Genomic DNA, 60,948 nt, shown 5'->3' with positions numbered 1-60,948 from the left:
TAATCAGTTTCAAGTTCAATCAGGATTAGCTGCGAACGCGCTTGACTGCATGCACAGCAAACTTAAATTTATTCTACTAGCATAAAGATATAATTTTTATACTATAACTGTAATCTCTGTATCTGTATCGTACGAGGTGTTCATGTGACAGTGCATGTGAAGTAAGCTGCAATCTTTTCCCACGCGCGATCCCCCGGTCAGAGGTACACCATGAAAGGCAAGTATAACACAGTACAGAACAATGACTTCAATGTGATAATTATGTAGGATGAGACCGTCCAGTGGAAGATAAATTAAGGACGTCTGATGACCATATTGAGCTGTCCACTCGATCGAGTATCACGAACGGTCTTCCATGTGGTCCATCTGTCGCTGTGGAGTCATGTTGAGTGAGCTGAAGACTGTCAGCGTGAACCGTGCACAACAGAGGCGAATTTTTATGTACAATTTCTAAACCGATCAGCCGGAAGGAGATAGAGGGAAAAAAATTTGGCCTCTGTCCAGGTGAGACGGTAGAAGACACAGTCACTGAGGAGAAATGACTATACCTCCCTGATTCAATCTTCCTTTTATTGTATCGGCTTATAAGCGAAAAAAAAATATGGCACTCCAGTCTTCCCTCGAGCGATCCCTCGCCCACCGTGACTCGATGTAGTACGTGTGCCTCAACATCAAAGTCGTTGTGACATATGTAGATATAGGCTGTCCCAGGTCACCATGCCTCGCCCTATAGCCAGTTTTACTGGACAGACATACGTATAAGTGAAAACCTATGTACATACGTGCGACCACGTGTCAGTATAAGCCTTTCCTATCGATCCGCGATCCGGGGTTCCTCACCAGGAGTCAGGAACTGTATCGATTGTTCCTTCGCTACTCCGTGTATGTACGTAACATATGTGTATGAGCGTGGGTCGGTGGGTTCGGAAAGAAACCACACAGTCTACAGTTGAATGGCCGGGATCAGTTGGCTAATGAGTAGTGGGAGTGACTAAGGGAGATTGCACGTACACCTTCTACAGTCTAAAACATAAAAGAATGAAAATACAAAAGAATGTAGGAATCGAGGGAGGGAGGTAGGAAAATCAGCTACGACTTTCTCTTTCTTTTTGTACACAACAGTGTAATGTACTATACAGGACAGAGCGAAACTCTTCTGGATGTTACCGCTATTCTAACACTATAAGTACTACAGAAGGACGCACCACAGATGAACATGTTCGTTCATCCCTCGGTCACGACTCGTGTGAAATGGACCAGCGAGTGCTTGTCAACATCATTGCTTTTCCTGGCCAGATGTTACCAATTGTTAAACACGGCATCGACCCGCGTGTTCTCTCACTTGTAATTATACATAATAGCTGGACATAATGAAAATGTAAAGCAGAAACGAAATTACATCAAAAAACCATAAAATGTGGGCAAACGTGAAGTAGGTAATTTGGATAAAAGAGTTGTTTGTTTGTTAACTCGATCCTAGCCTAAACCTTATAAATGAATTTCTAATAAAAATATGTTTAATGTAAATTAAGTAAGTACTTAGCACTAAAGAAGACTTAAATGAGCTTTATAATGAAAATCGATCACTGCTAGATATTTTGCTATGCCAGTATTTTAAAATTAATTTCACCTATAGCTTCGAGGGGGGAGGTAAGCAGTATTTTACGCCGAGCCAGCAACTATGGCTATATCACAGCATAAATGCCATCCATGTGAACATGCAGAGAAAGAATAGCATGCCCGAGACGGGATCTGAACCCGGGTTAACCAATGCTCACTGGATACTTCACCATCTATTTTTAGATTTAGTCACCTGTCGATGGTGTCTCACATGATAACATCAAGGACACAGCAGCAACGATAGTAAAAATCGTTGAAACGTGCATAACAATAGGCTTTTGTTCCATAAGTAGGTTAAATCTGATACAATTATTTTTTAAAAATCATTTTGCCTGCGTTTGAATAAGTTCGGCACATACTTTTATTGCAGCCTGTCCCGACCCACACACCTGAAGCCGTTTTCTTTGTTCTTTTACTGCGTTGGTCGGAGCAGCGCAGTTTTACTGTGCTTGATCACTCTAAACCCCTTCACACGCCAGAGGATTAAAGTGGATACGAGCTACAGTTAGTTGAAAGAAAAACTTTAAGCCAGTGGAGCTATCAGGTGTTTATATGTCTAGGTGAACGCTGTTGTGTGAGCTCTGTGGCGCGTAGTGTTAGAACTTTCAAAGCTGCGACAACGACATACACAGAATCACAGCCTTGACCAACCTAAATATTTAACTCGTGTTCGCAGCAGGTATTTGTCCTTCTTAGAGACCATTCAGCAGTACTCCAGTAACCGTTGATATATCTTTGATTTCAAAAGGCTGGTAAATCTTACATAACAGCAATAATAAACAGCTTTTCCCCCACTGCTCTAAAACTATATTTGCGGCTGCACCATGCAGCCATATCAAATTTACTGAGACAATGGGGCGTGTCATCACGTTTCTTTTCTTAGCAGCATGCGCATCTTGATACAAATTATGCATCTACACTGGGAGACGTTTATTTTAATGTACTTTGTCATCAGCTTTTCACAAGGAAATTATCTGTTGTGATAGGAAAAAAAGATGGCCCGTCTTTCCTCATGTCTGTTCACTGGCGGTATAATAATAAAAGGCTGCGCCCTATAAGTGATGGGAAAAGCTATTAATGTCTCGTGATTAAAAACCCACTCCATGACACCTCACACACGCGAAACAGACGTTACATGAGAAAAGTCAGCTGGTCATGTTGCTTTTTAATTGTGCTGCATGGGATGATAACCAACGTACGCTAGTGGCGGCGTATTTTTAATACTCAAATTGAATAAACCACACTATTCAGTCCTGGTAGTGCCTTGATGCTCTCTTCGCCAAAATCGCTTTTGCGTGTGGGTCTTTGTGATAAACGTGCTAGGCTTTTCTTTTCAAGAAATTAATCGAAGACGCTAATTTTCAAAATCAGAGAAAACACCCCTTGTAAATAGAAAGAAGCCACAGCAGTAAGAAATATAGATGAGCAAGGAATGAGGTTAAATATTTCAAGTCATGGTTACTTTTACATTTTATGCCAACACCAAAGATGGGTGTGTGCTTCAGTTAGCCTATCCATGCTCTGTCATGACATTATAGAGCATCAATGTTTGAAGTCTTGTCTATTGGGAACTGAAATTCATTTATACTTAGATCTTGGGAATATCTGCCACCACACACACAAAGTAAAAGAAAATTCTTTATTTAAAAAATTTGTGAACTCATTGCCAGACAATTAAAAACATTGTTCTAATCAATAAAGAATGAAGTTTCTTTTGGAAATTCAACTTTTCTATTCTCACATTGTCATATACAGTCATCATTATGAAGTCATCTGACGAAACGACAAAAGTGGGCAGCTGCCAGTTACCTTTCTATTACTCTCAATGCTTCCACCACACAATTATCTGTACATCATGCACAAAAATACACACACACACTGTTAACAAAAATTGATGTGGGTATGCTCTGTCATCACAACATACTAGCACATCAGTAAATTGCATCCGTCTTTTCATGACTACACATTTTTCCCAATGCTTTGGGAAATAGTCACCCGTCACTTGGAGAATGCTGACAATTTTCAATGAATAAAAAGGAGGCTTTGTTTAATTGCATGAAGATTTGTGGTTCTATATGATCCTCAAAAACTGCTTTTGAATGACTATAGCAAATTTTAACATAAGCACATACAAGCCCCTGCTTGAACAAAAGTCAGACCTTTGCCTTTCTATAATGCTTTTGAGAACACAGATTAAAGTCCTATGTGACTATAATAGTCCACACACAGAAAATGCTGCCTTGTTGCAAAAGAGGATTTGTCATCTCTCTTAATAAAATTACAGTTACTGCAGTCCCACTTTAACACTATAGTAACAAATTTCAGAGATACTGACTCAACATTCACTGATGGCAGAGGATGCACTTGACCAGAAAAATACTAGCTGAAGCAACTTAACGAAAACTAGACAAATCATTCCATGGAATCATGTGAAGTGTGAAATAAGTTGCTCTTCTCCTGCAGCTAAATTTGAATCTTGCAACCACAAAAACAAAACGTTTCATGTGTAATAGCAAAAAGTATCTGATGAAATCAAAACCAAGATGCTCTTTACCGACAACTATGTCTGAATCAGCACAGCACTTTTATTTGCACCCACAGTACAAAATACTTTATGTCTGACCACACAAAGTGTCATATGAAGTATCACCTTTTCCCTCCTTTACCCTTCCCCTTGCCCTTGCCACTGGTTGCTGTGTCTGCTACTGATGAAGAAGATGATTTGCCCTTGGTCGGTTGTGCTTTATTGCTTCGCTTCTTGCTGACCTGAAAACCCCAAATCAAAAGAAGTTATTATGCCCAATAATTTCAGAGCAGAACTGCCAATTTCATACATGCATGTAAAGAATGAAAATTGTTTTGAAAGGGAATTTTGACAGGAAGTTTTCAGTTGGTAGTATTATTTAGTAGTATTGTGATATACACACATTTTGGCCAAAATAATTTCACCTGTCAAAACCTTTTTAACAAACTACTGTGAAACTGTACAATGAGTATATTTGATGAGTAGCAGCTGAATTTGTGCTTTACTTCCTGACATCACATGGAAAAAGATCTCATATTGTCAACAACATGAAATGTTTAGCATCACAAAATATGAGGTAAACTGTTGAAAATTTTAAATGCCTTTTAATTAGTGAATTAAAGAATGGATAAGTAATGTGTCACAGCAAGCATGCTTGTGCCTGCTCAATGATGTACACTCTCTTCTGCTCATCCATTTGTCATACCTTAATCATTGTGTCAACTTCAAGTCCTTCATCTTCCTCACTGTCAGAAACAGACCTCACACCACCCTCTTCTTCTTCAAGATCTTCTGTCACATCTGCAGCTCTCTTTTTTCTCTTCTTTGAGACCACACCAGTGGCATATGGTGTCAAATGTGATTCTTTGTTGTACTGCCGTGTAAAGGCTGCTTTAGTCTATTGAAAAAGTAATCAACAAGGAATTTTATGTCACAGACTATTTTGAAAGAATTTCTTTCCTATAGTTGATCATGCAAAATGTTTTTTTTTTTTTTTTGGGGGGGGGGAGTTGAAAGAGAATAAAGAAGACAAAAATCTGAGTGTTATTTATATGGAAGCATTCTTGCGATATCATACTCATGGCAATCAGTAAACTTGAGACAGAACCCTACACCATCTGACTTAGACCTAATAATCTGAATAACAACAACAAAAAAAACCTGGAAAGAAAGAAAATGGATACCAAAGGGTGGTGACAGGTACAACACAAGCAGACCATTCACCTTTGAATCTATGTTAGCCAATGGATCTTTGCTATTAGGCCATTTTGTCAGCTCCAAGATGTTATCATAATCATCCTTTATGATGTCATACTCATCCATCAGGCCAATCACTTGTGGGACTCCCTCACTGCCATGTTTCACCAGAGGATCCGTCAACCGAACGCGCAAGGCAGGAAGATAATCCATATTGAGTCCACGCTTGTCACAAGACACTCTAAATGAATAAAGTGAGACCCTCAGTCCAGATATTAAATCTTGTAATTGTGATTTCAACTTGACATCACCTATAAATTGATACAGGGAAGCATATCTAGACAGTGGTTATTGAACAGATGGACACTGACATGAGAAGTAAAAAATCATTGCATACAAAACTTAAAACCCAATCTATCAAAAACTATGTTAAAATTAGAATAAGAAGATAAATGCTTCCAAAAAATATTTCAAGACCTAATAAAAGTGCATCTAATAATATAAAGTGTATGCTAATGAAGACATAATTTAAGTGTATAACTATGCAAACATGTTAAAGTGTATTAAACAGAAGTATTAATGGTGTAATTGCACATACTTGAGGGACATGTGAGAACAAAGTTCTTGTAGGGTGCGATCAGTTTTATTGGTGGAGGAGTTTTTTCCAAGCCAAGCAGGAAAGTTGATCATATGTGACACAGATCCTCTCATATACTCGCCTGGTATCACACTTGCATATATAGCCTGAAAGTAGCAAATAGAAAACTTATCAATATCCCATTGCCTTTAATCTTAAAAATTGAACTTCTTTTTGGTGGGAAGGAATGGTCTGACTAGGAGAATGGTGAGAAGAACATGCAGTGCCAGCTACACTAGCAGGTATACTTTGCTAATTACTTCTATCTGGCCCAACAATCCCCTCCCCACGGTCAAACCATTCTTTCCTGCTGTAGGACAGAAGTCCATGAGGGGCAGAAAGAGACAGTGGGAGTGAGTGTGGGGGTGGAAGAGTATGAGAAGTAGTCAAGAAGATAAGTTTCCAGATATGTACCTGGATCGGCAAAAGGTTCCAGCTACCACGAGTGCGAACAAGTCTGTCAACAAGGTCACCTTGAGAAATACTGTCTGCAGTTCTTGCTAGCAAAGACAAGTGTTGAGCTTTGTCACCCCTGAAGCATGTAAAAAGAAAATGGCATATACAGTACTGTATGTTACAAATTCACTTTGACAGGAAAAAACTCAGCCACATGTCTACACACATAAAAAATCTTCACTTTGTGACAGTTACACACAGTTTTCAAGCACAATGTCTTGGATCATCCTGCTAATCATGCAGCATGATGGTGAGTGTACAATAAAGCACAGTACAAGGTAAGCCAATATATACATTCATTCTTCAACTTCAGTCCAACCCTGTCCACTAGTGAAAAGTGAGTTGCATGACAAAAGCAGTAAGACTCACTTTGCAGCATAAGGAACTACAGTCATGTAGTTTTCGTGCACAAAAAGTGGGACAAAACTGTAGTCTTGGAAGAAAAGGTCTGACTTGTCATTGATACTCATTCCTGCTGTCTCTTCTCCTCCAGCAAATATTTTGCGAGTCACATCAAATATACCCTGCAACAAAAAAGCAATCCCAACTCTCCCACAGGAAACAAATTTTTAAAGAACAAAACAACACAACTACATTTAGTGTACAACATAGAAAAACATTTTGTTTTTGTGCATATAATTTGTAAGGAAAGCTAGAAACATGCAATGTCATTACATTGTTTATTAATCTTTCTTATCTATTCTTTGCTACCAACCTATATAACCTGACGGTAAGTGTGGGGAACTGCTCACGCTATGAAACTGCAAGACGGAGCAGGTTTTTGCAGCTGGGAAATACCACTCAAGAAACTTCTGCATCTTGGTGCCTGGTTATTTTCAGCAAGCTGTGTTTATGCTTCAGTGCCCTAAATCGTGCTGCGCAGGACAGTGCACAATTTCACATTAATTTGTTTGTGTGGTCTGTGTGCATGTACACATCTGTACAAAAATTATTCTTGTATATTATCATAGTTCATTTTTTTAAATATCTTCGTAGGACTTCGGCCCACTGTGGAAATGCACTCTGTAGTGACATTTCATTACAAGCATAAGTTTCTTACAAAATAAACGCTTGCTGGGTTTGTAGTGAATATCTATTTCATCTTGCTTACTGTTTTGTGTAAGAGATACCTCAAGGATGCAATCAGTAATAAAATGAGAAAGATGTAAAGACTCTTATGGTGAAATCCTTACCAGCCTAATATCTTTCTGTGCACTTTTTGCATCCTGCTTGGCTTGATCGTATGTCAACTCCTTTTTGTTGGCCGTCCACATTGACATATTGTGAATAGCCTACATAAGTGATACAAATATTTAAAATGTAGCATTTATGATACAGTTTAAGAAGACAAAATGTTAGTAATAAACATATGAGCAAAAAACAATCAAATTTTATCAAAATATCTGTTCACTATGTACAAAAGAATTCTGATACACTTGCAAAAGACATGAATTATCTGAATGAAAATCTGATGCTCACATTGAATCCTAATGTTGTGTTTTGGAAAAGACTATCATTATGAACATCCAGGTCCAGAGAAGCTACACACATGGTCAATGATGTCAAATGGAAAAAAAAAACAAGAAGGAAAATTATGATTACCTGACGAATGTCTTGATGGGAAGCCAGTATAATCTCTTGTAGAACTGGGGGGGTGATTTTCAGACCTTCTTTGAAAGCAATTGACATCAGAGCTCCCTATTAAAACACAAATACATATATACAAAGTTCTCTACACAATAACTAATGACTGAATAATAACTAATAGCTAATCAACATTTACTCTAAAAATCTAAATGTAAAAGAGCAAAATCAAAAAGCACTCAAAACTCACTTCAGTTTTACTGGGACACAATCAGGACAATGATTAAGCATTATGGGGGGTGGGGGTGAGTGGTGCAAGGAATAACATTGTGCAGCATTCACTAAGACACGTTCCTATACACCTTTTTTCCCTTTACCAAATAAAAATTCCATGTGCAGCAAGAAATATACCAGTGCCTCTAAATTTTGAGGAAAAGTAGCAAGAATAAAGTTTTTGTCAAGCTTTTTCTGGGAAGGAATTCCTTTATACAAATACCTTGATCTGCTCCAATCTTGGTCTTTGAAAGCGCAGGTCAAAGCAGTAGCCAGCAAGAGTACGCATCTTGGGTGAATTGCGGTCATTGCAGATGCAGATTATAGGGATGCGAGAGGTTTTGATCAGTTGCACCAACTCTTGCAGCCCTCCACGGTCCTCGTTACCAGCCATGCCATCCACTTCATCCATAATTAGGCAGTGGTTGTGACCAGTGACTGGTCCTTTATGTGAATCTAGTTTTTATTTTGAACAAAAATAAATATAAATTTTATTGCCGATTCTTTCTTTAAGACTTACAAAAACTTTGTAACCTGTCTTCTGACATTGAGCTTTCAGTACATGCCAGGCATGCAGCAATAGTGCTCAAGAAGAAAACACTCTGGACTGAACTATTAATACAAACTTTTCCTCCTGGACCAAATTATGGGACTGGCAGAATTCAGATGATCAGACTTTGGGGAGACAGCATAAGATAAAGGTCACAGATTCTGGTACAGTGGCAAGAAACTAGACATGACCATGGTTTACGAATCGAGAAGCATTCACAGCTATCATCAACTGTACAGCCATTTCCAGCAGGCTGATTTTCATTTGCATCTCTGCCAGGCTCCTAACCAAGTCTATGCTCCAACTTCCACACAAAGATGGCAAAGCGAAGTTCTATGATCAGTTGGAAAAGGGTCATAAAGGCAACACCCAGAAAGGACATTCTAGTTGTAATCAATAACTGAAGTGGCAAAATAGATCCAGACCCATACCAATAATGGCCTGGGTGAAACAAAAAATAGGAGTTTAAGACTCCAAGATTTTGCGAAGACCCACTGAGGCACCTTAGCCAATACCCTCTAGTCAAGGAATCTAGGATGGCAACTTGGCACTCTTCAAATCTATATTCAAATTGACTTTATCCTGCTTCCTGGATGCTTCAAATCAAATATCAACATGAGTAAAAAAAGTCAATTCCAGGGATGACATTGCATCCATAACCTTTTTGAGCAAACTTGAAATTAAAGCCTCAAATTCACTGACGAATTCGATCCCCAGGATGAATGCAAATTCACAGCTCTGAACATGTAGACTATGATGTAGACACCCTCAGTGGATTTATCAGAGGTATTACAATCTATAGCTGAAGAGGCAGAACAAGAAGAAATAAGTCTGGATCAGGAATGGTATCCTAGATCTAAAATAGAGCCTGAAGAAAGGGAGCAATAGCAATCCCGAAGCGTTTTCCAAGTACAAAGCAGTGAGCTGCAACTTCAGTAAAGGGATAACTAGATCAAGGACCAATGGCAGACCACAAGAGAGGGAACATGAGGAGACAGCAAAAAGGCCTACCAACTAGTGAAGACTCACACCAGGACACCAACACAAGTTTCAGCCATCAAAGACAGTAGTGACTACCTTCTCACACAGAGTGCTGCTGTACTAAACCAATGGACTGAATATTGCAAGGACCTGTATAACTTCCAACAAAGGACAGATACCAAAGCAACCAGACTACAATTAGAGAGACTGCAGACTACAGAAAGAAGTTTAGAGAGCTGGTTTGAAGGATGGCCCGATTTTGACATCCCAGATGAGCTGCCAAGCCAGATGGAGAAACAAGCAACAAAGATTCTTACTGCTCTTTGCCAACAAATATAGGAATGCCTCAGGAGACTGCTCCAAATATCCTACATGGAATAAAAACCAAAGACTTTGTACAGAGAATGGCAGCAAGTATCCTAGGACAGCAAGAATGCCTTCTTGCAAAAATGAAGCAGTACAAGCTGGTCTGGTTTGGCCACATGACCAGGAATATTTCACATTAACCTGGAGGGTAAAGGTCCATGCCAAGGTGGATAGAGGAAGAACTGGCTTGCAAACATAATGGACTGGTCTTTCCATGCAGGACATGTTCACCACTGCTCAAGACCAGCCTGTGGCAAGCCTTGTTGGCCCCTGCCTCTATCCAGTTGTTTCCCCAGACAACCAGTACCAGTGGATCATTTGACCCTTTGTCAACTGATACCAGTTAAGAGATGAATTAAATGAAAGTAGCAAATTCAGTAGATCAAATATATCAAATGATTGCTAGGACCAAAAATGCAAAATTGTGTGATGACTTACCCAGATAGTCTACAACTGTCTGGTTCCCTAATGCCTCGGCCACTTCTTCTTTGAGACTACGTTTGGATCGTGTATCTGAGGCATTGAGCTCCACAGTTGAGAACCCACTTTCCTGGAAAAAAAGGGGGTTTAAATCACCATGTCATCTTTTGCCACATCAACAATCTAAAAAGAGATGTCAGTATTAAATGACTAGAATTTAATGAAAATGACTCCACAAACTCACCTTACAGACCAGCACAGCAGTTGTAGTTTTTCCAATGCCAGGGGGGCCAGACAACAGTGCTGCTCTGTAGCCTGCACCATCATCTCGGCCAAAAAATTTACCTGCAAAAATAACATCATCTGTTTCAGAGCTCTACAATATCCCTTCAACTTGAGTGTTCTCCAAAATCTCACATTCTAGAAAGGAAAGCAAACTGCAAAATGTAATAAAATTGAAAGACATAGAAAAGATCATGACTGCTACAGAATACCTCGGATACCTACAGCAAGAAAAGCGATCAACAAATCTGTGTACCCAACCCACATATTCATTCACAATATCTGTTTCTTTAAAAAAGTATTGAAAACATTTATACCTGTAGGCTTGGCTCCGTCTGCTTGATTTTTGTGCCAGGTTTGAAGCCAGTGTAACAGTTTCTTGGCATTGCTACGATCACCCTGCTGCCCAATAACTTGCTTCAGACAGGTAGGTTTGTACCTGTCTACCCACATCAAAGTTGTCTCCCCGGAATCTGCATTTGATTGGCTTGCCAAAGAATCTGCCTCTTTCAATAAGAATGAGCTTTCCTCTGACCAAGGGTCCAAGGACTTATGTTCAGATGATCTGGATGATTTCGAAGAGGAAGCAACAGCTAAGTCAGACTTTTTCAGTGCTGTATATGGAACACTAGGCAACTTCTTCATCTCCTGTAGTGTTTTTAAAAAAAAAATACCAACAGTTATGTGTATGTGTGCACAATCATACACAAAGGCATTTCTTGAAACACATTTCACTCCTCGTCTTTATCTACATCATTAAATCTTACCTCCTTCAAAGCTTGTTCTGCCTGGATTTGGTACTTAGACTTTTTCCCAGGTAGTGTTTTAATCAAATTTAATAATCCATCTTCATCGAGCTGCTTTGTTTTGAGCTGTTCAATCTAGTGATAAAAAAGAAAAGAAAAAAACCTTCAACTCAAATTGTGATTTTCCTTCTTGAGATGGGATAATGTTTATGAGCTGACATGCTTGAAGCTACCAAAATTACCAGATTTCAAGGATTAATTTCTACAGTAATAATTATAAGACACCTAGCCTAAAGATTAAGGTGTGCACATACATAGCCAGTATACAAGAATCAATTAAGAATTAAAAAGAGGCAACTGTTAATGAAAACACCAACAAAGGCTAATCTGACATAATAAACAGCATGAGGCTTGAACACACCCACAGCATTTATTTAAAAAAAAAAAAATAATGAAAATGCAGCTAAACAACAAAAGTTGAACCAAAGACAAAAACAATTTTTGTATTTTTCAACATCAACTAGGATTATTATTTTAAAAACTTCCAAAACCTTTAGATGGATTAAATCCACTTTAACTACAGTGCATGGGGCTTTGGAACAGCTTGAGTGAACATTACCTTTGCGAGTTTTGAGGCACCAGCATCTCGTCCAATGACAACATAACTTGTGCGGCTGCTGACAGTGCCCGTGACCTTTCCCCCATAGCGTTCAATCAGACTCTTTGCCTCCTCACGCTCCATTGACTCAAGCACTCCAGTGATGACAAAAGATAAGCCCTCCAAGCAGTTTTCTTCTCCCTGTTGCATATTCAGTTAAATGTGAAAGGAGTAAAAGTTAGTCATGATCAACATTCTGGGCAAACACTATCATTTAACAGTTTGTCATTAAGGATTAATTGTCTTGGCTTTGTTATGAAATAAAAGGACTCAATTGGTTTGTTCTATTCTGAGACAGACTTCTTTCCTATTACAGCATTAGGTTAATTTTATACATTAACACAAAGAAGTATAATGCTATAACTTCATCAGAACATTAGCTACAAACCTCTACCCAACTTTCACTCGATGTGCATCACAACTGAAAGGAAAAGGGTACAAGTTATAGCACACAGATTTTTATCCATAAAGCAGCATAGTCTTACTGTTGGAATCTCCTTTGAGCCAAGTGCTCTTGGTCCTTCTCTGTTCAAAAAATTTCGGTAGTTTTCCCTGTTTCTGATGGCTGAGCCTTTGCCTTCATTTTCCGGCTAAGCAGCAAATCCATTAAGTGAAAATTATATCATTTAGAAATTATTACAAACAGATTTTTTAACCAAGCCTTTTCCTATTGCAAACATCAAAGATAATAACATTTATATGTCAGATAAGAATAAAAGCTAAATTTAACCGCCATCTGATTTTTACACTCACCATGAAATTTTTTTCAGAATATTTAAAAATTGATATATTAAGACTTTCAGGTAATTAATCTGGAAAAAAGCACTAAGACTTAAAACTAGCTGGAAAACAAGCCTTTTCCACTGAAATATATAGCAAAGCAAATATACTTCCTTTGTACATTACAAGACTTGCCATGGGTCCTCTGAAAGCATTTTCAAATCAAAAGTACTCAATTATGCAGAGGACCCAAAACTTATAATTTAAGGGCAATGACAGACATTCAGCTTACACTGCAACTTTCTTGGGTGGCGTTTTCAAAGTGTTTGGGGAAGGTTTAGCAGGGGATGGCTGTGGTTCCTTGGATTTTGTCTTCTTGTCTTGTTTAGATTCCTCTTCTCTCTTGGAGTATTGAAGTTCAACGATTTATCCATCTTCTCCTGAAGCTGCCAAACAAATAAGAGATCTACATTGGTAAGGTGCTATTAGTACAAAATGACAGCTCTCCAATCCGGTAGATGCAAGACTTGCTATGTAAGGTAGTCCCCTGACTTTTTTCATCAGAGAGTGAGGTGTCAGAGACCTCACTTCTCCGCTCCCTCACTGCCTTACCATTCCCCAGCTCTCTAAGAAATCAGGTGCCCTTTCCTGCTAGCTGGATCAACCGATCAACTGGTTCGGATGCCAGTGCTCTTACCACTTGACTATCTGCTTCCCTGATCTTTCTAGAGAGAGAGAGAGAGTTAAAATGTAAAATATAAATGCCACAAATAACACTGACTATGTAGTTGGGGGGGAGGGGAAATTGGTGCTTTACACCTTGCCAGCAACTAAAGCCACACACTAAGCCAGCCAGCCCTGTAAACAGATGCCACATGCAAAGAAAGAATGGAATGCCCAAGATGAGAGCTGAACCTAGGACAGCCATCCTACACTGTATTGGTGATAGGTGTTAACTGTGTATGGACAGGTGTGTTGCTGTAAAAGTGAGCATGTTTATTACATGCAAATATGGGTGCATGGTATTAGTGAATCTCTTTAAGTGGAGGAGTCTGTCTACCACTTCCTGTAAAGCACTTTGAACAAATCACTGGACAAGCACAAATGTTCATTATTATTATTAGGCATATGCAAACCAGTTTTAGTTAAAAGTGTCCACAGGTGCAGCAAAGCATGCCAATAATGAATTAAGTAATGAAATAAATATGACAAACATGACTTCTAAAAAAAAATCTGACATATATATATCTCTTATATACAAGTAATACTAGAAATGGAAGAATCTCACATTTTCATTGTACATTTTCTCTGGAGTACTTTTTGAAGTCTTTTGATCTCAGCAGGCAGTGGTGGTTTGGTCTTTTTGTCATCTTGTCTTGCAATTTCTTCTTTCTTTGATTTCTTAGAGTCTGTAAGTTTTCCTCTTGTTTTATCCATTTGCTATTTAACAGAAACATTTAATGAAAACATATTTTGTTAATTCAGGGTATTTGGGCTTTTGATGCATCAGTCATGACCAACCATCTAATAATGCACAGCATACACAGCAAAAGGAAAAGAAACAAGGCATGTACTTCAAAATTAAACTTGAAAGTCAAATCCTGGTCACCTGTGACTGATCACGTTTTTCTGGGACTATGTTGCTATTGCTGTCACACCTGACAGGTAAATTTGGACGTGAGGTCTTTATTTCATTGACAGCTTGCTGGCCACACTGGATGCACCTATTTAAAAGAGCCATTGATAACAACAAAAAGACAGTCAAAGGACCAGACAAATAATAAATTAACAAAAAATCAATCAGGTCTACTTGCTGAAAGAATAACCAATCAAATTTTCTTTAATATGAAGTTACACTAGTGACATACACAGAGCAGAAAAATTAACAATGAATGCTGCTAAGACTGAGTAATGCCTGCAAATTCTAAATCATATATTGGTTCTGTATGTTGACATAGGTGGTGATAAATTTTTTTGGCATCTTCTGTGAATACTTGGATATGCATCTTCACTAAACACTCTCCTTGCAGTCTCATGTCAGCTTTGCTGTGCAACCTTTCTACAACTTTGGAGAATTGCTTATATTTTTTTTCTTCCACAGTGATATCTCAGCTAGGTAATTGCAACTCGATACTCAAAGGAAGAAATCACTTGCTTGAAGAGGGTCAATTGATGCAACACTAGTTTTGCAGAAATGAAAGTGCAAGGATGACACACACTTGGTCAAAGAACTGCACTGGTTTCCAGTACACCTTCATAGTCAGTTTATGATGCCCCACACCTCCCTCACTTACCATCATTCTGAAGACTCTTGTCTCCCCCACCCCAGTCCCCTGCACTGAAGACTCTTGACCCAACCCAGTTCCCTGCATATATCAGTTTGTTTATTTACTTGCCATCCCAACTGTCACCATTCTACTCTGGGAAAAAACTCCTTTAAAACCTCAAGACTTATCAACATTCTTTCATCTTTTTTGCTCTAAGCATCGGGAACTCGCTGCCCAGTGTGCTGAGAAATGCTTTTACGCCTGGCAGTTTTAAATTGCAGCTAAAAACCTATCACTTTTAGCTGACTTTTTCTTAACACTTTCATTTGTTCTTTGTGCAATGTTCTCATTATATGGAGGTGTGGGTGAGGAACTGCTTGTGCACCCAGAATTTTCTCTGCGTGTTTTTTTGGAAGTATCATGCTTGTTAAATGCATTGAGCACTGGTGGGGAAAGCGCTCTATAACAACACTAATTATTATTAGAATCATCATATTGCAAGAGGATGTTATTTCAATAAAAATGAATAAGAATACTATCATCAGGTAGGATATAAACATGCTCTCATCTTACAACATAACAAGTTTCAAGTCTACATTATGCTCTGACAATAAGAGGAATGCATACACTTTTGACATCATCACCCACCTTTTGTACTTCTAGTCTCACTGATCTCTGGTCTCGGCTTCATAACAAGGGAAAAAAAATGAGATGATATATGTTAACTGTGAATCAATAATACGAAATAGCAGCAGGCTATAATTATAGGAATGATGACTATTATATGAACACTTCAAAACTGCCATAAAATATATCAATATCTTCAAACCAAACATGGAAGGGACTAACTCGACATTATTATCCCCAAAATCTAGTCAGCTGATGCACAGATGGTGCTTAAGGTTGGTCCATGAAAAGGTATTTCCCAGTGTATGAGGGTATACGTGTAAATTTATAATATTTACATATTCCTTTAATCATCTCAGAGATTTGTAAGCCTAGGTGTATGATTTTGATCATAATGTGTCATTCCCCCAACTAGATAAGGGAACATTGTCCCAATGCCTTGTGGGCAATCTTGGGAAAGATAAAGACTAAGGGAGTAAGGAAGGCCCAATGCCTATTCATCACTGAAAACCTTTCTCCAGTAATGCCATGGTAGCATCATGATTTTCAGTTGGAGTTTGAACCCTCAGCCTTTTATCTTTCTCAAGATTGCCCAAAAGGTCGTGGGCCATTTTTCCTTGGCAAGGGTGGTGGTAAGTTGAGGAATGATGATGAAAATATTTAACTTATTAATACACAATGCACAAACACGAAAAGTTTGTGATCCAAAAAAGCATAAGCAAAAGGAACAAGAATACCTCATGGCTTCTAAAACATTTATAGTGTCTTACATACAAATATTCCTATTCAAATAATAAAATCAAAATGATCAATTTTATAATAAAAGTCTGAGATGAACATGAATTGAAAAATGTATAGGGGCCAAGAAAAAATCTCATTATGTTTGCTGAATAGGTAATCATAATCCCCTTTACAGAGTAAGTGATCCCATCCTGATCTAACCAACATGTTACCATCTTGTAATCCAATGAAGCCAACTCTATTCAAAGTCAGGAAAATTCAAAATAAAGCTCAGGTCTAGCCAAAGAAATATTTTAGAACTAATCATGTCAAAGTTATGTCACTGATGCATAAGCTACACTACTTAAATAAGTCTAAGATCTGGCACATTTGTGGTCAGTATTAACAGACAGTTTAGACAAGCTCATATACAACAGGCCAACCTCACCTTTTTTGACCGAAGCTCATCAAGCTGTGCCAGTGTTTTGGTGAAATCATCATCATCATGGAGCTCTGAATCTATTGATTCAGCCTGTAAGTACAAAACTAAATTGTACTGCATTGACAATGTGCTGCTCTTTTACTGGCCAACTATTCTGTACATGTCTGTACCATGATGGCCTACATGAGTGCAACGAATTTTAGTAACACTAAAAATACCATTTTTGGTAGTAAAATTCCTTTCTTTAAGTATGTAACAGATCTTAGGCTGTCAAAGTTGACTAATGAACAAGGAACACACAAAATCATCTTGTCTTCCTCTCCCTTCCATCCTGCTCCATCTAGCCTGCTAGTTCACTTCTCCATTTTTTCACAAGAGTTGTGAAGAGACCCACAGCAAGGAGTGGACAGATGGAATTGGGTAGCAAGTAATTCCACAATCATGTCGTCTGGTACAGTATGAATAAAAAAGAGCAATCTGCATTTGAAAATTTACAAACCAATTTTACCAGGAGAGGGATGGAGGAAAGAGGAAAAAGCCAAATAGATTTTGTCCATTTGTGCCATTAATCCTTAAGAGCATTTGCATAAGCAGAGTGTTTACTTCGTACTGAAATAACTAGAAAAGAACTGCAATCAATAATATAGTTACAATGTGCACAGTAATTAAGTTCAGTATTCCACAATATTTAAATTTTATGGTCTGTACTACTAGAACAAAAACAAAATACTGACTTTTCCCAGTATAAACTATATTCATCCAGTCCATGCACTGATAAAAGGGTAAAAGTCATCCCATAACCTGTTCAGGTTGTTGGGGAATGAGGTGTTAGAGACCTCCCTTTTTCTTGGGGCCAGCTTTGTGAGGGAGGTGTCCATTTTCTCTCCCTTACCTTCCCCAACCTCTATGAAGTCAGGTACCCATTGCCTACAGCTGGGTCAACTGGGGAATTTGCTGCACTACGCGGGTATCAAACCAGCGCACCTCTCAGTTTGGACGCCAGCGCTCTAACCTCTTGGCTATCCACTTACCCCACAAGCATATTTTTGAACTTTTAGAAGCAATCAATATATCCAAAAATACAAAATTATTAAAGTGCACTTCTTAACTTAATTTCCTTTAGCATGAGACAGCCCTTACCAGCGTCCTCTTTTTCGCAACCACATTTCTCTCACTTCTCTGAACCACACCAGTTCCAAAAAAGTCATCAGCACTGACTAAACCCTTTGTTTCTGTTTTTTTCTTCTTGGACTCTGGCTCCTTCTCTACTGTGATAGATCCTTTCATGACGTATGCATCTAGCATGGATGCTTTTGATGGCTTTAAATCCTCTGAAAAAAATAATAAATTCATTGTGTAATATATTTATAAAAGCACAAAGAAAGCTCTTCACCCACAGTTTTAATATTTCTATTTAGTACCGTACCTTTCTTGATTGATTGCTAGCTCTTTATATTGTATAGACAGAACTAGGTTCTTGTATCTTAGCTTGCTGAATATAGGACTCATTTTCTTCAGCATTATATAACATGTAACTTTCAGCTTGTTGTTTTAAGACGACATTAACTTACACAACATGATGTAAAAGATGAATTAAGACTAGAAAGAATGAACACATCATACATAGCCAAATCAGTCTCATGCTTAAATTTGAAGCCCTCCCTTCATTAAATACACACACAAAAAAATAATACTAGCAATGAACAACTGCCAACTCACAAGGCAGCTATTACAGCTAAGTAAACTATGGGCAACACAAAATAAACAATCCACATACAGCTACTGTTAAGATTTTACTTTTCATACTAAATCAGCCTCAAAGTTTTTTTATACCTGTCATTAGGCACCAAGCAATAATAATCTCACCCACTGTAGTGGCAATATTTGATTTCATACCTGAGTCATCCACAACAATGACTGCTTTTTTCCTCCCTGTTTTCATTGTCAGTGGCACTGGATCTTCTGTATCTGAATCTACACATCGAAAAAGAATATGTAATGCATCTGCCTCTAACTTGCAAATATGTTTCACAATCACACTTCATATTTTATAGATTTAAAATGTCAAAAAGTTATTTTTGAACATTTTTTTCTGTATAGTTGTACTTCAAGCAGCTTCTAAAGACCTTACAGAAATGCAATAATGCTCAAGAAATATTTCACTACTACTGTATTTCCCACAGCTTGGCTTAAGCAAATAATGCCTGGAGCTCACTACCACAATCATGACAGGGTAGAAGCAGCAAAAACACTCACCAGATTCAATGATGTTATGGCGGTTTCTGCTGGATTTCTTTTTCACTGGCATTTCATCATCTGTGTCAAGCTTTGCAGACAACAGAATATTCATGCTAATGAACATTTATCTTAAGCAATTAAAACAACTGTCATAATGTTCATGTCAAAGAGAAGTCCTGCAGCACTTCAAAAAAGATTAAATACACAATGTGTAAAGATAATAAATTTTGAAATAGTTATCTTTACTCCCTCATGCACATGCATGCTTTCCCGCACAAAGGAATAAACACTTTTTGACTCACATTCTGAGACATTTTTCGCCTTTTCTTCCCAACCTTGCTTTGGTTAAGATCTTCTGCATCTTGACTCCTTCCATTTTTATTACACTGCTTCTTCACTTTTTTATGTAAGCTTGAAGGAATCACTTCTTCATCATCCTCTGACTCGATCACTACTTTCTTTTTTATTCCTTTTTTAGTCTTAATGTTGTCTGTTTCCTTCTCTTTTTTTGGCTTATCCTCTTCAAAACTACTGTCTAATAATGTTTTTGCTGTCTTTCTCTCAGTTCTGCTTGCCTTCTTTTTTTCCTCTTTTTTGTAAACCACTTCTTCATCTGATTCTTCAATAATCACAATGCCTGTGTCTGTTTTATTTTTTTTATTTAACTCTTCTTTTGTCTCTTTTTTTGGTTGCTTGGTTGTTACACATTTCTGAGCTGCGCTAGTTTTTGATATGTTTTTTGACTGGTTTTCTTTACTGATGCCGATTCCTGTGGTAGTTTTGTGTTGCTGGAAGGCTTTTTATTGCTAGACACAGGGTTGAAGAACTTGCGGATGTCCTTTAGAAAGAAATCAGTAAAAGTAGTAAGTTTGGGTATGTCTATATGCCACCTAAAATCATAGTCATATCATAATCAAGAGATTGTCTTTGGATGCACACATAGGTTAACCTAAGTGCCACATTTTTTAACAATTGGTTGAAGGAAGATACCAACACCCCAAAACACTGTTATAGTCACCTGCTTTTTAAGAAAGATTTTAATAAAGTTTCAGCGCAATGCACGTGCAAACTGTTTCGTAATGTCGTATCGCAAATAAGCACTCACAATCATGGACTGCAAAGGCATTACAAATGTAATCAACTATCTACTGCGTTACTTCAATCCGAGTCCGTATATACTTCTTTTTTTGGTAACAAATAACAGTCAACCGAATAATCTTCTCATCAGTCAGAAACGCCAGACTAAACCCATTAAGTTATTGTAAAAAGATGTAACACTATGACATAAAAGCAAAGATATATTTTATCACCATTTTTTACGAAGTGCTTGTAATGTTTAGAAAGAAAAATTGTTGACATCACACGCTGACACGATAGTCCACTACATTTGCCTCCATACTGTTCGCGCCAAGTCGCTTCAACCCGCATGCGCACAATAACCCGGAAGTATTAGTTTAACCACCTTTTTCAGCAGACGACAGCATCATCCCGACATAAAAACTGACTTCAGTAAGAATAAGAGCCTAAGTCGACCTTCTCTGTACGTTGGTTTTCAACTTTATATTATAATGATGATGACAAGTAACTTACTACTTTACACTGGCCAGTCAGTAATGCCATTTCATTTCCTTTCATTTCTTTTTACTTTACGATTGGAGTTAGTACAGCAGTACGTATGTCACACTAGCTGTTTGTGAATAAGCAAGTAATGATTCTTCCGCAGTCCCCCTGCTTTTTATCTTGAAGTTATCTAAGATATACGAGATCTATTAAGATATCTATTTTAAGCCATATTTGTTCAAGAAACATTTGTAGAGTCTTAAGCAGCAAGTTTCGGTCTGTCTATTGTTACATATCAGCTACTGTTGTTCAACTCCTACTGTTTTTTATGCAGTATGTTAGCGCTCTGGGGATTACCCTCGTGTAGTAGTAGAACGCTATACATGTACAGCTGTACATTTATCATGACTCATAAAGCAGACGACAGTTTTCGTTGAAAACATTGATTTCGAAACAGAAGAGTTCAGAATGTTATCACCGGAAGTTGCACCACATGCCGAAAGAATATTGAACACATAGTTCGGTAGGCTCTGTTATATATAGCTTTTACGTTTATATTTAGCCAGTAAAATTTCACAGTTCCGTTGAAACTGTCATAGATTGATAAAATCTTCTAGTAAGGTACAAGGCATTACCAGAACTCCGTCCATAGTGGCATCACGTTTTCACCACTAGGACTTTCATTTAAAAGCACATATTTTAGAAGATTAGTAGGGATAAAAGGTATAAATCTATCATTTTGATCCAAATTTATATAATACTGCAGAAAACCTCATCATATCTCAAATCGGATTAAAAACCGAGTCTCATCAGGACTACAAACGAATGGCGACTTCGCAGACTTCATCACCAAGCCCATGGGGTAAAACGCAAACAGTTGTACCATGTTCTTTGGAGGATGTAATGAGCGAGCAGCTGGCGTCTCAGCTGCAAGAAGACAACAATCACATTACAGTTTTCGGGTATGTGTTTGTGTATTTTCCTTTTATTAAAAAAAAAAATCCTGGATAATCACCAACTAGGACGACAGGACAGATGGTAAAGGATATATATATATAGATTTCCCAAATTAGGATCTGAGGTTATGATTGTAGCAATTTTTAGCTTTCCAGTTTGAGTTTTGCTTCAAGTTCTCCTTCTCACTCCATCCCCTCCCCAACGCACACATACGAGTGTCTGGATATAAGGATATTGTCCTGATGATGATAATGATATGATTGGAGTTAGGTTAATGCCGTTATGGGCAAGTACACATGGTAGATAAATTACTTACATTGCAGTAATATTCTGTTAGTTTCATATGTGTTGTTATTTTGACTTCTTTCAATGTGAGAGTTTATGCAGCATCTAGTATATTCATGGCAGCAGGGGAAAAAAGCCTATCAATCATATGAATACCAGAAGGAAACATGTTTTTTCTACATTTTATTTGTGCTTCAGAACAAGATCTGTTCTTTTATTTACACTGCATTATTGGTAAAAGTAATTACTCAGTCAGTTGAGCTAAAAAAATATGTTTAATTAAAAACAGCTTTATCAATGTGATGATTAATACAAACTTTCAAGCTTTTTTTTAAAAACAAAGCTTATATATTACTATATTAAAAATAATGAATTTTTATTAAGAAGAGTAACCTTAGTCTCTGTGCCATTAAAATATCAACAAATCTGGAAAGAAAGAAATGAGTCTATAAGCTTATATCTTACAGGCATTCATCCATACATTGGGGCTGGTTAAAACAGACATATAAATAACCAATATTCTATTTTTACAGGGCATATTGCAACCAAAAACAACAATACCTTTGTAATTAAAAACATGTATAATTAGCTAACTTAGGGCTCTTTCATGATTAATGTCCACAGTTCTTCAGATGTAAAGCACACAGAGCTTGGCACCCCAGTGTCAGATGACGATATGGCAGCAATGCTGTTGGCAGCGGGAATCAGTCCTAGCGAATGTGATGCAGCCAGTGATGAACTGATTGCTCGCATGTTGCAGCTGGAGTTTGATCGGGAACATAATGTCATGCTGGATAAAGAGCAGAAGAAATTTAACGGTACCAGCAAAGGTTAGTGATCAGATTGTTTTTACAAGTTCAGTATCATCTGTAGCTTTCACTATGTTCATTTGTTGTACATTTTCTACTATTTTTATTTTTTATATAATTGATTAGTGTTCAAAACATAAACTTTATGTTGTGGTAGGGAATTATACAAGTATATGTTTTTATATTTATATACTATGTATAAAATAAGACCATACCTGCATCCAGCTGATATTTACAATCAAAACATTTGAAGATTCTGAATACAAGAAGTTTGGGAGTTATTTTTGCACCAGTCATGGTCATGTCTTCTATTGTAAACTGCCTTTAGGTTAGATATAAAGGAAATGATTGCAAGTTATGAATTAATATATATCATGCTGCTGCTGATACAGAAATATGTGTAAATTTGTCCACCCCCACCACCACAATCACCTTAGTCAAATATGTGAAAAAATATTTGGACATTTATGGTATGTCCATAAATCTAGTTTTATGAGAACATTAAGTACCATGACAGCTAATCCCCAGTCATCTGTGATCTAGTTAGTGTGGAAAATTGGATGGAAAATTACTGTATGGCCTTGTAAAGGAATTTAAGTTGCTTTTCATGTAATAAGTAGTTCTATAATTCCAGTGACAGTCTCATTTGAAAACTACAAGACATCTCACCCTGTTTATGAAAATGAGGAGGAAGAAGAGGATGATGAGGATTTCATACCTCAAAAGACAAAATGGGGTAAGATGCTTAGACACATAAAAGGAATACAAATATTTCATCAAAGATCTTGTAGAAAGACAAAATATTATTGGAATATTTTTGCATTCTTATAGTCACTTAATAGAGCATCAGGTTGAGACAGAAAAATGAGTTTGTTATGTTGTAGAGTATGTGCATTATAATCAAGAAAATGTTTTTTTCAGAGGAACCGGATCTCCCACGGTCGGATTACCTTTGTGGGATTCAGCAAGCCAACATCAGTGTTACCAGCTCAACATGACAAGTCTCTTGTTGCCGCAAAAATGCAGAACGCTTGATGGAGGTATCATGATGCTACTTTGCAGATATGATGTTATTGATAGTGTAAATACTATGATAGGTGTAGCGATCATTTGATGATTGATATGCTTATAACATGAAGTGTTAAGGTTTAGACAGCCTTAACCCAAATAATTAAAAGCCAGATGGAGGTATTAACAGAGATATGAAATGAAAGATTATAGACAATTTGAAATATCTTCTTGCACTGTCATTAGTACTTTCTGTCTATTAATGCATTGGATAATACATTTGTAGTGTTCCTAGGTTGTGAAGCTGACTGTTACAATTTTCTGTTGACCATCATCTTTCTTCATATGCAATTTTATACATTTTAAATGTTCATCATACTTGAGTAAACACTCTGATGTTAAGGTTGAAGATAAAAGCAGAAACATTGAGAAAGAAATCTGTGAAGTATTCAGAATGATTTGAAAGTCATAGTGGGGACTAAGTTACTGCAGATTTCTTCTTCCCTGCCCCACCAAAATTTAATGAGGTATTTATTGAATACTTTTATTTTCAGTTTCCGCCAGAGTTTGAGATAGGAGATGGAGAAGGAATGGACATGCAGCTTCCAAACAAAGTGTACAACAAGCTCAAGGTGCACTCCATGATGGAGAACAAAAGAAGCACTCGCCACACAGAGAAAAAGGAACACTCCACTGCAGTGAGTATTGCAAAATGTCTCAGTTTTACAAATGTCAATGCTTAGGGTGTCGTCTGCGCTGGTATCCTTGTTCAGAGTTGCAGTGGGCAGCTTGTATTTAAACCTGTGACACTGACATCTGTTTAAGTAATATAAATCAAAACATAATTACTAATGGTGCATTCCAGAGAAAGCCAAAGGAGCTAATACTGTTTTCAAAATAAAGTACCTTACTAGAATCCTGACTGTTAGGAGATGCAACTGCTTCCCATACAGTCCTACAGAGAAATACAAGTAGCAGCTTATAATTAGATGTGTTTAATGGGGTAAATAAGTCAGTTTATGATGGAAGATGTAAAATGAAATAAAAGAGCTAGCTTATTATGCCCTTAATATTCATTTGCTTATTTTTTGTGTAGGACCATGTAATGGACCCACGTTCTCGTCTATTATTGTACAAACTGATTAACAGTGGTGTGATTGAATCTATTGATGGTCCTGTTGCTGGAGGCAAGGAGTCTATGGTTTACCACGCTACTGGGGAAGGCAAGAAGAAAGCTATATCTGATATTAAAATACTTTCCTAGAACAGGCTATGCCATCAACTCCACAAACTTTCATAGTTAATTGAGCAGCTGTGTACTAATATTACACCTGTTTCAGATGTGTGAAAAGTTAATTTTTCTATTAGAGGTAAACTTGCAACCACCATGCTAGACTGAAATGTTTGGGATGATGCACTGCTACTGCAGTGTGATTTTCAGGGTTATGCCACCTTGCTAAATTCAAGAATTTGACCCATTCAAAGATTATTCATCATTTTATAAACAAAGATGCACACACACAAATTATTGTGGCTAGAAAACAGAAAACTATCATGGTGCCCTTTAATACTGCTGGCTTGCCAGTCATCTTTTAACATATATTTAACTTTCCTCTTATCTTAGTATGGAGGGGCATGAAGTTCCTAAGAAGATAGCCATCAAAGTCTTCAAGACCACTCTGTTGGACTTCCGTACAAGAGAGAAATATGTCCATGGTGATCATCGCTTCTCTAAAGATGACTACAAAAAACAAAACCCACGCAGAATCATCAAGATATGGGCCATGAAAGAAGTTGCTAATCTGAACAGGTGAGCACAGAAATTTTCTGAGAATTTACTTCTGAATGAAGCCACCAGTAGTGCTAAGACTGGACAGTAGACACTTTTGTTTTGAGCAGTTCGCTGATTAGTTGTTTTGGCTTTATATTGCACTGCATGGATTAATTGTTACCATTCTGACAGATAAATGTACTACATTGATCAATTCATTTCATTTTCTTTCTTTTTATGGGATGATGTAATAGCCCCATTTTAACAAATAATATTATTAGTGCAGTCCATAATAATGCTGTTTTATTTATTTGTTGTTTTTTTTCTTTAAATGACACTGACGGTTCTGAAACTGTTTTTGCAGAATGCGAAAGTTTGACATGCCTTGTCCATCTGTTGTTCTGCTGAAAAAGCATGTTTTGTTGATGTCTTTAATTGGCGGCAGTATGCCTGCACCCCAGCTGAAAGAGACAAGGCTTTCTGCAGCAGATTTGCAAGATGCTTATGAGCAAACAGTTCAGGTAATTTGAATATGTTACACTGAGTGTGGGTGATCTAATGTTATCATCACATTGCAGAATATTAATATTTTGCAGCCTTCCTAAATGATGTGTTTTGCAGATGCCTTTTGATGATTTTCTCTGTGCAGATCATGAATACAATGCATCACCAGTGTGCACTTGTTCATGCTGACCTCAGTGAGTACAACCTCCTTTGGCATGATGGTCGGGTCTGGGTAATAGATGTTTCACAAGCTGTTGACCTCACCCACCCACAAGCCTACAACTTTTTGTACAGAGACTGTGGCAACATTTCTTCTGTGAGTTTTGAAATTTCCTTGGAACAAGTTTGATTGTAGTTAGGAATTTTTCTTGATTCTGGACATATGCTGATATTGAAGTTTTTTTTTTTTTAAATTGTGCATTATTATTAATATTGGTTACAGTATTTCATGAAGCAAGGTGTCCATGATGTCCTCAGTCCAGAGGAACTCTTCAACTCAATCACAGGTCTAAATATCCAGGGGACAGGGGCAGACTTCAATGCTCAGGTATTTTCACCTATCTACTGGCATCTCTTAAGAGTTGTGGTCATCACTCTGTAAGTCTTAGTTAAAGGGACACTATTCAAAACTTTAATTTTAATTATGGGGAACAATAGCAGCATAGGCAACATTTAATCAGGATTTGAATGGTGAAGATGGCTTTGGAATATTCCCCAAACAATTTTTTTGTTGTTCCTATTCAGGTTCAACGGTATGACAAGGAGAGGAAGGAGTCAAACATGCTGCTGGGTACAGAGTATACCCACTATGCCTTTGATTATTTTTTCGACAAAGTTCACGAGCTAGGAGAGGAGAAGGGTTCCTTGGATGATTCCATAAGTGATGATGAGGTTGAAGACTGAAGGCTTCTGTAAATGAGAGAGTGAATGCATGCAATGCAGGTGAAAGAATTGTCGATAAAATGTGACAAACACTCTTCTTGCTTTAATTCATTTATTCTGTGGTCCAAGTCAAGAGTCAAGTGCCTGTGTTACACCTTTGGCTCTCCTGCAACAATCTGGCTCTCGATGCCACACTCATTTACCCCACGCAGTATCTTGAAGAAACCTGTTGCATTAAAAGATTGTTTTACTAGTCGTGATATCGGTGTAATCATTATTGGCACAATCTCATTATTATTAGAAATATTTATACCAGTGGGCTTATTCTTTCAGCTCTGAAAGATCAGCTTTCACAGAATATCTTTGATAAGGATGATCCCTTAAAACCTTATTGGGTTGATAACTTGCATGTCTGTGTGTGCGCATGTGCATTGGTGTGTTATGGTTTTTATGTACAAGATGTTTTCTATTAAGTGGGCTGTTGCTTTGTTCCCTTTTTTACAGATGGGATTTAGCTTTTTTTATTGATGCCTTATGTAGGTGTGTGATGTACTTGGTATTGGTTTTTGAATGCTGGCTGGCTGTATGTTTGATTTAATGTCTGTTTTAGCACTGTGAAGCTCATAAAGCATGAAATGATGCTGTATAAATTAACCTAAGGTCAAAGGTTGCTAAATAATTTTTTTCTGCTGGGGCATTATAAATTATTAAATGTGACAATATGCACAATATACATTCTTGAAAATATTTTTTAAATCTGCATCTCATCTGATCAGTTGACATATGCTCTAATGTCATTTCAAAATTTCATCATGAACATATATCAGAATGACTATTTACTGTTAAAAAATAAGCGAGATTTTTCAGACAATGTCACAAAATAAATCAAACTGCTATAAGCTTGGCAGTAAACAAGTTGACAAATAATATTTTTACTTTGGAAATTAAAGTAATTTTGTTGTCCTTCATGCTTACCGGCATCACCCCAGTCAGGGTTCCAAGAGTTTGCTACCAACCAGTATTTCTCTCCACTCTCCACACCATACCCTAGGATTTTTACAGCATGGCCACCCAAAACGCTACCACTGGTATGCTTATATACACCTGCATAGACACATACACATATGAATCGATACATATCATGCAAGCAACATCAGGCTTCTGAGATGGATAGAAAACTAAGTCTCAAAATATGAGAAAAATCGATGTATAACTAGGACTGAAAATTACAACCATCATTATTATTCTTACCTGACTTGTACTGCAGGAAGTCGCTATACACAGTAAAAGCAGCCTCTACTGGTCCGTTGGTATAAAGTTCCTCCATGATTCGTGTTTCTCCTCTCACACTGTATGATCTTGCACCTGCATTTGTTAAAAATAACAAACATAACTGATTTTTATTTTGGTAGAAGTAACTTCAGATGATGAATATTTGGCCTTCAAAAGCATTTTTAGGTTTCTACTAATTAGTAGTTCACACATGACTCTTCAGAATGTGTTTTGATTCTCAAATTATTTTTTAGGAATGCCCTGGGATCTAAATTGTAATAAACTTATACTCACCAAAGTGCTTGTCTTTTTCAAAAGTGCTGTTGTAATTTGCCTCACATTTCTTGCTACATGCGGGTGTCTGTGATTCACCCTGACATGGCTTCAGATGGCCAACCACATGATGATCACAAGCAGGGATCTCATATGGCTGACAGCCCTGCTCACAGACACACTCTTGTCAAAATTCACATGGACACCATTTTTGGGGAAAAATTGGGAGGTTAATGTTGTGACATTAGGACAATCCAGGTTACATCAGGAAAAGGTTGCACGAGCCTTTTTTCTTTTTTCCGTAAATCAAATCAAAGTATCTTAATGTTTCTCACCATCACCTTAGAATCATCAAACCTTGTCATCTTTTTAAAGTTATGAATTAAAGGCAAGGAAATTCGCCATCAACTGTAGATTGTGATATGAGCTGCTGTAAGTTTGGAATTCTTTGTCTTCCCATCACACAGTCTCAATTTTCCACTTAAAAAAATATTTTAAAAAAACAACAACAGACTGAGAAAAAGGAATGCACTTGTCCAATATTTAGTCTAGAGCACAGAAATAATGTACATGGTCAAATCACTTCCAGCAAGATCATAATGGATTACCTGGCTGCTGTTGTATGGGCCGCCTGTCACAATGCCGTCTCTGTCAAAGTAAACCCACGCTGCAGATGGAAATCCACCATCACATCTGAAAAATGTGGCAACAGGTTCATTTATAACTAGATATTTGCCTCAGCAACAGCTGAATAGCTTTTAACCCCCACTTTTTCCTCTTTGCTTTAAAACCGTGCATAAAAATGGGAAATCCGTTGATATTTCTATTAGCGTTTATAAGAATATTCCGAAGATCAAGTGTTTTATTTGAGTTTTTCTCACCTTCATGACATGCTAAGTTCTTATAAGAAGCATCCAGCTGAAAAATATTCGATTCATTTTTTAATCTTCTAGTTATTTCCATTATCAAAGAACAAAAATGAAGAACTACCCATCGCCACATTCTTTACAGCACGACAGCAGATCCTCAGCCGCTAGGTGGAAGTTTTGGGTGGCATTAGACTTGATACAGATGCGGTCAGACATGGCTTCCACTGCTCCAAAAGCCTGCCAGAGAGGATGTGATTTGCCAATATCATAAAACCTCTAAAACTGTTTCCTTTCATTGAACGAAAAAATTGAATTTTGTCAGTGCATTTCCGGATGTTAAACTGTTTACAAATTGCTTTATGCTTTTTACGAAATGTACATATTTTAAAACACCTTTTGTTCATGGTGTATAGTCCTAAAGTAACAGTATAACTTTTTTATTGGTTCAGCTATTAGGTGATAGTAACAGGAAACATTTGTACAGGAAAAGTATTTATCACTGGTATTCCTGTAAGGCGCAAATTATTTGAACACAGCCTTACCCAGCAAGAGCCGCAGTTGCCCTGGTCTCGAACCTCCTTGATTGTCGGACAGTTGGGCCATTGCACTCTGGCATCAAAGTTGTCGGGTAAAGCAGTCAGCTCGCCATATTCCTTCTCTTTCAGGTGTTTCTTCATGTAGGCTAGAGATTTCTTCATGTCCACTCCCATCAGGTTCTTAACGTAGGTTGCACCTTTGGGAAAGTTTCGGCCAGCCTTTGAAGGAAAAAAGATTTTTTTACATTCTCTGTCCTGTCCCGTTACCTTAGTTGTCTTTATTTTTATCAACATTTCCAGCTCTAATGGTTGCATGCTTCGCAAGATTAATGCGACGGGTGTTGCTTTGTTTCTGTTCGTTAAATTTTTGCTATAATTCGTCTTGTGCATTCTTCTGTTACATAATTATAAACCTCTCGCTAGCCATGCCCGTTTGCGGGATGTGAGGTGCTCCGCATGCTTTACTCTTTGTGCTAGTCCAGTTGTTAGACCTTTGGGTGTGACAAGATATCCTTGTGCTTTTGATCAAATAATGAAACATTGGAAAATTTCAATGTTAATTTGCATGTTTGATAGAACAGCTTGTCGTGTAATAGAAGATTTGATCTCCTGACATCATAGAGTAAAGTGATATCTAGGGTTGACTATGCATGTGTGTGTGAGTGAAAGGTATTCAGGAAATGCTAGAGGCGTCTTCTTGGTGATGGTAAAAGTCCAGAAAGACCACCTCCTTTGCTCTCTTTCTGGTGTTACCTTCCAGGAGGTCTGTACTTTGTTGATGTACTCTATCTCCTCGTCTGATAGGAGACCAAAGTCTATCACGGGTGAAGCCAAGGCAGTAGCCACCAACGCTGCCAACACCAGGAACCTCATTCTGAAAGGAACCCTGAGATCATCATCATCGTCGTCGTCAATATTATTATGAAAATGGCAAAAAAATAAAAATTAATAATAATAAAAAAATGCGAAACTCTTGCAACTTGAAAGAAAAATCCGTACATTGTTATAGCAATGTACGCAGAACAAGTGTCTATGCATGATAAGAAACCATTCTAAATCTGCACTTTTATAAAAAGTGTAACAAAACACTTTTTTAAAATCTGTGATGGAATTCCTTTTGTTCTGTAGAGGCAAAACTCCTTATATCGTGGTAACAAAAACGAATAAAAGTCGGTTGCACAAACTAAAGGAGACAAACATCTCGTCCCACCGGTCACGTGAATAAAAATTATCTTGATGGATTGTTTCAAATGCGGGTACAATGGCATTAGGCACGTATGCAGCTGTTTGATAACAACTGAGCAGGATACATTTTTATCGAAACCATTGTTCTCAGTGCGCCTCAGTCAGTGTCGATTATTAAAGGCTAACAATAATAGTTGCGGTACAACTAGAGGACTGAAGACGCCATGACACTAAAAACCAGAAAAAAGGGGAAGAATTAGAGAAAGGTTAGGGGCTGATTATGGATTGTTAGGGTCAGGGTTATCGTTTTTCGGTTTAAGTCTCTGTTACGACGTCATAACCTATGTCAATAGGTATTAAATCTTCTTAAAGACCAACCTGAATGGTTTGCATTTTTGGCATAAATATTGATAGACATAGGCGACATGAACATAACCCTTCAATTTCAGCTTCCAAAACCCATCCGTTAATTAATTATTCGCTAGCAAAGTACGCGATTTGTACCTGCGATCAAGGAGCGCCACTAACAGTGTACTACGTCACGTTGGTACACCACTCACAACATTGCCAGCCGTCAACACCAATCACAGCGACAGTTCAGGTTATTCGGACGTTGAAAGTCTGCATTTATCGTTCTACAGTAGCAGTTTTTTCAGAACCGGTAGAAATGCAGACTGTTAGCGTCAAAATAATCCGAACTATTGCTCATTCTCTCTCTCTGATTGGTGTTGACTGCTAGCAATGTTGTGAATGGTGCACCAACGTGACGTAGTACACTGTTATCAGCGCTCGTTTATCGCAGGTGTGAAAATAGCGGATAATTAATTAACAGATGGGTTGTGGAGGCTGAAACTTTTCAGTTTAGTTTTATATCTTATATCTACTGATATCTGAAAAAAAAAACCGCAAACTGTTCAGGTTGGTCTTTAAAGTACACATTTCCAAGATGCTGTCAGCTAACAGCATGTGATTTTTAAAATGCACAGGTGGACTGACTTAAATTCAAACAAATGACATCACTAAGGCCGTGGCCAGTTGGAAACCCTCGCGCATTTGCTAATGAGGACTTGCCTAATCAGAGAGGCTCTTTCTGACGGGAAGGTTATCGTGACCTCGCAAATGGAACATTTTTCTACATAGTGTTGTATGTTATAAGTCAGCAAAACCCATTTATTTGAACACAACTTTGCTTTTGTGTTAACCTTTAAAGAAGAGTGAACATCGCAAACAATAAGGCCAAAGTGCGGCACGTGAAATCTTATCGGGAAGGCCATCGTCTGATCCACATTCTTATCATTATCCCCTGGTAGCTGTTTTCTCCCGTTCTTAGCTCGCATCCTTTTTGAACTTTGTTGGCTGATATCAAAAGACGAGTCCAAACATTGGTAACCAAGTGTCTAAGAGAACTTGCATGCCTTGAATCTACTTCTCGGAGCACAAGACCAACGATTTTGTACGGATCGCGGTCGCCTCCCTCGTGGGACACCAAGCGTGCAAACCCTTCTCGCAACACTGGTCTGGTCTTGTTCGGCCATGTCACTCGCACACCATTCTTGTCTAAGATCACTCTTCAGGGCTCCGTGGAAGGAGGTCGACACCAAGAAGTGGATGGCGACTGTGAAGGAGTGGACTGATCGTTCCATACAGGACATGTTCAACAACCGCGCAAGACCGACCCAAGTGTTGAGCCTTGCCAGTTGCTGGCCGGATTCACTCCACCCCACCCCGACGACCGACATCGTCGGGCGATGAGCTAGCATCACTCAAAGGATGGTGGATAATGTGGATGATAAAAGATCTTTAACAAATTTCAATTTAATAAATATGTGGTGATGATGATGATGATGATGATGATGATGATGATGATATAATCGGATTTGTAAAGCTCATTTTCCTATATGTGGACACGAGCTCAATGAACTGCACATGCAACACTAGATCAGGTGACATAACTCTTCTCAAAATCCAAGGGTGGCGAAATGTATCCATTGCCCACCAGGTGAATAATACCATCCAAATGATATAATAAGTCGCAATTCAATTCGCAAATAGGTGCTTACTAGTTTAGAGGTGACTATAATCCACTGCAGGAGTTTTCATGAAATTTAATGCAAATAAATGAGTTAAAATATCTCCTTACAAAAAAAAAAAAGAAAATCTGGAACATTTTAATCCTGCAGTCTCTGTAATGATCGGGGTAAAATAAATTTATATACCTTTGATTATTTACTTTAGGTGCAAAGACCATTTAATCTATGAATAAAGGAAACAATATTTCATACAAATACCGAGAAAACAGACATGCATGAAGTACAAGATAAAGTGGAGTGCACATAAGACAAGATAATAAGAATAGAATCATTACACAATTAGTCAAGAACGCTCAGCTTACCTCAGTTAGTATTGACTGTAACGGACTGAAGTCTTCGCACGTTTATAAAGGTTCTGAGCTCGCCACGAGCCAATCGACAACAGTTCTGGACACACTCGTGATCGTCACAAGACGCCTACGGTTTCATTTTGACCTTATTTGAAAGATGAAACTAAAAAACACACACTCTAGTGCAGAGATAGGTACATTCTCTTTCATCCTTCCCCAACCCTGCCCATATCAGCAGACTGGAGTATCGGTAAGTCTGATACCATATGACAACACGAGGGGTCACAAGTTGTCAGATAGGGGGCCCTATTCATGAAGTGAGGACAAGTCATTACCTGTGGGTGAAATGGATAAATCAGATGAGAAAAAAAAAAACGCCTTTTGTCCAGACCCGTCAAGTATTGTCTAATATTATTGGGTTGTCTGAAAAGTCACGAGGAACTTTTCTGTTTTTCAAAGGGCGTTTATTCATATACAGGACAAAGATCAATCAATTATATATTACCAGTGTTGTTCAATAACCTTTTGCCATTTTTCAGTAAACTTCATACATTCTGGCTCATAAAAGAATCCGTCTTTATCGGCGAAAATCTGAACAATCTGAATTGAACATTATATGACGGAACACGACTCCTTTACGATTAACGAGCGCTGGACGTTTCAGGGAGATGGATTCGTTCTAACTGTCCAGTTGCCGACAGTACACACTCGAACTGATTCTTTGGTTCCTTGGTAATGGTAGGAGTTTGAAAAACACGGCACCTTGAAAATCCCACCACACTGAGGACATAACCTAGCATCTTCTGAGGAATGTCTGTTTTCGATGTCGTTTGAATTGAATCAGGTCGGGACCAAGACTGTTTGCGCAACACACTGCTGTAAACAATCCACTCATCACTAGTTATCAGTCACTTGAAAAAAAAAAAGAATCACGCTTAATGAGCATATCAAAGATGTTTGTCTTTGTCTTTGAGCTCACGAGGAACCCAAATATCGAGCTTGCTTACGTATCCCATCTTGTTCAAGTGGTCGTATGAATGATGAATGTTCAATGTTTGTGCAGTCCCACGTGGGTTTTACTCAAGATCAGTCCCTTTATTACGGCGTAATCAACCTCGGTGAGCCTCCATGACCGAGAGGCGTTCTTGAGATCCAAATCAACAGCAAGGAACTTCGTGAACTAGAGAACTGTGACCGTTAACAAGACGATCGCCTTCACGAACCTTGCCCCTGAACCTCTTCCCACTCTCCAAATATTCTGATTTCTGTTCACATGGGAGCATTCGCTCACTTCCTCTTTTAAAAAAAAAGAGAATTGAGTTTCACTTTCACTGAAGCTCAATATCTCGGCCTTTAAAAGAACCATAAAACGATACTGGGAAAACGAAAACGCTATATGGGTTTTCAACTGTCCTTTCAACTGTAAGAGAAAATGAGACACTTTCAGAAAAGGAAGAAACATATGTGAATCTCATCTGTGTGTGTGTATATATATATAGTAGCCGGACTAAACACGTCCCTCGCTAATGCCAACACCACGGCCCCTAGAGTCAAACCAGCCCCTTTCTTTATGGTGTTGCAGGGAAGAGCGGACGGAAGTTCCCAGGGAGAATTTTCCGCTAAAATTCTAGCTCTCTTTCGTCGGGTGGGTTTCTAATCTATACCTCGCGTTGTGTTCTTTTTTCTTCCCCACACACCCGCACTCAGCCGGCCATGGAATCCACAGAAGACCATGTGTTTTTTCCCAGACAAAAGTCCTTTCTTCGGTTCAGCTGCACGGATCTTCATGTGTGTTGCCTGCTGCTGTGTCACAACTATACGGGCAACACAAATCTCTCTCTAGTGATATACTTTCATCCATTTCACATGACGAGGACATACAGGCAGGATGGTGCTTCTCACTTGCTCAGAACCAAAGTTTTACTGCTTTTCCAAGCAGGACCAGCCTCCTTTCGGTAAACAGGTTCAAGCACCGACTTTTGCCTGCTATTTATACTGGACTATTTGGGGGCTATATGTCACCCGCTGTTGTCGTCTGTCTCGCGCGACCAAGCATGGGGTGGAAGGGGATGCGGGTGGAGGGTACAAACACTGTCAACGGTACACGTTGCCCGAAACAAGCGCACCCGCTACAATATAGCAAGAGAAGGGGAAAAAGAAAATAAAATTCCCTAATTCATGTGCTTGATAAAGAACCAAAATCTTATCTGCCCCGGTTCTTCTGTCCTCAAATCAGCAGCATGTGATCAGGTATCTGTATGCACGCAAGATGAGCGATTCCTTTAGCATTAACACTTCCTGTTGACTGCAATACGTGTTGACTGCAATTCATAATGCTATGATCGTCGATGTGGCAGCCATCAAGTAACAGAAGATTGAATTGTCACTGAGTGTTTACATAAAGAATGTCTCCACCAATTTGCAACTTTGAAATCATTGTCACGAGGATTGCTTGTTCCTAGAGCAGTTCTTAATGCAATACACTGGGGTATTCCTTGGAATGGCTTGGTGAGCATATCTTCACTTAAGTGCAACACCCAAAACTATAAAAAGAATGAATGTGTACAAACTGAACATATTGACCAAAAGTTAAAGGCACCACAGTATTTCTGAAAACACAAAAAAATACAATTCAAATTTTTTTATTTTGACAAAAAATGCTTTTAATAAAAAATGTGTAAAACGTGTAGAAAACTTATGGAGCTGACAGTCAGTACTAGAACATGTAAATACTCAAAATTTTAACTTGAATAACTGTTCCTTATGCATTCATTAGACTGTGGAATTTGGCCATTGATAAAAGTAGTGTTTGTAGCAAGCTCAACTGCATTCTAAACAGGCATCAATGATAACACATGTAAAGAATCACTGCACTGCCTCTGAACACTATAACCAGAATTGTTGCTCTACAAAACTGTACAAAACTGCTGTGTTTCATCGCCATAAACAATCTAATGGCTAAAATCGGCTTCTGAGGTTATGACAATTAAAAACCTCCATAAACAGCCTCAACAACAGCCAAAGACCTGACTTCTGGAAATAACGTTGGAATGTTTCAGGTGTTGAGAAGACCTTTTGTGTAATGTCTCATGAGTTGTGGAGAACTACCTCTGTGAATTCCTCAAAAAAACAAACTACAGATCCAAGTGTCGTACATTTTACAAAAAAGAAAAATAATGCTTCTGATCACTCTGAAATATTGCAGAAAACACTCTCACAAACAAACATGATCAAAATGGATTTGTGCTGTTATGGGAGAGTTTCCTATTTGCTCAATTTGCAGATTGTGAACATTTTATCAGCATTTTCCTTTCTAAGTGAGCAAAAAACGAGATTTAAATGAAGATAGGTCCAATGTTGGAAGTTGCTGGGTGCAGCAGGGTATCAAACTTTTGGTGTTCCAGCAACAATTTGATCTTCGATGCCGCATTCATCGTTGCCACGCAAAATCTTGAAAAAACCTGACAACATTCACAAAGAAAGTCTAAGCAGATGTTTCAAAGTTTCTTAAACTCTATGTATTGATGGAACAAAGTGAATGTGAATATTTTACTACCTTTTAAGCATAAAGGTCTACAGATATCCTCTCAACATGTTCAAAAGTAATGATGAATCAGTATTTTATGCTCTGCTGCTGAAGTATTCACTAACCTTGTGCACCCCAATCAGCATTCCAAGAATTGGCAACCAGCCAGTATTTGTCGCCATCTTCCACTCCATATCCAAGAATTTTCACAGCATGACCTCCAAGCTCAGAGCCACTGGTGTGTCTGTACACACCTGGAAAAGAAGTCCAAAGTTAATCTTTATTTCAAGCAACTTTGTGTCAAGACCAAGAAGAAATAAATGTGAAAAGTTAGGCATTCAGTGTGTTCCAGTCTGTCAGATATTAACACTGCTGAAACTATGATCAAAGAAGAAATACTCATGACTAATACTACTGTTATAAACAAATGGAGCAAGGCTGCTGTTGTGTAAGGCTGAATGCAAAATGAAGCTTCCAGCACAAAAATTAGTTTCAGAAATAAGACTACTTGAAAAAAAAAAGCTACTGAGCATTATACTTCTTTGGCAGGCTGTACCTGATTTGTACTGTAGGAAGTCACTGTATACTGTAAATGCTGCTTCTACAGGTCCATTGGTATACAATTCTTGCATAATTTCCTTCTCTCCAGACACTGAGTATGTGTGTGTGCCTGAAAATGCAAATGGGGTATATAAGTACCTTAAAACCCTGTAAATAATCAAGTTAGATATGAAAAATTTATCAAGTTTCAAGCACCAAAGTTTGTGTTTTATCTTTTTATACTTCAGATTTTAATTAACACACAGTCACAACTCGATATCTTGCCAAACCAACATCTCATCACACTTTATGGCAGAATGGATTAAATTATGGATCATATATTCTGTATGGTGCCCAAATTGCATAGTAGTCAGTAAACGAATAATTGGAAGATAATGGAAATGGATACGTGTGTATGACTGAAAATTCTTAAACAGGGAAAAATAACACAGGTCTGCAGACATTGTTAGAAAGAAGGCTGCATAAAGGTATCATACAAACTCACCATAATGCTTGTCACTTTCATAACTAATTTTGTAGTTTGGCTCACACTTTTTCTCACACTGGGGTGTTACAGAATCACCTTCACATGGCTTCAGTTTGCCAACCACATGGTGATCACAGGCTGGGATTTGGTATGGCTGGCAGCCCTGTTTATTAACAACAAATTAACAATATAATAGAATTATAATAGTATATATTCATTAAAAGACTAAAAAAAAAAGGAACCATGCAAAGTGTCAAAAGAGCGTAAAGATAACTTATTTACTCTGGCCATCAACACTACAGATGACAAGAAACACAGAATGGAGAAGAAAAAAGAGAAAATAAACGCACACATTACAGAAAAAGCAATCAAATGAAAATACCTGGCTACTGTTATACTGTCCACCAGTCACAATACCAGTGTCTTTAAAGTAATCCCAGGCAGCAGATGGGAACCCGCCATCACATCTGAAAGACACACGGCCACAATTTTATTGATACATATAAAATTATGGTCCATACCAGCATTTGAGAAACAAATCCCAAATTTGTTTCCCAGCTCATGGTCATCCATAATCTCAGTGAAATAAGGAGTCTTTAGCCTTTCTTCAGGAATTGTTGTTGGTTTTCAATACAAAACCATTGCAATATTTAAATCGACAGAGTAAGCTATTCCCTATGTATGTGTTGATTTGGCAACAAGATGTTCTTTTTCAATCATTATTCCTACTCTTTTAGTACTAGAAAGTTTCTTGGGTGCTATGACTACTGTATGGCAGTGGTTCTCAAAGTTTTTCGGACCGCGGACCACTTTACTTAAGTAAAAACTATGGCGGACCACCAAGGCCTAAGAAAAAATATGGCGGACCACCAAGGCTTAAAAATCACTCTGTACTATGAATTTCAAATTTAAATTGCCGCATTTGTTTTATTTTAATTTAAAACTTAATGTCCTTTTGTAAAAGTAGTATAGTAATAAGTTGATATAAAACTACCTACCTTGTTATTTGTAATTAAAACTTTAATGCGAGGAATGCATCACTTTAAACATCACTTTGCTGACATATGACGATTGTCAGCCGCGGACCACCTGACTTATGCCCACGGACCACTAGTGGTCCGCGGACCACACTTTGAGAACCACTGCTGTATGGTATCCATATGTGTATACACGTAAAACAAAATTAAATATTGAAACCCATGCGACTGTGAAACACCAGGATTGGTCTTGATTGTTTAAAATCAAACAAAGTTTAACTCTCTGCTTTGTTTCACCCAAAAGCATCATGGACAAGTGCCAAGCAAGTGGTTGAGCACCAAAGCAGAATTCTTCAAAATATTGATCAAGGACAAAAATGGTTGAATATGAAGGAATTCGAATGCCAAGGTACCACTGTTTTATGTAAAATATTTCCATATTTTTCTGAAAAAGATTTTCCTATGCTGTACCAGACACATTAAAGGCCTTTATTACCAGATGGAAGTCTAAGCAAACTAGGTAGCATAATGGGTTTTCATTAAAAGGCTGGAAGCATCAGATAAAGCATCAACTCGTGTAACTGTAGTAACTACCAAAGTTGACTGATAAAGCAAGTGCTCACCCACTACCACAACTATCACAGCAGGAAACTAAATCTTCTGCAGATAAATGGAAGTTCTTAGCACCATTTGATGCAATGCAGATGCGATCAGACATGGCTTCCACAGCACCAAAAGCCTGTTTTTAAAAAAAGATTGCTTGTCAAAAAAAAGACTGGCCATCACACCACTAAAAACACAATATTCAGGGCTTGTAATGGTCTAGTGTAAGAAATGTTATCCAATCAGTGGGGATCAGGCATCCAAAGATTTAAATTACTTGGTTACAAACTAAACACAGAATACTGTAAAACTTCCCCATTAAGGCTTGCCAAAACCCATCAAAATCTGGTCATAACTCAGAGTCTTAGTAATCTGCTTTCATTCTATGAACTATGATTTCAAACACCTATAAATTCAAGTTTGTTTATTTAAATGTTGATAAAAGGTACTTAAAATCATGTAATAGTGCTTTTCTTTATCATTCTTTCTTTTGTTCGGTCACGCTTACTTATGCCATTGTAGCACTTGATTAAATGTGTATGGCCAAGCAGATACTTCTTAATAAGGTGGTGCCTGACCTTGTTGAAACAATGCAGGGCTCTGTATTTGATGCTTAACATATATATCTATACTTGTGTCACTGGGGATCAATTTGTCTTTTGAAGCTTGGGTCAACTTGAGCTTTGTTGTTGGAACAATAGTTTCCTACATAACAGTAAGTTAATGGTGGAGTCAATATATATATATCACAGGTAGTAGGACAGAATGGCTGGAGCAATACAGTTTGGGGTTCAAATGACCAAAGACCCAATGAACAAGGTCTCCTTCGTAATGTTATTTTATTATTTGATGTTATTTCTGTCGAAATCTGTAGAAAAAGACAAATAGTTGGTCAAGTCATGTATTTTAAAATGGACTTCAATACATTCTGTATTGCTTTGTCAAGTGCATTACATTTTGTGTTTAAGTCACCATGAGACTTGGTGGCTGTCTTAAATGTACTCATAACCTTTTCTTTTCCTGGAGAGAGAAGGTCAAATTCTCCCCACTAGTAAACTGCATCTTCCACCATTTACAAGCCCTGCTCAAGACTTACCCTTCAATTTTTTTTAATTGAGGAGGGTGGGGGGCCAACAGCATTTCTTTTCCAAAGGCAGAAATCTACAAAAAGCTCTCCTCAGTTTATTTACTTTTAAAAAGAAAATAACAAAAATTAAAGAAAGAAATTAAAATACTCATTGAAAAAAATCTGAAGTTAAAAAAAAATCCCTTTAGTGAATGTCTTATCTAAGTCCTAGAAGTCTCCGGTTTAAAGACATAAGCATACCCAACAAGATCCACAGTTGCCCTGGTCTCGAACTTCCTGGATAGTTGGGCAGTTTGGCCATTTTTCTCTGGCATCAAAGTTTTCGGGTAGGTCAGCATCAAATGCCATGACTTTTCTAGGCAAATGATCAAGACGAGCTTTAGACTCTACAATGTTCACCCCCATCAGATTCTTTACATATGAAGCATCCTTTGGGAAGTTGCGGCCAGCCTATAGAAAAAATAAAATGAATTTGAAGTTGAAAAATATGCTATTAAGCAATGGATTTTTTCACGCAAAATTAGTGACATACTTCAAAGTATGGGAGTAAATACAATACATATATTGATGAAGGCTTATGTTTGTTACCTTCCAGGATGTCTGCACTTTATTGATGTATTCGATTTCTTCATCCGTAAGAAGACCAAAGTCAATCCTAGGTGCTGCCAGAGCCACAGCAACAGCTGATGCCAGTAACAGGAACTTCATTCTGACATGAACATCATCATAACCCAAAGTTACAATTTTTACCTATTATTCTCAAATGACATATAATGGTTACAGCTGCCGGGTGATAGCATACTGAAATAAGCTTCATGTATGTGATATGGTAAACCTGGATGATAACATTATAAGCACAGGCTATCCAATATCTTTGCAAAATTCTTTCATGTCTGTGGGTTCTACGCCCCCAATGGCGTTTGCACAAAATACAAATGCTGCTTTAGTTTGGGTTAGGTTAATGATTTAAGGTTAGTCTTTCTGTCCTCTACGATTCTGGGCGTGTCATGTCGCTGACAACTTATGTCGCTATCATAAACCCTTCCAAACGAAAGATATTCCGAATTTTCACTTTTTTTCTAATTTATAAAGACCACATATATATATATGTGTCGCAGATTAACGTTAATGTGTATAGTTCAACTATTATAGTTGCTCAAGTCGGTTATAAAGGAACTGGGTCTTTTATTACTAGACCTACTTTACCACTTTACAAAGAATCTTACGTAAACAGTTTTTAGCAGGGGAGAACCAGGATGTTTAAAAACCATATTTTCCACTTTTCGCTTTTAACTTAAAGTGACTATATATAAATAATAAAGTATTAACCCTATACTTCGCTTTTTAACTTCACCCAAAACAGGAACGAAACGTAAATGGAAAAACGTTTCAAGCGACTTTAATGACCTGTGGCTTGGGTATGTTTTCGCTTGTCTCAATCGAGCAATTAATTTTCTGTATTACGTTCTCACAAAAAAACTGAACCGACAGCTAAACATTACTCGATCCGATAAAGTTAAAAAAAAAAAAAGAAAAGAAAAGAGTTCTAGATTTAAGTGAAAAATTCGTTTAGGAATGAGAGAAAAATGATTCTGAGCAAAACAACTTACTTTGCCGTGCACAGGTGATACTTGCCAACCAAAGCCACGACGATGTTTATATGCTGCTTAACTTATTGTCAAAGATATCACAAGACAGTCACCTGCTTGGTGCGAGCGTTGAGTAGCGCGTGACTCGTCACATGACAGATCACATGACTTATATCATGTTGTATGGGTGTGTATAAGTGGTAAATAACATTGATGAGTGAGTGAATGTCAGCGAGGAAAGGGAGATCACTCTAGCGACAGATATGAGAAGCAGACGGCATTGGCGGACATGAGAGAGGACGTGTTTTTGTGTGTGTGTGTGTTTTAAGATAGAAAGGAAGATGCCAGTATTTATACATTGCCTAGCCAAGGTTTATTGTTCTGTGTACGGGCAATTGTGTTAGAGCCCTTCTGATAGAAGATTAGATCTGGACAAATCCTCGATCACCAGCAGTGTGTGGACGGGTGTACCATTGACTTCGCGTCGCCAAGAAACTCTAAGTGAAGTACTCAACGTCTGCTGGGGCGATTATAATTGAGATAATATAATTGGAACTTTGTGTTGATGAACAGAACTGTGAGAGCCGTGTGTTTCCCATACACAGGTGGCGAGAGTTGAGATTAAGATTAAGAGCTAATTAGTGTGATTGATCGGAGATCGAAGTGCCCCAAAGATAAACATTATATGTATCATTAGCTGCATGTATGTCGCCAATAGAGTATTGTGTAGAGGCGAGCTATTATTTATGCATATGTTTTGTAATCTGTAAGTCCTGTGCCATTCGAGAAACTTAATAACATTACGTGGATAGCTTCAGGCAATCGTTGTTTTGTGTTTTGAAAGAACACGTACGGACGTCGTGTATGTGTGTTGCTTATGAGAGCACCGGCATCTGTGACAGTGACGACGAGCAGTTCTTAATGCAATACACTGGGGTATTCCTTGGAATGGCTTGGAAGAGCATATCTTTAGTGTACAACACCCAAAACTATAAAAGAATGAATGTGTACAAACCGAACGCATTGACTAAAAGGTACAGGCACCACAGTATTTCAGACAACAACAAAAAAATTCAGTTCAATTTTTTTATTTTGACAAAAATGTTTTTAATAAAAAGTGTGTAGAAAACTTATGGATTTGACAGTCAGTACTAGAACATGTTAATACTGAAAATTGTAACTTGAATACTGTTCCTTATGCATTCATTAGACTGTGGAATTTGGCCATTGATAAAAGTAGTGGTTGCTCAAGTGTATTTTAAACAGGCATCAATGATAACACATGTAAAGAATCACTGCACTGCCTCTGAACACTATAACCAGCAATTGTTGCTCTAAAAAACTGTACAAAACTGCCGTGTTTCATCGCCATAAACAATCTAATGGCTAAAATCGGATTCTGGGTTCATGACAGTTAAAAACTTCCATAAACAGCCTCATCCATTGCCAAAGACCTGACTACTGGAAATTACAAAGGAATATTTCAGGTGTAGAGAGGACCTTTTGTGTAATATCTCATACTTTGTGGAGAACTATCTCTGTGATTTCCTCCAAAAAAAAAAAACAACCTATAGATCCAAGTGTCGTACATTTTAAAAAAATTAGAAATAATGCTTCTGATTACTCTGCAATATTACAGAAAACATTCTCACAGATATGAACTTGATCAAAGTAGACTTGTGATCTCAGGGTAGAGTTTCCTATTTCCTCAATTTGCAGATTGTGAACATTTTATCAGCATTTTTATTTCTAAGTGAGCAAAACACAGAATTTAACTGAAAATAGATCCAATGTTGGAAGTTGCTGGGTGCTGCAGGGCATCACACTTTTGGTTTTCCAGCAACAATATGGCTTTCTATCTCGCATTCATCATTGCCTCGCAAAATCTTGAAAAAACCTGACAACATTCACAAAGAAAGTCCAAGCAAATGTTTCAGTTTTTTAAACTCTGTGTGGTGATGGAAGAAAGTAAATGTGAATATTTTACTACCTTTTAAGCATACACGCCAACTTTAAGTCTAAACGTAAGACGCATCTTTTAAGAACGACTTCAGTGTGACCCTGTCCAAACCATGAGTGCATAGCATGTCTGTAATTTACTGTGTATGAGTGTGTGTGTGTTGAAGAAGTGAGCATGTCTGTTATATGTGAATATGGGAATATAGTTGTTGATGATCCAGTCTGTATATTATTTATGCAAAGCACTCTGAGCCAATCTTTGGAAAAGTGCTATTTATTATTATTATATTTTGATGAGGGAATGTGTGTGCCTATTTGCACATAATTAGGCAGCACCTGCTACAATACCTTACTTTATTACAAAAGTATAGTGGACAATAGCAATTTCCTGCATAATTCTGACTGCTGTATTCAAGAGGAGTGACCAAAGGATGCCCAATAACAATAGCCACAAGCAGGATCCATTACATTAACTAGGCATGTCTAAATGCTCTTTACGACAACCCATAATGATCATTTCTTCTGAAATAAATATTCAGGTAGTACATTAAGTCTGAAGTTACCATACCTTTGAAAAAATCAGAAAATTAAATCTGGTGACTAACAAAAGTCTGTATACAACTCATCTACTTAAACACAATGTGTCTAGATCATGACTGTAGTTTGTGCAACTTTTAGTCACTCCACATTAAAAATACCAGAATTACCCAGTAAATAGCCTGGCTCCAGTGGATTAATCAGTTGCTCTGCAGATATCCTATATTATTCAAAAGTAATGATCAATAAGTATTTAATGCTCCACTGTTGAAGTATTCACTAACCTTGTGCACCCCAATCAGCATTCCAAGAATTGGCTACCAGCCAGTATTTGTCTCCATTTTCCACTCCATATCCAAGAATTTTCACAGAATGAGCTCCAAGCTCAGAGCCACTGGTGTGTCTGTACACACCTGGAAACGCAGTCTAAAATTAATCATTTCAAGCAACTTTGTGCCAAGACCATGGGGAAACAGATGTGAAACGTTATTCATTCAGTATATCCCAGTCTGTCAGATATTAACTACTGAGACTACGATCAGAAATATTTATTATGTATACTACTGTTATGAATAAATAGAGCAAGGCTGCTGTTGTGCAAGGCTGAATGCAAAATGAAACTTCCAGCACAAAAATTAATTTCAGAAATAAGCCTACTTGAAAAAAAAAGCTACTGAGCATTATACTTCATTGACAGGCTGTACCTGATTTGTACTGTAGGAAGTCACTGTATACTGTAATTCCTGCTTCTACAGTTCCATTGGTATACAATTCTTGCATAATTTCCTTCTCTCCAGACACTGAGTATGTGTTTGCGCCTGAAAATGGAAATGGGGTATAAGTACCTTAAAACCCTGGAAATCATCAAGTTAGATAGGAAAATTTTATCAAGTTTCAAGCACCAAGTTTGTGTTTTATCTTTTTATACTTCAGATTTTACTTAACACGCAGTCACAAGTTGATATTTTGCCAAACCAACATCTCATCACACTTTATGGCAGAATGGATTAAATTATGGATTAGATTTTCTCTATGCTGCCCCCCTTGCCTATTAATCAGTAATTGTGTTCAATGAATGATGGAAGATAATGGAAGGATACATGTGTATGACAGAAAGCTCTTAAATAGAGAAAAATAACAGGTCTCATCGTAAAGTAAGAAACTCACCATAATGCTTGTCACTTTCATAACTAATTTTGTAGTTTGGCTGACACTTTTTCTCACACTTGGGTGTTACCATACCATCTCCACATGGCTTCAGTTTGCCAACCACATGGTGATCACAGGCTGGGATTTGGTATGGCTGGCAGCCCTGTTTATTAACAACAAATTGACAACATGATAGAATTATAATAGTATATATTCATAAAAAGACAAAAAACTAACCAAAAAACCATGCAAATGTGCCAAAAGAGTGTAAAGATGAACTCATTTACTCTGGCCATCAACACTGTATATACAGATGACAAGACCCACCGTTTCACAGACTGGAAAAGAAAAAAGAGAAAATAAAGCCTAACACACACGTTAAAGAAGAAGTAATCCAATGAAAATACCTGGCTACTATTATACTGTCCACCAGTCACAATACCATTGTTTACAAAGTACAACCAAGCTGCAGCAGGGGCTCCGCCATTACATCTGAAAGACACACGCCCACCATTTTAATGATCCACATAAAAATATGGTCCATACCACTGTTTGAGAATAATTAAAAGTATTTGAAATAAATTCCAGATTTGTTTCCCAAAGCAGAATTCTTCAAAATATTGATCAAGGACCAAAATGGTTGAATATGGAGGAATTCGAGTGCCAAGGTACCACTGTTCTATGTAAACAATTTCCATATTTTTCTGAAAAAGATTTTCTTACGCTGTACCAAACACATTATTACCAAATGGAAGTTTAAGCAAATTAGGTAGCATAATGGGTTTTCTTTAAAAGGCTGGAAGCATCAGATGTTCAACTCGCGTAGCTGCAGTAACTAACATGATTGAGTGATAGAGCAAGTCCTCACCCATCAGCACCATTATCACAGCAGGAAACTAAATCTTCTGCAGATAAATGGACGATCTTAGCACCATTTGATGCAATGCAGATGCGATCAGACATGGCTTCCACAGCACCAAAAGCCTGTTGTTAAAAAAACAACAACAGCTTTTCAAAAAAAAGACTTGCAATCACTCCACTCAAAACACAATATGCAGGGACTTGTAAGTGTCTAGTGTACAAAATGTTATCCAATCATTGTGGAGCATACCCAACAAGATCCACAGCTGCCCTGGTCTCGAATTTCCTGGATAGTTGGGCAGTTTGGCCATTTTTCTCTGGCATCAAAGTTTTCGGGAAGGTCAGCATCAAATGCCATGACTTTTCTAGGCAAACGCTCAAAGTAAGCTTTAGACTCTACCATGTTCATCCCCATCAGATTCTTTACATATGAAGCATCTTTTGGGAAGTTGCGGCCAGCCTATTGAAAAATAAAATGAATTTGAAGTTGAAAAATATGTTATTAAGCAATGGATTTTTATCACGCAAAATTAGTGACATACTTCAAAGTATAGGAGTAAAACGCAATACATATATATTGATGAAGGCTTATGCTTGTCACCTTCCAGGATGTCTGCACTTTGTTGATGTATTCGATTTCTTCATCTGTAAGAAGACCAAAGTCAATCCTAGGGGCTGCCAGAGCCACAGCAACAGCTGATGCCAGTAACAGGAACTTCATTCTGACATGAACATCATCATAACCCAAAGTTACAATTTTTACCTATTATTCTCAAATGACATATAATGGTTACAGCTAGGTGATCGCAAATTGAAATAAACTTCATGAAAGTGATTAAAGTAAAAATCAGTATTGATTAGAAATGTAAAAAAAAAAATTTTGTTTACTGCCATTAATTGTTCAGAAAATTGTAAACATTAAAAATGCTTTTAAGTTTATGCTGTTATGTTAGAACTGAATGATAACATTATAAGCACAGGTTATCCAATATCTTTGCATAATTCTTTCATGTCGGTGGGTTTTATATGGACCCCAATGGCGTTTGCACAAAATCCAAATGCTGCTTTAATTTGGGTGTGACATGGCGCTGACAACTTATGTCACTGTCATAAACCCTTCCAAACGAAAGATGTTCCAAATCTTCAAATATTTTATAATTTATAAAGACCACATATATGTGTCAACTGCGTAGATTAACGTTAATGTGTTAGTTCAACTATTAGTTAATTGCTCAAGTTGGTTATAAAGGAATTGCATGGGTCTTTCATTACTATAAGACCTACTTTACCACTTGACAAGGAATCTTATAAACAGTTTTTAGCAGGGGAGAACGAGGATGTTTAAAAACCGTATTTTCCAACTTTTCGTTTATTAACTGAAAGCGAATATATATATGAATAATAAAGTATTAGCCCTATACTTCAGTTTTTAACTTCACCCAAAACAGGAACGAAACTCGTAAATGGAAAAACGTTTCAAGCGACTTTCATGACCTGTGGCTTGGGTATGTTTTCGCTTGTCTCAATCGAGCAATTAATTTTCGTTTATTACGTTACTCACGAAAAACCTGAACCGACAGCTAAACATTACTCGATAGGTTAAAGAACAAAAAGAAAAGAGTTCGAGGGAAAATTTCGTGTAGAGATGAGAGAAAAAATATACTGAAGAAAATAACTTACTTTCGCTGTCCACAGCCAAAGCATCGACGATGTTTATATGTTGCTTATAGCTTCTCGTCAAAGACATCACACGAGACAGTCACCTGCTTGGAGCGGGCGGTGAGGCGGAACGTCTGGTGGGCGTTTTTTTTTTAATGGGTTCGTCCGTGCGAGGGAAGGTAGGAGTACACGTGGGCTGACTTTTACAAGCGGTCAGTCTTGCCCTAATTGCTATCTTGACCCGTAGGCAGGGTGGAGATCACAGACAATAACCCGAGCAATGAAACGTCTTTCTTAGCCGAGTACTTGCTGTTGGCGTTTAGAAAGCTGAAGCGAAACGGTTTTGCAACTGAACACACTGTTAGGGTTAGGACCGACAAATGAATGTCCTCTCCATAAATCGAGAGAAAAATAAGGGAGAAAAAGATGAACAGCGGAAACGACACAAACACAAAGACAACTGAATTTTAAAACTTGTTTTGTTTTTGTTGCTTTCGTCTATTTGTCTTTATCTCTCTATATCTTTCTGTACTCATAGGGGATGATAATATTTAACATTTTCTGGGGTTATTGTATGTGATCCTCCATTCTACTATATATGCAACGCTCCATCCTGCTATACGCGTGATGTGAAAGGGATATTATAACATCAGAGGCTGTGAGAGGGGAATTTTTGTTGTTGATTTTGGAAGGTAAGCAATTAGACACTCACAGAAGGCACAAAGAGGAATCAAGGAACGAATAGTAAGGATATATATAGACATAATAGTCAGCATGTGTACTGTCTATAGGCAGATAGTTGGCGTTAGGGGTGGAAGTAGCAGAAGGGTGAAAAGAAAAGGCAGGCAGCGACAATGGTGACACGCGGTGTTGGCAAGGACCTATGATTATGTCTAGAGGGGAATAAATTTAGCATAAAATCCAGACTATGATAGTTCCTGCTGGTCAGTTCTATTGTTTACAAAAATTAAAAGCCATACAACAAACAATAATAAGTAGATACGTGGAATATATTGTTTCGCAAACTTCATCGAAGATAGCATTGGTTTCTCATCTGATTCACGGGGTCGGGGGTAATCACTTGCCCACCCACACATTAACTCATGCACCCCACACACAGATGGAAAGACAGCAGGTAGGACGCAACACATGGCAGAAACACATAACACACATGACAATAAATCAGCGAGGGGTTAAACACATCTACTTGTTACTGACCTTTTCTCCACCGTTACCCCCCGCCCTCCACACACACACAATTGAACAAATATTGTTTTCATGTATTAAAGATTTTATTGTGTTCAAGTCTGTAACAGGTGTATTCTTCAGAAGCTTAGAATATGAATTCTTATATAATAAAGTGATGACAAACTTCAATGAATTACAAACACGGCCGCCTCATCGCAGAAATTCGTTTGCTTTGGTGGCCCGCTGTGTAGAAAAAGAATAATTAAAAGAATTACGACATCTAATGACTCGCATGTCAGATCTCGAAAAAAAAAAAAAAAACCAACCGTGGGAAGGAGACAAGGGCTTCAAATATATACAAAAAAAACAAAAGGAGAAAGAAGAAATAAAGGAGTTTTTTCAGCACTCCACAAGTTCAGTCTATGAACAATAAACTCAATAACAACAACAGAAAAAATACACTTTTACATAAAAGATAAACAGTCATTTAAATAAAAACAACCAACTACAACCAAACCGAGGAAGGAAACTGTAAAAGACCATAAACACATTGACTCTATGTACATGGAAAATTGTCATAACACGATCAGTAACGGTGAAGAATGTATCGAGTACATTTTCAAAGTCATTCATTCACAGACAAATAGTGGCGTGCTGTTTACAAGAAATAGTCCACACTAATCAAAGTTTTTAGTGATTAATGCGCTTCAAAAGCGCTACTGCTCCCGTGGCAAACAAGCGCAGTGTACATATCTGTGTTCTAAAACACAAGCACGCCGAAACATATTTATAGAAAATATGTTTATACACGGCTAAAACAATGCCGGTGCCATAAACTCTCTTCATTGATGCTCTTGATGATGATAACGACGGCTTTGTCTTTTATCTTGTAGTGGCTCAGACTGGCTTGACAGGCCGGCTTAGAAGCATCCTAAAATTAAACTTCTGGCCTATCAATATGACATAACGCAGATCACCCATCTAAGGTTTTCCTTCCATCACCAGGCACATATATTCATCAGCTTGGCTAACAAGTTGCAAAGGAAGCAGATCTTTGTAGTAAACAACAGCAGCAGCAATTCATCAATGCATACATTGTATCGCACATCACAATATGTGCGGATACATTTATTTTTCTCGAGAGTTAACAACTGGTAGGTCTGAGATCCCAGTTACCCAGGAAGAAGCGTATCACCCAGTGGCTTCATCGGGGTTAAAACGTTGATATATATATATGTAAAACAGAAGCGAGTGAGGCTGTAAACAGGAAGCAGTGATACCAAAGTGATTCTCTCCCCCGCCTATCACGACAAAAGTGCGCGCGAACATGAAAGGTGGTCTCACGTGCGTGCGTTGTATTCCACTTATCTGGACACACACACACTCTGTCGATCCATACTTCTTTTTTTCAGGGATGGTATATTGTGCACTGGACCCTGCGGAAGTATGTAATTAGCTTCAGGTTTGTTTTGTCAACATCTTGCGCGATCTCAGCGGACTGTAACGCTGTGAGAGATGCGTGAGGACAAAGGGCTACAACTCTACAACCCCTGTCATGCCATGTGCTGTAAAAGAGTTGCCTCTCTTTACTAAGAACCCATTTCTTCCTAGTCGGGGCTTCATTGACAATAGTGACATGAAATGCTAAGCTGTCACTCTTTGCAAGAGGAAAGTCTGGAGTTTCAATTAAAAACTCAAACGATATGTTTCGAAATATACCATATCGCACTGTGTGCCATTTTCTGCGAACAAAACATTTGTGCTGACAGTGACCCAATGACTGATGGGTCAATGTGTGTCACAGCTGGGGGTCACAGTTATACGACGGAAACAGAAAAGATCAAAATTAGTAAACTAGTCTGTACTTGTACTGAAGAGTGAGAAGAGAGTCTCCCACCTTACTTTTACCTTTTTCTTTCTCTCTCTCTCCACCCACCCCCATTTTATTTTCTGTTTAATTCACCCGTACATTTTTCTGTGTTTTGGTGTTCGTTCACGCATTGGTCTGGGTGCCATGCTAACATTCTTCTTGCACATCGATGGACAAGGTAGCAGTGACCCCCACCTCTTTTACCCCCTTTCTTGCCAGGCCTCCCCTCTGCCACACGTTTAGCTGATTATACTGATGACACAATATCGTCATTGGACGATTATAACAGTAACGATATCAGCCAAACAGCCATCTGGCGTTTTTATTTTTTTTTATTTGATTTGAATCCTTTCTAAGGAAGGTCGAAGGTCACAGAACAACTACCTAATCGAATGGAAATGAACACAGATTCCACCTTACATCCTCGGCAGCGGGTCGATCTTGAAAGGCAGATGTACGATGTTCATGCCTCACTTAATGAAAAATGTCCCAGGTCCGATTTTGTCCGATGTTTGTCATCAACAGAGATTTTATCAAATGGAAGAGAAGAAACGGGAAGGGAGAGACGGAGGAAGGCAGACATGGAACAAGCGAGGAAGCAGACAAGATAAATGTGTTTATACTGGCCGTCTGTTCTTGACAATCAATGAGAGGACTAGGAGCAGAATTAAGCCCTGATACCTTCCATATTCTAGCAAACCTTCAAATGCACATGCTTTCCGTAAACATATTAATGTCCTGCACAAACAAACTGGCGGTATTGAACGCACATCTTCTAGAATTTCGGACACATCAGCAACAGCAATGCAACCAACTCTCTGCTTCCTTATTCTGAATAATCGGACATGTCATACATGGGCACACGCACACACACAATTAGAAAATTTTCAAAATAAACAGAATGAAACATGAGAGAAAGAGTCATTGACGCACGCATATACAGACGCACACACTCCGAAACACACACACACACTTGAAGAAATAGTTTGAATATATTCCCTTAGAGTTGCCAAGTCGGTTTTTTTGGTCAAATCCTTTCAGTATCTGGTTTATGAAGGTAAGAGCGCGCTGTACTACAGACTTCAACAACCCTGAAGGGGTCCACCCTACAGCACACGACTGTCTAATGATTGATCTGACGATTGACGAATACAAATCTTTTATCAACTGCTTTTTTACAGAACAGTCATTGTCCTTCCCAAAAGCCGTCGGGAGAGTCGTGCTCATTACTGTCAAGGCAAAGTTTGCCATTTCTGGCCGACTGTAATAATAAGTCTAACAAAAGTTTATGAAGACAAAACGAGTTTCGCTCCCACCCGTCCACCCCCAATAGCGAGGAACTGGCTTTGCCTTGGCGTCGCAATTGTCAGCTGAAGATCGCGGTGTTCCAGACCCGTACAAACACCTTATTGTTTCTAGCTACAGTGTAGAAAAACATTATGGCACAGCAACAAAAAGTCAGAAGATTACATAAATGCAGAAAGACGCCATTGCCTTTGGTTCGAGTTCTTTATGCAGCGAAAAGACGGCAATAATTAAGATTCCAGTTGACCAATCGATTACTAAATTACACTTTTAAGTTTGAAAGATACTAAAGTAATTTATCTTGTTCTGATAAAAAGAGAGAGTAAAGGAGATATAGAGAAAGCTTAATTTATTCGCAAATCGCTGATGGCATGAAGAAAGGTCTGTTCGGTTTAAATGCCTAGATGCTGCTATAGCCAAGATAAGGGAGCTGGTCAGAATGTTGGACTGGTTGATGGAAAACTTGCACAAAGACAGACTAACAGTCGTGTGCTAACAACGGTGAAGGCCGCTGGGTTAGAATACTAAACGGAAAAATACCCGCACTCTCTGCACCCCCAGGTTTTCTGTGCCCCGAGAATCCCTCCTGACAGACCTTGGACCCCCTGTGACCACCTCACAGACGAACTAAGCCTCGTCTGCACCAAGCTGACGAGACATAATGGAACAGGGGACACAAACACAAGCACTTATTCTGATAAAAGTCGAGAAAATGATGTTGCAATTAACTAGGGAGCTTCTGTCACGATCCTTGCAAGTTCGAGTTTTTGGTCTCCTGCAGCCTTGCTGAGGTATGTGTTGGAGGGAAGACACTGGAAAAAAAAGATAAGCATGTACGAGAAGGGGGTGGAGTGGTGGAGGAGGAAAGGAGGAGCTAGAAAATACAAAGAATAAAAAAAGAATAAAAGGCAAGAAGAAGATAATGAAGGAGAAAAGAGAAAGACAAAATTGGCAACAAGCTGCAAGCGAAACAAGATTCTTTCTGAAAGGTGAGGACAAGGGAAAATTGGAGAATTAAAAAAAGTGGATGAAAAATTAAAAAAAACCGAGAAAGTAAACACGAACGACTGTTAGGAGAGCGACAGAGGAGGAGAAAGAGAGAAAAATAAAAAAAAAATTCTATCCTCCATATTTCTATTGCGATTTATGTCAAAGTACATCCCGGGCTTTGTCAGAAATTATAGTTAGTTATTTATTTCGCTGAAATCCAAAAAGCAAGATGGAAAATTCTTGCATGTCCAACAAGAGACGAGCAGGCAGAACAACCTGTCATACAGATGTACTTTTTTTTTAGCAGGTCTCCGACGACCTGCTGCTAGCTGGTGTTTCCAGTCGCCGGTCACACACTCTGTTCCTCCCCCTTGCATAATGTGTTGGAACTGACTCCCAGCATCTTGATACATTCTTCCCCAGCCTAAGGCGCCTCCCTTATCTTGTTCTGCTTCCTTACCATCTATTTTTTTTCTTTCTAAAGCCAAACACTGCTAAATGCTTCCTGTGTACCGTTGTGAGAATTATTACTATTTATTTTTTTTTAAAATTAGAAACACTGTCTAGAACTTACAAAAACGTTTTGGACGTCTGTCACCACAGCAGGCAAAAGGTTAGACATTAAGTGATTTTTGTCCTTGTTTCGGAGGAATACAAGCTGGTTCCTGCCAATTTTCCTCGGTTATTCCTTCTGAAGTAAACATTTCCAGTAGACGTTTTGCCTCTTATTCTTGTGTTTCTTCTTTTTTCTTGTGGTTCACCAAAGAAAATTAGAACCTCCAGCACCGATGGGTGAATGTCTGTTCCCTCCGCGCTCTCACACGTCTGCAAGTAGGCCAACCGTTGGACGCAAGACCACCGGCACATCCTCTTGGTGTTGTGCGCATGCCTAGTAACAAAGTTGCCAAGCGTAAGCTGAATTTTGTAGAATTCAGTACAGTTTTGTTTTTAACTGATAGAAAGCAATTTAAGTTCAAAGATAATGCTCGTGTTCGCAGCTAGAGACCGAGCAGCATGGGGATGAGCGTGTGGATGTGACAACTGATCCTCGCCCCAGCACCGGGACTGGATCACGTGACCAGACTCAGACGTCCAACAAGAATGTAATTTCCTGACTATAACAGATTTTCTGAACGATCCTAACTTTTGAGTTGCACCAAATTTCTCAAACGATTTCAGAAAGTTTTTTTTTTAATGAATCCTAAAAGAATGTGAAGTAACAAACGCTCTTCAGGGAGAAAAAAAAGGGAAGCTGATATCCAGTCAATACTACAGTGATTCCTAGCAGCAGTGGAATGATTTTAATAGAAGTAAAACAGCAGTGCAAAGAACCTTTCATTCTAATCAGCAACTATTTTTTGTTTTTGTTTTCTAGTGTTTTATCCTTTGTTTGTGAGGCACTCGAGCCACAAGAGCACAACAGCCACTTGCTGCTGCTGAACTCGGCGACTTGCTCCGACTGCAGCTTGGTTGCCTCTGACCTTTCTTCTCGTAGTTTCCTCTCGCTTTCATCGACTGTGAATACGCTAACAACAAAACGACGTGAAAAATAATGGAGTCGACAAAGAGTGATGTGTCACCTTTGTCAGCATTCGTAAATAAACATAAGGAATTAGGAAACTGTCTTTGGACATGATGGATTCCTCTGTGCTGGTCGTTCAGAAGTGGACCTCGATGTCGTTCAGTAGGTGCGTTTACGCCGAGGAAACATGCGCTTACACGTGCAAATGCCGAAAAACGAAATTATTTCCACTCGTCACGAACCACAGACTTTCGACGAATGACTAACGCACATTTTAGGACATGCATTTCGATGTGGAAATGGATTTAGACAAATATACAATTTGTTGTCTAACGTGGACATAATCCTGTACGGGTTTTATGATCCTTCCACTGAAGCGTTAAAACCTTTCTCAGAAATAGTTCTTGAGCTACCCAAGCAAGAGGAAAATAAGGCATTGTGATTATTAAACAAAAGAAAAAAAAAAAAAAAGAAAGCAGAACCTGTCGCCCATTTGAGACCCAAAGCGAGACATCAGTTAAAGGTCTGTTGTAGAATCTGTACAATTTTCGACTAGCAGTAAAATGAAGTATATTTTTGAAAAATCGGGGAGAAATTTTAAAAGGGGAAATAATCTTCCTACCATTGATAAGGGTTTCAGTTACAGAGATGTTCTGAGTATAGGAAGTTCGATGTTCTGCGCACGAAGGCGAAGGTCGGTAATAACTATTGTTTTCAAGCTTCGCTCTGAGTAAACAAGGCGACGAGTCACTGTACCCGAGCACACACGCCTACAGACAGAAAACAGGAGAGTAGGATAGGAGTCAGTGGTACACAAACTCTCTCTAGCCTTACACCTCTCATTTTTTTTTCTCACTCTGACACACTTTCTCTTTCTCTCACACATTTATCTAGACCTCTATGTCCGGCACAACACGCACGCAGAAGACGAATCATCGAGTGCACTCAGGTTGCGGGAAGCAGGCAAGGCCCAGTGCACTAGTTGGTATAGCATCATCGCCTACTCACTACCTCCCTATCCTGCCCCCCCTAGCCACTCCAATGCCCCCTCCTTGCACACCACACGTGCTGTCGCGTAATAATCTGACACTGAACAAGCAGTCCGCACAACCCAGGTTCTTATCGATCCTCTCCATGACTTCCCATGTAAAAAAGGTCTTCTTATTAGGTTTTTATTAAGAAGCTTGATGGCCCGATGGCTTTCAGCTTTTAGTAGGATTTGGAATTTGGGAATTGGCAGCAGGGCTCCTCTCTGTCCACTGTCCGCCATTTTTACATGGCTCATCTCCCGCGCATCACTTCCCCTCCTTGTGGTTCCTTCCCGGAGGGGGCTCGGACGGGAGGGGTAAGTGACGTCAGACAACAACTGGAAGGCGCAGTTGAATGGCTTTATGCTTCCCTTGTTGAAAGCACTTGTCCTCGCTTTCTCTCCGACGCTGGCCTGCTGCTGTACAGTGAGCACAGTCCCAGGCCCTCGACCGACAAAGGACAACAGCAATGGTTTGCGCAAGACCGGAAGCCGACATGTTTTCTAGTCGAAAGTGCGAAGCAAAGGTCGCTGGATTGCAGGTCACCAGACAACTATCCTAATTAAGACTGACATAAGGCTTAGAACTAATCTGTTTTCTGGGAAGCGTTTGTTAGTTTGCAAGGTTTATTCGTGAAATAAGCGCCTGTGTGTGTGACAGAGTGGTAGAGAATGTGGATTTTAGAACCAAATGATTCTGTCAAGTGTAGAAAGCTACATAAAACTGCAGCTAAAGAGAATGAAGCTAAATTTTACAGCTAAAAGAGATGGTTTAAAATGAAATATTAAAAATCTTTAAGCCTTTCAGTCGACCAAAAAGAAAATGAATGCAAGAAAAATGGGTGAAAAAACGACTACATCATGATGGACAACAGATCCTAAAACCTTTGCCGAGAAAATGGTTTTTTTTTTCTGAGCACCATTTACTGTGTTCTCTAGTCCTGGAAAAATAAGGTCGCCAGGGAGGCTCACCCCTCGGTTTCCGTACTCACGGGGCGTCAGTCAACCTGCTCCTACATCACAACAGTCATCGATCTGACGTGACCAGCAATATACATGCTGACAGAACTAAACATTTTAAAACTGTACATCCCTGAGTAGCAGAGAATGTCTTCAGATCATATCTCGTCAAAAATAAACGCTTTTTTTTAAACCATCCTCTTCTCGTTCCATGTTTTTCCTTTCTTGTTCCTCCCTCTCTTTATTATTCTCTATTTAATCTGACAGCTTTGCCTCTTTCGCCATCCTGCCCTTTATGTATATTTTTTTCTTTTGTCCTAACACATGCATTAAAGTGTTGCTGGACTTTAACTCTGAAAATAATAACAGTCATTTCCGACAAAATGTATGGCAGTGGTATTCCCATAAATGCATTTCAAATCATTCTTTGTCAAGATCAGCACGCATCTTCAACTTTTCCCGTCAGCAGACAAAAAAAAAAAAAAAAAAAAAGAAAAGAAAAGAAAAGAAAAGAGGCTGAATCATTGCAAATAAGCCGGCATGAAATTCGTAAAAACTCGTCAAACTTCTCTCTCAATGTAACAGCCAGGCAATTGCCTTGACCTCGTGCAGACGTTCTGGAGAGAGAGAAGAGAAAGAGAATGTATGTAATGTCCATATTATCCTCAAGCAGCTGAATCGTATACCAGAACTCTCCTCGGCTGTGTCTGCTGCTGCCCCGACACTTGATGAAAGGTTCAGGAAAGAAAAGTGAAGGATTATGACTATATTATGCCGCATTTGGGATTCCACGCACACGTGTCGGTCTAATTTCCGGAAGAGGAAGGCGCGCGCACAGCTCCTAGGTGACCTCAGGCCTGCCTGACCTGTGTGGCGAGGCGCGAGCTGCCCCCAGACCCTCTCCCCAGCTCATATGCAACACTCCAACATGCGTTTGTATACTAGTCAGAGCTGTATTGACAGACACGGTTATTTACATGGCAGTGAGCGCTACTCACGCCAGTCCCCAAGTCTCTGATGGATAGAAGCAAGGTGTCAGACTCGCCACGTACTCGCAAGTCCAGCGATGTTGTGCTAGTTCTAATATTTTGATGTGACTTCTGTGATCGCAAGCACCAAGCATGATCCTCCCCACCTCACCTAGTCACACACACACACATGCACACATGCATTTCACGCAAACAACTGCCTGCCACCTTCGTGATGTCGTCACAGCACGCGAAACAATCGCCGATAATATCCAGCAACGATTGATGATGATATGATGAAGAAGACGAGTCCTTACAGATAACGTCTTCATCGTCCTGCAACCTCATGTTGCTTAGATCCTGTGATACTCGAATCACTAACAGCATCACCAGCTAATGCTTAAATCCTTTCTGCCCATCCATGTGCACCAAACAGATAAACAATAATAATAAAAGATGAAAGTGAAAATGGCCACAAGGATAACACACGCAGATGAAAAATAACAGTGCAAAATTCCCTGTTGGCCCTGTAGGATCTAGCACCGTGGATAACTGCATGCAGAATCAATCACCCGGAACACAGGCACCGTCTGGGACAGCCACATCGTGTGAGCTCAAACGATACAAAGTAGGTGCAACAACGGTACTTCCGGTGTCTTGGGACGAGGACTTGTTGCTCATCCTGTAGCTGTACTTCAACGCCAGACTCTCACTAGGTGGAAGAAGACATCTCTGACGATGTCATGAAGGAGAAGCTATGATCGCTCGATTGCTGATCGATCTAGCAGTTAGGGAGGGACTCTGCGAGGTCTGTGGACGCAAAATGTCATCCCCTCAACAAAGACTCTAGAACACTCTCACTTCTTTGGAGCCTTGTGCTCAATCCAGGCTGCTGCAAGAAGAGTGATGCAAAACCGTCGGGGATTCGAACTCCAGGGATTCGAGCTAGGAGATATTCACAACCTGAGAGTGACCTTCCCACTCGTGTTTCCGACTGAGGGAAACCTTTCCATGATGCTCCACACCAATGCTGGAAGCTCAGTTATTACTTTTCCCCCTTTCCCTCGCATTGCTAACGCACATCGACATCGTCCTCTGCCTTCTAACGGAGAACGTTAACAAAGACAAAGATAATAGCACTTGCGGACAAAACATGGGGTCGGCAAGGGGAAGTAATTCACTTGGGAATGACAAAGACGAATTAAGGTTCCAGTATCACCAGGCAAGAGATTCCAGAATTCACTCCAAAGAAATAAATTAAGAAAGAAACGCATTGCCTCATAAAGACATAAATTAAGAAACTAATGAAATTAGCATGCAACAAACAAACAAATAAACACAGTGTAACGAGGAGCTCTCTCTCTGCAAGTGAGATCCTTGGAGGAAAAAAAAAATTTCGGAGTGGAAGCAGGCTCTCCGTAGACACCTGAAACGTGTTTAATATTTTTCTCTGAGTCGTTATTCACACAAACAGCCTGTGACTTTGGTGGACATTTCTCTTCTCCACCTTGGCTCACCACGAAGATAAAAATCCTATTCACCAACAGGCACGCCGCACACAGAACAATCGTTGACAAACACGCAGCCGGAAGTGCCGACCCCCATGTACGCACTTCATGTATTTATATATACTTTTTTTCGCATCCACCCTAACCGGCAATGCGGGTGTGCCCAGCAGACAAGACCACAGACTCGAAACCACCCGCAAAGTCATATAGAGGCGCGTTTTGAGCTCATCTGCTGTTGCCAGGCCAGGAACGAGGCACTGTCCTCCGTGTTGCTAATGGTGTCCTCCCGGTTGCTGGCCCCCGCCGTCTGCGACATCGGCAGCAGGTGCGCGATCTTCCCTGGCGCCCTCGTCACCGAGTAGCGCGGCTTGTTGCGCCCGGCGCGCAGGTTGTAGCAAGAGCAGGAGCACACGGACACCAGGTCGTTGTACTCGGGTGTCTCCTGCGCGCCGGACACCACGTTGCCATTGGCCTGTCCCGTGATGACGTCACCCTCCAACCGCACCGCGCCGCGCGCCGCTGCCGCCGCCTCCATCTCCTCGCGCCGCTCGTCGACGGTGTTCATGGTGAGGAAGCGCAGGATGAGGAGGTTCATGGCGGCGGAGATGACCGTCAGACCGAAGAGGATGAAGATGAGGCTGAAGGCCACGTAGTCGGGCTGCTTGGTCAGCATGTCGTTCTGCTGCAGCGCCACGAAGTCCCCGAAGCCGATGGTCGTCAGGGTGATGAAGCAGTAGTAGAAGGCGTCGATGTAGGCCCAGCCCTGTGGCGAGGACAAAGAAGAAAAAAGAGAACTGGCTAGTCGATATACAGTCTTAGCTTATTCACAAAGCAGATGAGTTACATTGACTTGGTTTACAACTTCTTTTTCTCCTGTCTTCTTGCTAGGAAGGCAGATGAATTCAACACAGAGACATCGAGGCGACTCGTCCCTCTCACCTAATGTTAAAAGACATCAAACTCGACCTAAACAACTCTGACAGTAACGGCAGGACCGTTTCCATGTTTTCTTTTCTGCTTGTAGAACTTCTTCCCAG

At 38.9% G+C, this 60,948-nt stretch overlaps 6 protein-coding genes across 6 annotated transcripts in view; 1 reads left to right on the top strand and 5 right to left on the bottom strand.

Moving 5' to 3' along the window:
* Positions 1-3,246: 3,246 nt before the first annotated feature.
* Positions 3,247-20,753, bottom strand: LOC112562465 (replication factor C subunit 1-like). Its single transcript, XM_025235746.1, has 24 exons — positions 20,619-20,753; positions 19,611-20,146; positions 19,327-19,396; positions 18,967-19,044; positions 18,211-18,401; positions 17,077-17,160; positions 15,930-15,966; positions 14,714-14,738; positions 13,315-13,435; positions 12,780-12,884; positions 12,256-12,435; positions 11,658-11,771; positions 11,208-11,538; positions 10,853-10,953; positions 10,627-10,738; positions 8,515-8,747; positions 8,037-8,132; positions 7,628-7,726; positions 6,804-6,958; positions 6,393-6,510; positions 5,940-6,085; positions 5,369-5,582; positions 4,851-5,042; positions 3,247-4,386 (listed from the first exon to the last, which is right to left on the bottom strand). Exons 2-24 carry the CDS (start codon positions 19,620-19,622, stop codon positions 4,267-4,269), a joined length of 2,934 nt encoding a protein of 977 aa, XP_025091531.1. The 5' UTR covers positions 19,623-20,146; positions 20,619-20,753; the 3' UTR covers positions 3,247-4,266.
* Positions 20,754-21,397: 644 nt separating this feature from the next.
* Positions 21,398-27,142, top strand: LOC112562464 (serine/threonine-protein kinase RIO3-like). Its single transcript, XM_025235745.1, has 11 exons — positions 21,398-21,830; positions 22,735-22,940; positions 23,554-23,706; positions 23,922-23,959; positions 24,482-24,625; positions 25,024-25,181; positions 25,567-25,737; positions 26,063-26,219; positions 26,348-26,518; positions 26,645-26,749; positions 26,947-27,142. The coding sequence occupies exons 1-11, from the start codon at positions 21,694-21,696 to the stop codon at positions 27,103-27,105; spliced, it is 1,599 nt and encodes a 532-aa protein (XP_025091530.1). The 5' UTR covers positions 21,398-21,693; the 3' UTR covers positions 27,106-27,142.
* Positions 27,143-27,182: 40 nt separating this feature from the next.
* On the bottom strand, positions 27,183-33,733 carry LOC112561908 (cathepsin B-like). Its single transcript, XM_025234756.1, has 9 exons — positions 33,612-33,733; positions 30,788-30,908; positions 30,041-30,253; positions 29,620-29,735; positions 29,238-29,322; positions 28,651-28,795; positions 28,336-28,449; positions 28,060-28,188; positions 27,183-27,310 (listed from the first exon to the last, which is right to left on the bottom strand). Exons 2-9 carry the CDS (start codon positions 30,905-30,907, stop codon positions 27,234-27,236), a joined length of 999 nt encoding a protein of 332 aa, XP_025090541.1. The 5' UTR covers position 30,908; positions 33,612-33,733; the 3' UTR covers positions 27,183-27,233.
* Positions 33,734-36,227: 2,494 nt separating this feature from the next.
* On the bottom strand, positions 36,228-42,583 carry LOC112562422 (cathepsin B-like). The gene is made up of 9 exons (XM_025235680.1): positions 42,430-42,583; positions 41,408-41,528; positions 41,060-41,269; positions 39,753-39,868; positions 38,535-38,619; positions 38,171-38,315; positions 37,682-37,795; positions 37,251-37,379; positions 36,228-37,060 (listed from the first exon to the last, which is right to left on the bottom strand). The coding sequence occupies exons 2-9, from the start codon at positions 41,525-41,527 to the stop codon at positions 36,984-36,986; spliced, it is 996 nt and encodes a 331-aa protein (XP_025091465.1). The 5' UTR covers position 41,528; positions 42,430-42,583; the 3' UTR covers positions 36,228-36,983.
* An 897-nt stretch (positions 42,584-43,480) lies between these two features.
* LOC112562423 (cathepsin B-like) lies at positions 43,481-47,658 on the bottom strand. The gene is made up of 8 exons (XM_025235682.1): positions 47,516-47,658; positions 47,165-47,374; positions 46,922-47,037; positions 46,461-46,545; positions 46,072-46,216; positions 45,609-45,722; positions 45,189-45,317; positions 43,481-44,305 (listed from the first exon to the last, which is right to left on the bottom strand). Exons 1-8 carry the CDS (start codon positions 47,633-47,635, stop codon positions 44,229-44,231), a joined length of 996 nt encoding a protein of 331 aa, XP_025091467.1. The 5' UTR covers positions 47,636-47,658; the 3' UTR covers positions 43,481-44,228.
* Positions 47,659-58,734: 11,076 nt separating this feature from the next.
* LOC112562684 (two pore potassium channel protein sup-9-like) overlaps positions 58,735-60,948 on the bottom strand; it is a 77,221-nt gene continuing 75,007 nt past the window's right edge. The window contains exon 4 of the mRNA XM_025236086.1: positions 58,735-60,674. Coding sequence (XP_025091871.1) covers positions 60,114-60,674 — 561 coding nt within the window. The 3' untranslated portion in view covers positions 58,735-60,113. The remainder of the gene's footprint in view (positions 60,675-60,948) is intronic.

This window comes from Pomacea canaliculata, linkage group LG4, assembly GCF_003073045.1.
Source record: "Pomacea canaliculata isolate SZHN2017 linkage group LG4, ASM307304v1, whole genome shotgun sequence".
In the NCBI taxonomy this organism is placed as follows: domain Eukaryota; kingdom Metazoa; phylum Mollusca; class Gastropoda; order Architaenioglossa; family Ampullariidae; genus Pomacea; species Pomacea canaliculata.
Note: the sequence above shows the minus strand (reverse complement) of the source record. Positions and strands in the feature narration are given on the sequence as shown.

Bases quoted from the DNA above. Each gene is read 5' to 3' on its own strand.
- LOC112562423 (XM_025235682.1), bottom strand. From the start codon at position 47,635: ATGAAGTTCCTGTTACTGGCATCAGCTGTTGCTGTGGCTCTGGCAGCC. The intron at 46,546-46,921 runs GTGAGGACTTGC...TGTGTCTTTCAG, and splicing joins TGTGATAATGGTGCTGATGG to ATGTAATGGCGGAGCCCCTG. The intron at 44,306-45,188 runs GTTAGTGAATAC...GAATGTTGTCAG, and splicing joins TGCTGATTGGGGTGCACAAG to GTTTTTTCAAGATTTTGCGA.
- LOC112562422 (XM_025235680.1), bottom strand. From the start codon at position 41,527: ATGAAGTTCCTGTTACTGGCATCAGCTGTTGCTGTGGCTCTGGCAGCA. The intron at 41,270-41,407 runs GTAACAAACATA...TTTTTTCTATAG, and splicing joins AAGTGCAGACATCCTGGAAG to GCTGGCCGCAACTTCCCAAA. The intron at 37,061-37,250 runs GTTAGTGAATAC...GAATGTTGTCAG, and splicing joins TGCTGATTGGGGTGCACAAG to GTTTTTTCAAGATTTTGCGT.
- LOC112562465 (XM_025235746.1), bottom strand. The intron at 13,436-14,713 runs GTCAATGAAATA...TGGATAAATCGT, and splicing joins TCCAGTGTGGCCAGCAAGCT to TGAACTTCAATACTCCAAGA. The intron at 10,739-10,852 runs GTGAGTTTGTGG...CTTTTTTTCCAG, and splicing joins CTGCTGTGCTGGTCTGTAAG to GAAAGTGGGTTCTCAACTGT.
- LOC112561908 (XM_025234756.1), bottom strand. From the start codon at position 30,907: ATGAGGTTCCTGGTGTTGGCAGCGTTGGTGGCTACTGCCTTGGCTTCA. The intron at 28,450-28,650 runs GTGAGTATAAGT...TAACAAATGCAG, and splicing joins TGAAAAAGACAAGCACTTTG to GTGCAAGATCATACAGTGTG. The intron at 28,189-28,335 runs GTAAGAATAATA...GTGTCTATGCAG, and splicing joins CTTCCTGCAGTACAAGTCAG to GTGTATATAAGCATACCAGT.
- LOC112562464 (XM_025235745.1), top strand. From the start codon at position 21,694: ATGGCGACTTCGCAGACTTCATCACCAAGCCCATGGGGTAAAACGCAA. The intron at 23,707-23,921 runs GTAGAAAGACAA...CAACATGACAAG, and splicing joins AATATTTCATCAAAGATCTT to TCTCTTGTTGCCGCAAAAAT. The intron at 26,220-26,347 runs GTAATTTGAATA...TTCTCTGTGCAG, and splicing joins CTTATGAGCAAACAGTTCAG to ATCATGAATACAATGCATCA.